Here is a 72,089-nt window from a genome sequence, read left to right as displayed (position 1 = left end):
AATCTTTCATGGAAGGACCAACGGAGACCTCAACAAGGTTTCAACAACAATAATGGTGGAAGAAACAGGTTTAGCAATGGCAAGCCTTTTCCATCATTTTCTCAGCAACAGACAGAGAATTCTAAGCAGAGCCACTCTGACTTAGCAACCATGGTCTCTGATCTAATCAAAACCATTCAAAGTTTCATGACTGAAACAAGGTCCTCCATTAGGAATTTGGAGGCACAAGTGGGACAGCTGAGTAAGAAAGTTACTGAACTCCCTCTTAGTACTCTTCCAAGCAATACAGAAGAGAATCCAAAAGGGGAGTGCAAGGCCATCAACATGGCCGAATTTGGAGAGGAGGGAGAGGCAGTGAACGCCGCTGAGGAAAACCTCAATGGACGTCCACTGGCCTCCAATGAGTTCCCTAATGAGGAACCATGGAAATCTGAGGCTCACACTGAGACCATAGAGATTCCACTGGATTTACTTCTGCTATTCATGAGCTCTGATGAGTATTCTTCCTCTGAAGAGGATGAGTATGTCACTGAAGAGCAAGTTGCCAAGTACCTTGGAGCGATCATGAAGCTAAATGACAAGTTATTTGGTAATGAGACTTGGGAGGATGAACCCCCTTTGCTCACCAAAGAACTGGATGACTTGTCTAGGCAGAGATTACCTCAAAAGAGACAAGATCCTGGGAAGTTCTCAATACCTTGTACCATAGGCACCGTGACCTTTAAGAAGGCTCTGTGTGACTTAGGGTCAAGTATAAACCTCATGCCTCTCTCTGTAATGGAGAAGCTAGGGATCTTTGAGGTACAAGCTGCAAGAATCTCACTAGAGATGGCAGACAATTCAAGAAAACAAGCTTATGGACTTGTAGAGGATGTTCTGGTAAAGGTTGAATACCATTACATCCCTGCTGATTTCATAGTCCTAGAGACTGGGAAGTGCATGGATGAATCCATCATCCTTGGCAGACCCTTCCTAGCCATAGCAAAGGCTGAGATTGATGTTGACAGAGGTGAACTGATCATTCAAGTGAATGAAGAATCCTTTGTGTTTAAGGCTCAAGGATATCCCTCTGTCACCATGGAGAGGAAGCATGAAAAGCTTCTCTCAAAACAGAGTCAAACAGAGCCCCCACAGTCAAACTCTAAGTTTGGTGTTGGGAGGCCACAACCAAATTCTAAGTTTGGTGTTGAACCCCCACATTCAAACTCTAAGTTTGGTGTTGGGAGGTTCCAACATTGCTCTGAGCATCTCTGAGGCTCCATGAGAGCCCACTGTCAAGCTACTGACATTAAAGAAATGCTTGTTGGGAGGCAACCCAATGTTATAATTATCTATTTTCCTTTGTTATTTTATGTTTTCTGTAGGTTGATGATCATGAGAAGTCACAAAATCAATTGAAAAAGCAAAAATAGAATGAAAAACCGAAAGAAAAATAGCACACCCTGGAGGAAGAACCTACTGGCGTTTAAATGCCAGAAAGGGTAGCAAATGGGCGTTTAACGCCCAGTCTGGCACCATTCTGGGCGTTTAACGCCAGAAAGGGGCACCAGACTGGCGTTAAACACCAGGAAAAGGCAAGAAGTTGGCGTTAAACGCCAGAAATGGGCACCAGCACGGCGTTTAACGCCAGAATTGGCACAGAGAGCAATTTTGCTCGCCACTTGGTGCAGGGATGAATTTTCCTTGACACCTCAGGATCTGTGGACCCCACAGGATCCCTACCTACCCCACCACCCTCTCTCTTCTTCTTCACCCATTCACCAATCACCTCAACCACTCTTTCCCAAAAACCCTCACCTATCAAATCACATCTTTCTCTTCACCACTCACATCCAACCTTCATAAAACCTCACCTACCTCACCATTCAAATTCAAGCCACTTTCCCTCCCTAACCCACCCTCCTTACCCCTCTCTCCACCCCTATATAAACCCATCTTCACTCCTTCGTTTTCACACACCCTAAACACTACTTCTCCCCCTTTGGCCGAACCACAAAGCCATCTCCATCTCCTCTATTTCTTCTTCTTCTACTCTCTTCTTTCTTCTTTTGCTCGAGGACGAGCAAACCTTTTAAGTTTGGTGTGGTAAAAGCATTACTTTTTGTTTTTTCATAACCATTTATGGCACCTAAGGCCGGAGAAACCTCTAGAAAGAGGAAAGGGAAGGCAAAAGCTTCCACCTCCGAGTCATGGGAGATGGAGAGATTCATCTCAAGGGTGCATCAAGACCACTTCTATGAAGTTGTGGCCAAGAAGAAGGTGATCCCCGAGGTCCCTTCCAAACTCAAAAAGGGTCAACTTTGATCAAAGGTTAGACCAAGTCCTCATGAATACTACTAAGAAAAGGATGGAGCAAACAAGAGATCCCACTCATCATGAAATCCCTGAGATGCCTCAAGGGATGCACTTTCCTCCACAAAACTATTGGGAGCAAATCAACACCTCCCTAGGAGAATTGAGTTCCAACATGGGACAACTAAGGGTGGAGCACCAAGAACATTCCATCCTCCTCCATGAAATTAGAGAAGATCAAAGAATCATGAGAGAGGAGCAACAAAGGCAAGGAAGAGACATTGAGGAGCTCAAGCACTCCATAAGATCTTCAAGAGGAAGAACAAGCCGCCATCACTAAGGTGGACCCGTTCTTTAATCTCCTTGTTCCTTATTTTCCTGATTTTCGAATTTTAATGCTTATGTTTATCTATGTTTGTGTCTTATGATCATTAGTGTCTTAGTGTCTATGCCTTAAAGTTATGAATGTCCTATGAATCCATCACCTTTCTTAAATGAAAAATGTTCTTAATTGAAAAAGAGAAGAATTGCATGAATTTTGAATTTTATAACAGATTAATTATTTTGATGTGGTGGCAATACTTTTGTTTTCTGAATGTATGCTTAAACAGTGCATAAATCTTTTGAATTTGTTGTTCATGAATGTTGGCTCTTGAAAGAATGATGAAAAAGGAGACATGTTACTGAGGATCTGAAAAATCATAAAAATGATTCTTGAAGTAAGAAAAAGCAGTGAATACAAAAAAAAGGAAAGAGAAAAACGAAAAAAAAGAAGAGAAAGAGAGAAGAAAAACGAAAAAAAGAGAGAGAAAAGAAAAAATAAAATAAAAATAAAAGTTGTGATCCAAAGCAAAAAGAGTGTGCTTAAGAACCCTGGACACCTCTAATTGGGGACTCTAGCAAAGCTGAGTCACAATCTGAAAAGGTTCACCCAATTATGTGGCTGTGACATGTATGTATCCGGTGGTAATACTGGAAGACAGAGTGCTTTGGGCCACGGCCAAGACTCATAAAGTAGCTGTGTTCAAGAATCATCATACTTAACTAGGAGAATCAATAACACTATCTGGATTCTGAGTTCCTATAGAAGCCAATCATTCTGAATTTCAAAGGATAGAGTGAGATGGCAAAACTATTCAGAGGCAAAAAGCTAAAGCCCCGCTCATCTAATTAATATTGATCTTCATAAATGTTTTTGGAATTCATGGCATATTCTCCTCTTTTTATCTTATTTGATTTTCAGTTTCTTGGGGACAAGCAACAATTTAAGTTTGGTGTTGTGATGAGCGGATAATTTGTACGCTTTTTGGCATTGTTTTTAGTATGCTTTTAGTAGATTTTAGTTAGTTTTTATTATATTTTTATTAGTTTTTAGTTAAAATTCACTTTTCTGGACTTTAATATGAGTTTGTGTGTTTTTCTATGATTTCAGGTATTTTCTGGCTGAAATTGAGGGACCTGAGCAAAAATCTGATTCAGAGGCTAAAAAGGACTGTAGATGCTGTTGGATTCTGACCTCCCTGCACTTGAAGTTAATTTTCTGGAGCTACAGAAGTCCAATTGGCGCGCTCTTAATGGCATTGGAAAGAAGACATCCTGGCTTTCCAGCAATGTATAATAGTCTATACTTTGCCCGAGATTTGATGGCCCAAACCGGCGTTCCAAATCAGCACAAAACTGTCCGGCGTTAAACGCCGGAACTGGCACAAGAATGGGAGTTAAACGCCCAAACTGGCACAAAAGCTGGCGTGTAACTCCAAGAGAAGTCTCTACACGAAAATGCTTCAATGCCCAGCCCAAGCACACACCAAGTGGGCCCGGAAGTGGATTTTTATGTAATTTACTCATCTTTGTAAACCCTAGGCTACTAGTTCTCTACAAATAGGACCTTTTGCTATTGTATTTTTCATCTTTGGACGTCTAGTTCTTAGATCAGATCTTGGTTCTTCTGGTTCCCTCTCTGGGGCCAAAGCCAATGATCACTTTTGTTCTTATGTATTTTCAACGGTGGAGTTTCTACACACCATAGATTAAGGTGTGGAGCTCTGCTGTACCTCGAGTATTAATGCAATTACTATTGTTCTTCTATTCAATTCAGCTTATTCTTGTTCTAAGATATTCATTCGTACCCAAGAACATGATGAATGTGATGATTATGTGACGCTCATCATCATTCTCACTTATGAACGAGTGCCTGACAACCACTTCTATTCTACAAGCAAACAAGGCTTGAATGTTTATCTCTTGGATCCCTTGATCGGAATCTTCGTGGTATAAGCTAGAATTGATGGCAGCATTCAAGAGAATCAATGATTGAATGACTGTGGTATTCTGAGTAGGATTCAATGATTGAATGACTGTGACGAGCTTCAAACTCTTGAAGGCTGGGCATTAGTGACAGACGCAAAAGAATCAATGGATTCTATTCCAACCGGATTGAGAACCGACAGATGATTAGCCGTGCCGTGATAGGGTACGTTGAACATTTTCACTGAGAGGATGGGAGGTAGCCACTGACAACGGTGAAACCCTACATACAGCTTGCCATGGAAAGGAAGAAGAAGGATTGGATGAAGACAGTAGGAAAGCAGAGAGACGGAAGGGACAAAGCATCTCCATACGCTTATCTGAAATTCTCACCAATGAATTACATAAGTATCTCTGTCCTTATTTTGTGCTTTATTCATATATCATCCATAACCATTTGAATCTGCCTGACTAAGATTTACAAGGTGATCATAGCTTGCTTCATACCAACCATCTCCGTGGGATCGACCCTTACTCGTGTAAGGTTTATTACTTGGACGACCCAGTGCACGTGCTGGTTAGTTGTGCAAAGTTGTGATAAAGAGTTGAGATTGCAATTGAGCGTACCATGTTGATGGCGCCATTGATGATCACAATTTCGTGCACCATTAGTATTCAAGTGAGATAACTTTCCCAACAACTAGGGGTGTAAGTTACCGAACCGGACCGAAAATTACCGCAGAACCGAACCGAATTTATAACAACCGATTAGAAAACCAAAAAAATCGGTTTTTTTGGTTTTTTTCGAACTAAACCGATCAGTTCGGTTCGGTTTTTGGTTGGATCGGCAGAAACCGAACCGAACCGGACCAAACCGAAGAATGAGGGTTCAATGGTGTGTTTTTACTAAGTTGCCCTTTAACCTAAGTATAAAAGGGAAACTTCACACACAACCCTAGCTTTCTTCCTTTCTTTTACGTGAACAGAAAATCCAGAACCCTAGCTTTCTTCCTCTCTTCTTCTCTTCCACGGTTCCACACTTCCACCTCCGATTCCACCATGCTCAAGAAAAGGAGACCCTGAAGGAGAACCCTAGCTTCTCTTCCTCTCTTCTTCTCTTCAGTCATCGCCGTCGCAGGGTCGCCGTCGCTGCCTCGCTGGGTCGCCGTCGCTGAGGAGCAATCCCTTCACCGAGAAGCAGGCCTGTCACCGAGCAGCAGTCCAGTCGCCAAGCAAGACTCCAGTGGCCGTCGCAGTCCAACTCGAGCGCCGAGCAGCACTCCTGTCACCAAGCCATCTCCTACAAAAAGCAACTCCACAATGTCTTCTTCGGAGGTTAGAAATTCTAAAGAATTGTTTTTAGAGATTCTGTTTAGTGATATTGTGCTTAATTTAACCTGAACAATTGTTTTTACAAATTTTGTTTGTGGTTATGATTTTTAGAAACTCTGTTTGTGCCTTTGTGGTTATGTTTTTTAGGAATTCTATTTTTAGAAATTCTGTTTGTATTGGCTGCATCAAGAACTCACAGGATAATGCATCACTTTATTTTTTTATTTTAATTTTTTTACTGGATGAAAAATAGAGACATTCATTGAATACATTGCTTGTGAAATAATATGAAGTTTGATGTTTAATTTTTGAAGTAGATTCTAAACCCATGTGATCTCTGCTTCACAAGCTGTCAAGCTTTAGAATTCAGCTTTAGTGGACTATGCATGAACTGGCTAAAAGTGGACTATGCATGAACTGGCTAACTTTCATTACTATTAAACTTCTCTGATCCAGTTGATAGTAATTTTAGGGATGAAATCATTGAGATAGGCATTGGACTAGCTTCACTCATTCCCAATTTTGATAAAAGGTCTATTATATATTTTGTTTGGGACAAACTGCACAGAATATGTTCTATGAACTTCAATTCCAAGAAAATATGATAAGGAACCAAGATCCTTTAATGTGAAGATTTTGTGCAATGGCTGAATCATTAGAGTAATTTGTGTAGAGTAATTTTCTATAATAATAATGTCATATACATAATAAGATATATGTAAAATAGAATTGGCTGGATAATGCATCGCTTTATTTTTTTATTTTAATTTTTTTCCTGGATGAAAAATAGAGACATTCATTAAATACATTGCTTGTGAAATAATAACTTGCCTTCTACTTGTTAGAATATGTTGTTTTTAAATCTAATGATGCTTGTTTTGGTGGACTGTTAGAGCTGTTAATGAATTTAAATTCTGTTGATTATATGGCAGTTAGTGAGTATTAAATGATGCAAATAAACTAGCTAGTTGTACTGTTATGAGCTGCTGTGGTTTTATTCTGCATATATATGGCTGCATATAATTAAAAATGCTAATTTTTCATAAGCTTCTTATGAGCTGTTGTGGTTTTGTTGCTGGAAAAAGAAATTTGTAGTTCCTTTCATGGTTTATGTTTATAATCTATAATCTATATTATATTTATAATCTATATTGATTTTCTTGTTTTATTTTTGTAGAAATTGCACCAATCGGAGAAGATGAGGATGAGTCTGGTGTGGATTCAGATTAAGCATGATGGTTGAATGGCTGTTTGGTTTTTATTTGTTTTAAAGTGACTGTTGCGGTTTAAAGTGTGTTTATTTTTGTTGTTTTGCTAGATATTTTTAATTGCTTTTGTTTTATATTTAATTAAGTTAAATTTGTATTGGATTTGGATGTGATATACTCTTGTTATTCTAGTTTATTGAAGGTTTTAAACTTCATTTTATGATATTTTAAATTCTGTTTATTAGGTATAAAAAAACCGAAAAAATCGACCGAATCAAACCGCTGTTGGTTCGGTTCGGTTCGGTTCGGTTGTCCAGAAAGTAGCCAACCGAATGGTTGGTATCAACGTACAACCGATCAGGTTGGTTCGGTTGGTTTTCGGTCCAAAATCGAACCAAACTGAACCGATTACACCCCTACCAACAACACAAGAATTCATATAGAAAAAGGGTTGTCCTTTTGATATACCCAGATTCATATGAAGAAGAATGAAAGTAATCTTTGAAACTAAATCAATACAAAAATTAAAATAGAATAATAATAGTCTCAATCTATAGAAATAAATAGAGCTCCTAACATTAACCAAGGAGGTTTAGTGGCTCATGACTCAGAGAGAAAACTAGGGTTCAAAAAATGTGAAAGTGCAGAAGAGAGAAGATCCATCGAAGGGCTGAATCTTTTCCCTTTTATATCTAACCTAATTTGATTTGAAAATAAAATAAAATAATAAATTCTAAAGCTAAAATATTTTGCTTGTAATTAAAAATAACTAAAATAAAATAAAATAGAATGATTAAAAGCTAAATCCAACTAAAGATGCTCTTTTGGTGGAAGTGGATTCGCATTGCTGGCGCTAAACGCTAGCTTCGGCATTTAGCACCCTAGGGGACAGAAACGCTCCTTCCAATTCTAGCTTGCTGGCACTAAATGCCAGGCTTGGCGTTTAGTGCCCTAGTGGGCAGAGAGTTCCCTTGTGTTTCTGAGTTGCTAGCACTAAATGCCCAGGTCTGCGTTTAGTGCCAGCTTGGCAGCTTCCAAACTCTTCTCTTTTCTTGCACGCGAACTCTACCAAACTGGTCCGAACGACACCTGAAATAATTGAAATACTAAAGCAACTCAAAGTAGCATCCAAAGGGGTTTCAAACACAAAAATTTAATTGAAACTCAATAAATTTGTATCTAAAATAAATAAGAGAAGATGCTTATGCATGATGTGTATGATTCTCAACGACAGAAAATGTCGCCAGTTTGAGAAAGAAATATACTATGTGCCGACAGATATTCTGGTAAGCCAAATTTTTTATTCCTTAAGTAATTTACTGGTTCTGATAATTAATTTGTTTTATTTGTGATTTAACTGAGGTTCATTTTACAGAATTTTATGTTAGAAAACCATGGCGTGAAATACATTGATCCAAATACCAACATGGCCTACCGGATCGATATCAATCAATATGCGCATTACCTCTATTTTCTAGAGAAAAGAAAACTGGCATCGCATCTATTTGTAAGTTGTGATTTCTAAAACTTCTTTGATAATTTTGTCGTTTTCTATCATTTAGACTAAAATATTCTATCATTTCATCAAACTTTAACTATTTGCGCCGATTTGCAATAGAGGACATTGGTGGTTGTGGATTACCGATGTCAAGAAGAAGGCATTCTATGTGCTTGACCCTATCAACAAAAAGAAAGATGAAATACCGGATTCAAGAATTAAACTGAATAAATGTCTTGTAAGTTATTTATATCATACATATTTTATTGTAAATTATTCAAACATGAGTAGAATTTGGTTAATTGTAGTTGGTGATTTACATTCACTTGATTGTTAAGCGTTCAGTTGAGTTCATTTGCATGCAGAAATATTTTCCTTGCTGATTGAATGTTTATTATGTTTTATTCAAACATGAAATGGATTCGGTTCACTGGAGTTGATGATTTAGATTATCTTAATTGTTAAGTGTTTACTTGAGTTCATTTCCATGCAAAAAATATTTTTCTTGCTGATTGAATATTTATCATGTTTTATTCAATCACTGCTTGTGCCAGATTTTACTTTTTCCATCCTTTTTAGGGATTAATAGTCTCCAAGATGAGGGTTTACAGTGGGACAAAACCCTTAATAGAGGACGAAGAGGGAGTAGAAGTAGAGCATATCAGGCTCAGCGATCAACGAAAGTAAAATCTTTCTTTGCTATAGTTCTATGTTTAATGTGTTTTATTATGTATACTATTAATCATATTTTACTTATTTCTTGCTTAGCTATGATTACGGGATAATTCATATCCTGTGCATTGTAAAGGCTGGAGCTTGACTAAATCATTGATCCATCGTCTAAAAGGTTCAACAGCAAAAAGACAAAATAAATCACATATTATCAAAATGCACAAACGAAATTTTTCCTAATCGAAAACAAATCAATGTTACCTCGCTTGGAGCTGGCTTTTCATTTTCTTTGTTGTGTTTGTGATCTTTTTTTCCAAATTTGATCCCAGTCTGTTCTTGGAACGGCCTCTTGTTTTGACACGTGGGGGACTTTGAAGCTCGTTTACATCGCTCAACATCGTGTCTTTGTGAGGTAACAAACTTTTTCCTTTGCTTTTTGCTTGATATTCTTGCATCTCCGCCATGACATTGTCTAAAGCCTAGTGAAAAATTCTGGTCAGCTCCTCAAATTCTGACGCAAATTCGCAAATATTGTACGACCGAAACACCAAATCGTTGAATCTTTTGCTTCTCAGCTCCAATAGAGGCTCGTCTTGGCTGCTCTTGATGTGTGTGCCTCCTCTTTATGTTGTTGCTCCAGCGTTCCAGTATATATTTTGGTGCCAATTATTTACTCGTTCAAAGCTTAAGATGCTCAGAGAATGGTGACATAGTATGCCGCTTAACTCAAACAACAGGCACTAGCACTTTACCTCTCGTGATACTGCATCGTGGGTAATGAAAAACTTGTTGAATATGGAGTTAGAAACCTGCTCTATAACTTTGTATGTTGTAAAACCTAGGATGGAATGCTTTGATCTTGTGATACAGTTCACCTTTCCTCTAAATTGTGCTTGAACTTTCTTGAACTTCTCGTGAGTATATACATGCTGAAATTGGGCCTTTATTGCTGATTTTGTTGCACATGGTATCACGGTGTGAAATCTGCAACATCAAATTCTCTCTCTCTCTCTCTCTCTCTCTCTCTCTCTCTCTCTCTCTCTCTCTCTCTCTCTCTCTCTCTCTCTCTCTCTCTCTACTTGCTAGGCAATTATCGTATTGCTTCACAAATTGAATCAAGGAGCTGTTCTGTGTGATGAACTCGTTGAAAAATCCGTGCATGCTCTCGCTCCTTTGTGTGCTTCTCATCCCGGCCCAAAAGTGGTGATCTAGGTAAACTGGAATCAATAAATGGCGAACTTCGTATAGCTCTGCAAAATGAACCGAAAACATAAGCTCCGATAAACCAAAAGTTATGCACATTTTAACCAAAAAAGTAACAGCATCAAATAATTTGAATTAAAAATGTCGGTTACCTGAAAGCCACTTATTGCTTCTGATGCCGAACTTTGTGACAAAATCGTTCCAATTTCTATCGAATGCGTCTTTTGAGAACGAGTTCCAAAAGACACGGCTCATCTCTTGTTTGATTTCTTCATGTCGCTTGTAGCCGTTTAATTGATGCACGGAAAATTCGTCTCGTAACAAATTTCCTTCGGCAAGTGTACCGAATTGTCATCAAGTAATAACTCACAAAAGAGTGAGGTCGAATCCCACAGAGATTAACGGATTAAGCAATCAATGGTTAATTGATTATCCTAGTTAGACGAATCATATTAGAGTGATAAGCAACAAGGAAATGTAAATGGCATAAAAGAAAAGAAAGCAATAAAGTGCAGAGAAGTAAAATGGCAAGAAAAGTAAATGTAAGAACTAAAAATAAAATGAACATTGGGATCAAGAGATATTGCAATCCTCCAGATCAAGTTCATTCTCATCTTCTTCCTCAATCAATGCATTCATTGATCTCCTTGGCAATCTTAAGTGATTGGATCCTAATTCCTTGGAATTCAATCTCTCAAATCTTGATCAATAGCCAATTCCTTGGTCAATTGCTCATGAGAAGAGATGAAGTATGGTCACTGATTATACCACATGCATTCCCAAATCAAGTGTTGGTAGGATTATAGTCACATATCCATCCAAACCCAATTTGGTCCAGCATGAGAAAGCATTTCTAGCATGATCTCTTCATTCCTCTTCCAAGGTTCAGAAGAGATCCAAGTATGAATAGCTTCTTTTCCAAGATAACTACCCAATTGGATGAAGATCGAAAGCTCTCTAGTAAAATCAAGAGAAAAGATAGAAGAAGAAGAATGAAAACTAATGTTGATCCATTGTATCACAATAGAGCTCTCTAACCCAATGGAAAGAGTTAGTTGATCATTGCTCTACCAAAATAGAAAAGAAAGAAAGTGCAGAAAAGTAAAGATGAAGATTAAAACTAAAATGACAACTTCAAAATTCATAAATGAAAAGTACAAAGAAAAGAAAGAGAAGGAAAAGTGTGTGAGGGGAGGGAGTCCGAAGACCCCTCTTCAATCCTCCAATTCCAGAATGTCCCTCAATGTAAAAACTAAGGCCTTTATATAGGCTCTCCTAAATTACAAAATGAAATTAAAAGCAAATTACAATTAAATGAAAATTCCTATTCTAGATGCTTCTTGTGGCCTTGATTGGTTGACACTTGTAGGCTTGCTTCCTTGAGGGTGGAGAAGTGAATCAAGTTGAGGTTCAGGTGCTAAAGTTAGTGCTAAAGTTAGCCAAACTAACGCTACAAGTGTGGCGTTAGTGCTAAAGTTATTGTGGCTAACGTTGCACTTGCTGCCCAGTTGGTGTTTTTGGGGCTTAAAAGATGCCTCTTATTTGTGGTCTAATTTCATGCCCACTATAGAGTATTATATATCGTTGGAGAGCTCTGAATGTCAGCTTTCTAACGCAACTGGAATCACCTCAATTGGATCTCTATAACTCAGGTTATGCTCCTTTGAAGTGGACATGGTCGCTGGCATAGTCGCTAGTGTTAATGGAAAACGTGAGTCCCGATAACGCTAGAGACCAGGGGCTTAATATTTCCAGATTCTGGAGCTCAAAATCAATGTCCATCCCATACTATTATATATTGTTGGAAAGTTCTGGATGTCTACTTTCCAACGCCTTTGGAAGCGCATCATTTGGAGCTCTACAACTCGAGTTACACTTCTTGGAAGGTGAAGAGGTCAGTTGGCCTTACTACAGGTTGATACCATGTTCATCTTTGCACTTTCGGGGCAGGTTTTCTCCCTCAAATTTAGTGTCAACTGGTGGACGAAATTGTGATCACTTGTTCTTTCTATTTGTAGGATGTTTACTCTGATGACATTGTTTATTTTCACAACTCCGTTCAACTAACCAGCAAGTGTACTGGGTCGTCCAAGTAATAAACCTTACGTGAGTAAGGGTCGAATCCACAGAGATTGTTGGTATGAAGCAAGCTATGGTCACCTTGTAAATCTCAGTCAGGCAGATTAAAATAGTTTATGGGTTTTTCGAAAATAGAAATAAAGGATAGAAATAAAAGGGATAGAACACTTATGCAGATTCATTGGTGGGAATTTCAGATAAGCGGATGGAGATGCTGTAGAGCTCTCGGACGCCTGCTCTCCTACTCCTTCTACTCAATCCTTCTTACTCCTTTCCATGGCAAGCTTTGTATAGGGGTTCACCATTAACTGTGGCTACTTTCATTCCTCACGGGGAAATATCCTGTGCGGCTGTCACTCGCACAGCTAACCAGTCTGGAGGCATCACCCATGGCTGATGGCTACATCCCATCCTCGCAGTGAAAACTATGCTAACGCACTCTGTCACAGTACGGCTAATCACTGGTTGGTTCCCGCTCCTACTGGAATAGAATCCCTCTTTTGCGTCTGTCACCAACGCCCAGCAGGTTAAAGTTTGAAGCACGTCACGGTCACTCATTACCGGAATCCTACTCGGAACACCACAGACAAGGTTGGACTTTCCGGATCCTCATAAATGCCGCCATCTATCTAGCTTATACCACGAAGATTCTGTTGGGGAATCTAAGAGATACGCATTCAAGCTCGGTTGCATGTAGAACGAAAGTGGTTGTCAATCACGCGCGTTCATAAGTGAGAATGATAATGAGGGTAATTTGACTCATAGCATTCATCATGTTCTTGGGTACGAATGAATATCTTGGAATAAGAATAAAAGAGATTTGAATAAAAGAAAATAGAATTTCATTAATACTTGAGGTACAGCAGAGCTCCACACCCTTAATCGATGGTGTGCAGAAACTCCACCGTTGAAAATACATAAGCAAAAGAGGTTCAGGCATGGCCGAATGGCCAGCCCTCTCCATGATCAAGTGACCGAATAATGAAAGACTTAAAGTGGTCAAAAGATATCTAATACAATAGATAAATGTTCTATTTATACTAGACTAGCTCCTAGGGTTTACATGAGTAAGTAATTGATGCATAAATCCACTTCTGGGGCCCACTTGGTGTATGCTTGGGCTGAGCTTGATTATTCCACGAGCTAAGGCATTTCTTGGCGTTAAACTTTGAGTTATGACGTGTTTTGGGCGTTTAACTCCGGATCATGACGTTTTTCTGGCGTTTAACTCCAGACAGCAGCGTGTACTTGGCGTGTAACGCCAATTTACGTCGTCATTCTTCGAATAAAGTATGGACTATTATATATTGCTGGAAAGCCCTGGATGTCTACTTTCCAACGCCGTTGAGAGCGCGCCAATTGGAGTTCTATAGCTCCAGAAAATCCATTTCGAGTGCAGGGAGGTCAGATTCCAACAGCATCAGCAGTCCTTTTGTCAGCCTTCTTCAGAGTTTAGCTCAAATCCCTCAATTTCAGTCAGAATTTACCTGAAATCACAGAAAAACACACAAACTCATAGTAAAGTCCAGAAATGTGAATTTAACATAAAAACTAATGAAAACATCCCTAAAAGTAGCTTAAACTTACTAAAAACTATATAAAAACAATGCCAAAAAGCGTATAAATTATCCGCTCATCACAACACCAAACTTAAATTGTTGCTTGTCCCCAAGCAACTGAAAATCAAATAGGATAAAAAGAAGAGAATATACTATAAAGTCCAAAATATCAATGAATATTAATTTAATTACATGAGCGGGACTTGTAGCTTTTTGCTTCTGAACAGTTTTGGCATCTCACTTTTTCCTTTGAAGTTTAGAGTGATTGGCTTCTTTAGGAACTTAGAATTTCAGATAGTGTTATTGACTCTCCTAGTTAAGCATGTTGATTCTTGAACACAGCTACTTATGAGTCTTGGCTGTGGCCCTAAGCACTTTGTCTTCCAGTATTACCACCGGATACACAAATGCCACAGACACATAACTGGGTGAACCTTTTCAGATTGTGACTCAGCTTTGCTAAAGTCCCCAGTTAGTGGTGTCCAGAGCTCTTAAGCACACTCTTTAGCTTTGGATCACGACTTTAACCATTCAGTCTCAAGCTTTTCACTTGGACCTTCATGACACAAGCACATGGTTAGGGACAGCTTGATTTTAGCCGCTTAGGCCTGGATTTTTAATTTCCTTGGGCCCTCCTATCCATTAATGCTCAAAGCCTTGGATCCTTGCTTTAAAATTTTCGCCACTTTTTTTTTCACTGCTTTTTCTTGCTTCAAGAATCAATTTCATGATGTCTTTCAGATCATCAATAACATTTCTCTTTGTTCATCATTCTTTCAAGAGCCAACAATTTTAACACTCATAGACAACAAGATCAAAAATATGCACTGTTCATTCATTCATTCAGAAAACAAAAATTATTGCCACCACATCAATATAATTAAATTAAATTCACTAATAATTTCGAAAATTATGTACTTCTTGTTCTTTTGAATTAAAACATTTTTCTTTTAAGAGAGGTGAAAGACTAATGGATTTTATTCATAGCTTTAAGGCATGGTTACACACTAATGATCATGAAGTAGAGACACAAAAACATAGATAAACATAACACTTAAAAACCGAAAACAGAAAGAAAATAAAGAACAAGGAATGAATCCACCTCTAGTGGCGTCTTCTTCTTGAAGGACCAATGATGTTCTTCAACTCTTCTATGTCCCTTCCTTGCCTTTGTTGCTCTTCCCTCATTGCTCTTTGATCTTCTCTTATTTCTTGGAGAGTGAGGGCGTGTTCATGATGTTCCACCCTTAGTTGTTCCACATTATGGCTCAAGTCTTCTAAGGAGGTACTGAGTTGCTCCCAATAGTTGTTGGGAGGAAAGTGCATTCCATGAGGCATTTGTTGATGATGAACTTCCTCATGTTCTCCTTGGGGGCCGTGAGGAACTTCCCTTGTTTGCTCCATCCTTTTCTTGGTGATGGGCTTGTCTTCTTCAATGGAGACATCTCCATCTATGATAACTCCGGCTGAATAACATAGATGGCATATGAGGTGGGGGAAGGCTAGCCGTGCCAAGTATGAAGGCTTGTCAGCTATTTTGTAGAGTTCATTAGAGATGACTTCATGAACCTCTACTTCCTCTCCAATCATGATGTTATGAATCATGATGGCCCGATCCACAGTAACTTCAGATCGGTTGCTTGTAGGGATGATGGATCTTTGGATGAACTCCAACCATCCTCTAGCTACAGGCTTGAGGTCCAGTCTTCTTAGTTGGACCGGTTTGCCTTTGGAGTCTACTCTCCATTGGGCGCCTTCCACACAAATGTCCATTAGGACTTGGTCCAATCTTTGATTGAAGTTGACCCTTCTTGTGTAGGGGCGTTCATCACCTTGCATCATGGGTAGATGAAACGCCAACCTCACATTTTCCGGACTGAAATCTAAGTATTTCCCCCGAACCATTGTGAGATAGTTCTTTGGATTCGGGTTCATACTTTGATCATGGTTCCTAGTGATCCATGCATTAGCATAGAACTCTTGAACCATCAATATTCCAACTTGTTGCATGGGGTTGGTTATGACTTCCCACCCTCTTCTTTGAATTTCATGTTGGATTTCCGGATACTCATTCTTTTTGAGCTTGAAAGGGACCTCGGGGATCACCTTCTTCTTTGCCACAACATCATAGAAGTGGTCTTGGTGGCTCTTGGAGATGAATCTCTCCTTCTCCCATGACTCGGAAGTGGAAGCTTTTGCTTTTCCTTTTCCTTTTCTTGAGGAAACTCCGGTCTTGGGTGCCATTGATGGTGAATGAAAAATAAAAAGCTTAGGCTTTTTACCACACCAAACTTAAAATTTGCTCGTCCCGAGCAAAAAAAGAAAAGAAGAGTAGAAGAAGAAGAAGAGAATTGGGTAGAGAAGGAGAGGAAGGGGTTCGGCTATATGAGAGAAGAAGGGGTTGTGTTGTGTGAAAATGAAGAAGAAAAGAGAGGTATTTATAGGGAGGGGGGAGGGTTAGGTTTCGGCCATTTTGGGTGGGAATGGGTGGGAAATTGAATTTGAATGTAATGGAGGTAGGTGGGGTTTATGGGGAAGAGGAGGTTGATGTGAATGGTGAAGAATATTGGGAGTGGTGACATTGAAAATGAGATTTGGATTAGGAGAGTGTGATTAGGATTAAAAGAAAAGGTAGGTGGGGATCCTGTGGGGTCCACAGATCCTGAGGTGGGGATCCTGTGGGGTCCACAGATCCTGAGGTGAAAAGAAATACCATTCCTTCACCATATAGGCGTGTAGATTGCCTTCATGCACCATTCTGGCGTTCAAACGCCCATTGGTGCATGTTCTGGGCGTTAAACGCCCATGTAATGCTTGTTTCTGGCGTTGAACGCCAGTTTCAAGCTTGTTTCTGGCGTTCAGCGCCAGATTGTCCTCTGCGTGCGCATCCTGGCGTTAAACGCCAGGATGTGGCTTGTTTTGGGCGTTCAGCGCCAGAAAGATGCTCTGTTCTGGCGTTGAACGCCAGCCAGATGCATCTTCTGGGCGTTGAACGCCGGCCCGTGCGTCCTCCAGGGTGAAAATTTTTTTTCTTCTGTTTTTGACTCTGTTTTTAATTTTTTTTTATTTTTTCGTGACTCCTCATGATCATGTACCTAATTCAACACAAAAATAACACCAAAACAAAATAAAATAAAATTAGATAAATAAAATTGGGTTGCCTCCCAACAAGCGCTTCTTTAATGTCAATAGCTTGACAGTGGCTCTCACGGAGCCACAGAGTGATCAAGTCAATGTTGTCTCCACACCAAACTTAGAGTTTGGATATGGAGTTTGAACACCAAACTTAGAGTTTGACTGTGTGGGCTCTTCTTGACTCTGAATTGAGAGAAGCTCTTCATGCTTGCTCTCTTTTGTCACAGAGGGATTTCCATGTGCTTGAAACACAAGGTATTCCCCATTCAATTGAAGGACTAACTCTCCTCTGTTGACATCTATCACAGCTCCTGCTGTGGCTAGGAAAGGTCTTCCTAGGATGATGCATTCATCATCTTCCTTCCTAGTATCTAGGATTATGAAATCAGTAGGGATGTAAAGGCCTTCAACCTTTACTAGCACGTCCTCTACCATTCCATAAGCTTGTCTTATGGATTTGTCTGCCAATTGTAATGAGAACAAGGCAGGTTGTACCTCAATGATCCCCAGCTTCTCCATTACAGAGAGTGGCATAAGGTTTATTCCTGACCCAAGATCACATAGAGCTTTTTCAAAGCTCATGGTGCCAATGGTGCAAGGTATTAAAAATTTGCCAGGATCTTGTTTCTTTTGAGGTAGAGTTTCCTGAATCCAAGTTTCCAATTCACTAATGAGCAGGGGAGGTTCACTTTCCCAAGTCTCATTACCAAACAGCTTGGCATTCAGTTTCATGATAGCTCCTAAATATTGAGCAACTTGCTCTTCAGTCACAGCTTCATCCTCTTCAGAGGATGAATATTCTTCAGAGCTCATGAATGGCAGAAGGAGATTTAATGGAATCTCTATGGTCTCTGTATGAGCCTCAGATTCCTCAGGATCCTTAATAGGAAACTCCTTCTTGCTTGAGGAACGTCCCAGGAGGTCTTCCTCACCAGGATTTTCGTCCTCCTCCTCCTTGATGCATTCGGCCATGTTGACTAAGTCAATGGCTTTGCACTCTCCTTTTGGATTCTCTTCTGTATTGCTTGGGAGAGTACTGGGAGGAGTTTCAATAACTTTCTTACTCAGCTGGCCTACTTGTGCCTCCAAATTTCTAATGGAGGATCTGGTTTCATTCATGAAACTGAAAGTGGCCTTTGACAGATCAGAGACTATATTAGCTAAATTAGAATTATTTTGTTCAGCATTCTCTGTCTGTTGCTGAGAAGATGATGGATATGGCTTATTATTATTCAGCCTATTGCGTCCACCATTATTAAAGCCTTGTTGAGGCTTTTGTTGATCCTTCCAGGAGAAATTTGGGTGATTTCTCCACGATGGGTTATAAGTGTTTTCATAAGGTTCACCCAAATAATTAACCTCTGCCATGGCAGGGTTCTCAGGATCATAAGCTTCTTCAGAAGCTGCCTCTCTAGTAATGTTGGATGCATGTTGCAATCCATTCAGATTTTGAGAGATTATGTTGACCTGTTGAGTCAACATTTTGTTCTGAGCCAATATGGCATTCAGAGCATCAATTTCAAGAACTCCTTTCTTCTGAGGTCTCCCATTATTCACAGAATTCCTCTCAGAGGTATACATGAACTGGTTGTTAGCAACCATGTCAATGAGTTCTTGAGCCTCTTCAGGCGTTTTCTTCAGGTGAATAGATCCACCTGCAGAATGATCCAGTGACATTTTCGAAAATTCAGAGAGACCATAATAGAATATATCTAATAAGGTCCATTCAGAAAACATGTCAGATGGACATCTCTTGGTCAACTGCTTGTATCTTTCCCAAGCTTCATAGAGGGATTCACCATCTTTTTGCTTGAAGGTTTGAACATCCACTCTCAGCTTGCTCAGCTTTTGAGGAGGAAAGAACTTATCTAAGAAGGCAGTAACCAGCTTATCCCAAGAGTTCAGGCTGTCCTTAGGTTGTGAATCCAACCATATTCTAGCTCTGTCTCTTACAGCAAAAGGGAAAAGCATGAGTCTGTAGACTTCAAGATCAACTCCATTCGTCTTTACAGTCTCACAGATCTGCAAGAATTCAGTTAAAAACTGATAAGGATCTTCAGATGGAAGTCCATAAAACTTGCAGTTTTGTTGCATTAATGCAACTAGTTGAGGCTTAAGCTCAAAGTTATTGGCTCCAATGGCAGGAATGGAGATGCTTCTTCCATCAAACTTGGACGTTGGCTTTGTGAAGTCACCAAGCATTCTCCTTGCATTATTATTATTATTTTCGGCTGCCATGTCCTTCTCTTGTTCGAAAATTTCTGAAAGGTTATTTCTGGATTGTTGTAATTTTGCTTCTCTTAATTTTCTCTTCAGAGTCCTTTCAGGTTCTGGATCAATTTCAACAAGAGTGCCTTTATCCTTGTTCCTGCTCATAAGAAAGAGAGAAGAAAACAAGAAGAGAAAGAGGAATCTTCTATGTCACAGTATAGAGATTCCTTTATGTTAGTAGAAGAAGAAGGGGGTAGAAGAATGAAGAATGGATTCGGATTTTTGGATGAAGAGAGGTGAAGAGAAGTGTTAGTAATTAAATAATTAAATAGAAGAAGATAAGAGAAGAGAAATTCGAAATTAATTTTTGAAAAAGAGTTAGTGATTTTCGAAAATTAAAAATAAAATAAGTTTAAAATTAAAATGTAAAACAATTAAAAAGAATTTTTGAAAAAGAGAGGGGGAATTTTCGAAAATTAAAGAAGGAAAAGTAGTTAGATGGTTTTGAAAAAGATAAGAAACAAACAAAAAGTTAGTTAGTTGACTGAAAAAGATTTGAAATCAAAATTTGAAAAAGATAAGAAGATAAGAAGTTAGATAAAAGATTTTGAAATCAAATTTTGAAAAAGATAAAATTTTTGAAAAAGATAAGATAAAAGATAAAAAGATTAAATTTTGAAAAAGATATTTGAAAAAGATTTAATTTTAAAAATTACTTAACTAACAAGAAACTACAAGATAAGATTCTAGAATTTAAAGATTGAACCTTTCTTAACAAGAAAGTAACAAACTTCAAATTTTTGAACCAATCACATTACTTGTTAATTAATTTTCGAAAATTAGATGTAAAAGATAAGAAAAAGATTTTGAAAATATTTTGAAAAAGATTTTTGAGATTTTCGAAAATTATAAAAAAAAATGAAAAAGATATGATTTTTGAAAAAGATTTTGAAAAGATAAGATTTTTAAAATTGAAATTTTGACTTGACTTGTAAGAAACAACTAATTTTAAAAAAAAAATTTTGACCAAGTCAATCCCAAAATTTCGAAATTTTGGAGGGAAATAAGGAAAAGATATTTTTGAAATCAAATTTTGAATGAAAAACACAAAAATGACCCAAAACATGAGAATTTTGGATCAAGACACAAGATGCATGCAAGAGTGCTATGAATGTCAAGATGAACACCAAGAACACTTTGAAGATCATGATGAACATCAAGAACCTATTTTTGAAAAATTTTTTATGCAAAGAAAACATGCAAGACACCAAACTTAGAAATCTTTAATGCATGGAAAATATGAATGCAAAGATGCACAAGAAAAACAAGAAAAGACACAAAACAAGGAATCATCAAGATCAAACAAGAGGACTTATCAAGAACAACTTGAAGATCATGAAGAACACTATGAATGCATGAGATTTTCGAAAAATGCAAGAAAAATTTTTAAAAGCATGCAAATGACACCAAACTTAAAATTTGACTCAAGACTCAAAAAAGAAACATAAAATATTTTTGGTTTTTATGATTTTCTAATTTTTTTGTATTTTTATTAAAAAAAATTTTCGAAAATAAGGTTTGTAAAAACGAAAAATAAAAGAAAAATTTTTGAAAAAAATTTTTGAAAAGAAAAGTACCTAATCTGAGCAACAAGATGAACCGTCAGTTGTCCATACTCGAACAATCCCCGGCAACGGCGCCAAAAACTTGGTGGACGAAATTGTGATCACTTGTTCTTTCTATTTGTAGGATGTTTACTCTGATGACATTGTTTATTTTCACAACTCCGTTCAACTAACCAGCAAGTGTACTGGGTCGTCCAAGTAATAAACCTTACGTGAGTAAGGGTCGAATCCACAGAGATTGTTGGTATGAAGCAAGCTATGGTCACCTTGTAAATCTCAGTCAGGCAGATTAAAATAGTTTATGGGTTTTTCGAAAATAGAAATAAAGGATAGAAATAAAAGGGATAGAACACTTATGCAGATTCATTGGTGGGAATTTCAGATAAGCGGATGGAGATGTTGTAGAGCTCTCGGACGCCTGCTCTCCTACTCCTTCTACTCAATCCTTCTTACTCCTTTCCATGGCAAGCTTTGTATAGGGGTTCACCATTAACTGTGGCTACTTTCATTCCTCACGGGGAAATATCCTGTGCGGCTGTCACTCGCACAGCTAACCAGTCTGGAGGCATCACCCATGGCTGATGGCTACATCCCATCCTCGCAGTGAAAACTATGCTAACGCACTCTGTCACAGTACGGCTAATCACCGGTTGGTTCCCGCTCCTACTGGAATAGAATCCCTCTTTTGCGTCTGTCACCAACGCCCAGCAGGTTAAAGTTTGAAGCACGTCACGGTCACTCATTACCGGAATCCTACTCGGAACACCACAGACAAGGTTGGACTTTCCGGATCCTCATAAATGCCGCCATCTATCTAGCTTATACCACGAAGATTCTGTTGGGGAATCTAAGAGATACGCATTCAAGCTCGGTTGCATGTAGAACGAAAGTGGTTGTCAATCACGCGCGTTCATAAGTGAGAATGATAATGAGGGTAATTTGACTCATAGCATTCATCATGTTCTTGGGTACGAATGAATATCTTGGAATAAGAATAAAAGAGATTTGAATAAAAGAAAATAGAATTTCATTAATACTTGAGGTACAGCAGAGCTCCACACCCTTAATCTATGGTGTGCAGAAACTCCACCGTTGAAAATACATAAGCAAAAGAGGTTCAGGCATGGCCGAATGGCCAGCCCTCTCCATGATCAAGTGACCGAATAATGAAAGACTTAAAGTGGTCAAAAGATATCTAATACAATAGATAAATGTTCTATTTATACTAGACTAGCTCCTAGGGTTTACATGAGTAAGTAATTGATGCATAAATCCACTTCTGGGGCCCACTTGGTGTATGCTTGGGCTGAGCTTGATTATTCCACGAGCTAAGGCATTTCTTGGCGTTAAACTTTGAGTTATGACGTGTTTTGGGCGTTTAACTCCGGATCATGACGTTTTTCTGGCGTTTAACTCCAGACAGCAGCGTGTACTTGACGTTTAACGCCAAGTTACGTCGTCATTCTTCGAATAAAGTATGGACTATTATATATTGCTGGAAAGCCCTGGATGTCTACTTTCCAACGCCGTTGAGAGCGCGCCAATTGGAGTTCTGTAGCTCCAGAAAATCCATTTCGAGTGCAGGGAGGTCAGATTCCAACAGCATCAGCAGTCCTTTTGTCAGCCTTCTTCAGAGTTTAGCTCAAATCCCTCAATTTCAGTCAGAATTTACCTGAAATCACAGAAAAACACACAAACTCATAGTAAAGTCCAGAAATGTGAATTTAACATAAAAACTAATGAAAACATCCCTAAAAGTAGCTTAAACTTACTAAAAACTATATAAAAACAATGCCAAAAAGCGTATAAATTATCCGCTCATCATCAACCATGTAGTTCCATATATTCTTGGAAAGCTCTGGAATCCTACTTTCCAATGCCACTGGAATCACCTCATTTGGAGCTTTTTGGCTCAAGTTATGCGTGTTTGAAGAAGGCATGGTCAAGCTGTCAGGTGAGACTTTTGCCCACGTTAACTACTTAGTTAACGTGGGTCTTTTTGATTCGCCAACGTTAGTGGCACTCACTTTTTCCACTAACGTTGGCATCTCCCTTTCCTTCCACGTTAACTACCACGTTAACTTAGTTAACGTGGCTGTTAACGTGGGTCTTTTTGCTTTGCCAACGTTAGTGGCACTCACTTTTTCCACTAACGTTGGAATATACCCCTTTCGCAAGCGTTATTGGGGCTCACCTTCCCCATTAACGTTGCTTGGTGCCTTTTGTCCCTACGTTAGAGTTCACGTTAGTGTAGCTAACGTGACTCTTAACGTGGGTCTTCCTTGCTAACGTTCCATACTCTCCTTCTTCAAAGTTAATGCCACTAACTTTTCTCACTAACGTTGGGGCTTTTCTTCCTTCCACGTTAGTGCCCACGTTAGTGTAACTAACGTAACCACTAACGTGGCTCTTCTCTTCTTCTTTTGGCCTGAAATCAATCAAACAAAGTGCATCAAAGTCCTGCTCTTAATCATGGGATCATGCATCATCCAATTTATCATTCAATTTATGCATAATTCTCATGAAATCATTCAAAATTCACAATGTTTGCTTGAATCATGGTATGATTGCATTTTCAACCAAATACTTGCTTATTTCCTAAGAAAATGCATGAAACCAAACTAAAGCATACAAAAAATGGCTAGTAAAACTAGCCAAGATGCCCTGGCATCATTAATTTGCTTGGGATCTTCTTCATGATGTTCCAGATGCACCACCGGTAAATTGTTGTTGGCATGCACATTTTGATGGCTCTTTGCATTGATACACATTGGTCAGTAAGAATAACTTTTGGTGCCTTCCCTCTCATGTAATGCCGCCAACATTCAAATAGTCATTTGAATGATTGGATATCCTCATTTTTCATCAAGGCGCATCCGAGAAGTGTCGACTGACTGTGGTGATTCACGCCCACAAAAGAACCAAAAACCAGATTGTACCTACATAAATGGACACTCTCGCATAGTTATGAACCAAAATGTGTTGGTATTGTGAACCTAAAACTATATATAAATGAACCGAATACCTGTTTGTGTTGTGGGCGGTGTCAAATGAAACCACGTCTCCAAAATACTCATATGCAACCCTGCTTCTTACGTCGGCCCAAAATGCATTTTTGATGGAGTGATCGCCTTCGAGGTTGAGCTCGAAAAGAAATTTTGATTCTTCTCTTTCATTCTTAAGAAGTACTTCCCAAATTCTTTGGCATCCTCTTGTTCTAAAACATTCCGTACTTCCCTTGTGATGTAATTCCTCACGTCTTTTTCTATAAAACTTAGTTTCCGAAAATTGCCCGCCACTGTTACGATGACTGGTATGTTTTGTTGGGTCTGATTCTGGCTTCCTCGTTGTTTTCGATGGTGCGATGCACGAACATGCTTAGCTCCTTGTGTTGTTTGAGCATCTCTGCTTGGTCTAGATAGTAAGGGTGTGAATGATTCATAACAACTTTGGAAATTGTCCAAAGACCGGCGCCCTTCAATATGTGTACATAAATCCTGGCTGGACAGTTTATTCCGATTGAGGAATTTTTCTTCAGAGTTGGAGATATCTTGAATTTTCACTTCCTCTCTCTACTGCATACGATTAGTTGATTCTTAATCTCGTCTCCCTTTCGATTCATGTTCCCTATTTCGGTAGAAAAGCCGGCAAGTTTAGAATAATCTTTGTAGAACTTTTCAGCTTCTTCTAGTGTCTTGAAAGTCATCCCAATCTTTAGAAAAATTGTTCATCCACAACACACCCGGATTGCAGAATGAACCAAAAAATATTGTTAATGTGAAACCATTGAATAGCACTAAATGAACTGAGTATTATCCATTATATAAATTCGAATTGGAATAACTGCCTCCAGAATGAACCGAAAAATATTATTAATGTGAAACAATTGTATAGCAATAAATGAACCGATTATTGTTCAATATATAAATTAAAATTCAGAACACTTGCGCCTAGAATGAACCGAGAAATACTTTCTAAATGAAACCAATGTACAATGCTAAATGAACCAATCATTGTATATATAAAATCAAATTTGAAATACCTGCGTCTAGAATTCAGAGATTGCATTCCATTCAATTCAATTCAATTCAATCCAATTCAGAACACCTACATCTAGAATTTAGCAATTGCATGCCATTCAATTCAATTCAAAATTGAATAATCCAAACTTTGTCTGCTTGATTCGTTTCAGAAGAATAATCTAAATCGCTCTCATTCAACTGATTTGAAGTTGAATCATTCATTTTTTCGATTCAAAAGATAAATGCTATGTGCATATCGAAGAAGAAAACGAAAAAGAATAGGAAGAAGATAAATGCAACTGCAGATTGAAAAAGAAAACAAAGAAGAAGTACGCTAGCAGAGAAGAACGACGAGAGCAAAGAAGAACCACGAGAGCTTTACATTGAGCAGAGAAGGTTTACGTTAATATGGAAGAGCGCATGTATGACAAACAACTTGGAGATGGGGAGAGACGCGTTAATAAAAAATTGTTTGAATGATTTGGTTAGAGTTTTTGCATCGATGCAGGGACGGACGCACGTTTAACATAGAGGGGGCATTTGCCCCCACAAAATTTTTTTAAAAAAATTAATACTATTATATATATCACTTATTATATTATATTTGTCTCAAAATAAAATATAAATAATGTTTTTTGTATTTTATGTTAAAAAATATTTTGTTAAACTTAACACATAATAATAATTATATTATTATATGAAAAATAAATAATAAATTTAAAAAATAGTGATAATTAATTTTATTATATTAGTTAATTAATTAATTAATAATTAAATTAAACTTAACTTTTTAATTAATACAACTTAAATTATTAGTGATTTTTTAAAAATTATTTAAGATAAAAAATATATTATCTATATCTTAATATACTGTAATTATTTTGGTTAAAAAATTTATTTATATTACAAAGACTATATAATAAATAAATTTGACAATTAAATATGATATACTAAAAAAGTAAAATAATTGTTTAAGAATATATATATAAAAAATAATATTTAGTCATGTTAAAAATAAAAAGAAAGTCATTATAAATATTTTTTTGTTATTTTAAATATTATACTATGCGTATAAAATTATATTTTTATTATTTTAAATATTATAATGAGTGATTGTGTGTATATTTTTAGTTCTTATCAAAATATATAGATAGTTCTAATTTAAAGTTTTGAATATATCTAAATTAATTTGGATTAGTCAAGTGATCAGTATGGTCGTCAGCTTAAATAAGCATTGAGGGTTTAAATTTCGTCTCGTGTGTATAGTAACTCATTGTCGGCCAATTATAAATTTTTAAATAGAACTCAAATTCATAACGGATTAGTCCTTAACTTGTTGGATATCATAAAAAGCAAAAAAAAATATCTATACCTAATTTTTATTATATTTTTGTTCTCGTTACTTAATTTTTTTTGGACTCGTCGTTGCATAGATGTAGAGTATTATTGTTCCTCAAATATGTTTTACTTGGTCCTATTATACGTGAATTAAACCCACAGTACTTATAACTTTCCATTATTTGAAATTTGTCGAATATTTTGTACTTGATGAATGTTGATTAATATTAGAAAAATTTCGATGAAAATCAAACTATAAGTTTTCACTCCAAACTTCAACGAAAATAACTTAATATCTTCCAAATAAATCAGACATGACTATTCACACTGTGGATATATATAAAAATTATCTTTTATTGAAATAACAATATAAAATTATATTTATATGCAAAACTTTTTTTATACAAACATAATATGGCTGTAGGATGACAGTGGTGTCAGAACCCCTAATAATCCGAAGTCTATCTATATCCCTAATCCTACTATTCACCATGTTTAAGGAGGATTGTCAATGTTTCGTTCGTCCAAATATGTAGCACCAAACTAGCACAAGGTGGTGGTGGTGGGTTTGGGGCACCCATTCTAGACTACACACCATACTTAGTTCAAGACTATAAGCTCGTCCTAGCTAGCCATAAACATTCTACTCTGTTGTCACTTGTCAATTATCATCCTTCTAAGATGGGGGAATGGACAATTTTTACGGAAAAGAGTGTCACACCTAATTCAATAAAGAATAACAAATATATTAACATGGTTGAGAAAATAAATTGAAAAATACGTTGATTGATAAATAAATGAATAAATATAATAATGGGCTTTGGTATGTATGAGTCAGCACCAAATAATTTCCATAATAGGAAAGATTCCCCTGCATAAAAAGTCTAAAGAAAAGTCGGAAACAAAAATTTAAGGTGGATACTACCATAAAGATTTTATTATTGTCTTCATATGAAGATGCTTCTTTTTTACCATTAGATGATGAAATGTATGGTTTGATTTTGATGTGTTATAAAAGTGTTATTTTTTTTAAAGTGTGGCTAAACAAACAAAGTACACTTTTAACACAAGAATCTTCATAAAAAGATGTTTTTAGCATCTTCATTTGAGTAGTTGCCAAAATTTAATTAGGGTTTGGTCTACCCTTCATTAGGGTTCCCTCCCAAGAATGCATACCATTATAGAATGTGTCCACCTTTGCTCATGTGCAAGCATGCATATCCAGCCAAGAAGTATCCCTACACACTACACGTCTACACCTAATTCGTGTCCCCTCCAACGCAATGCTTGTCTTTTTTTATTTATTGTTACATTTTTTTATAATAATAATTGCAAATCATTATGAAAAGTAGTCACTTGATAAAAATAAAATTTGCACTTTATTAACTTTGTTTACTTTTTTTAAAGAAAATATGGAAGAATTAAAATAACGTGACAATTGCACAAGCACAACTAACACAATTAATAACGTTAGTTAGTAACGTATTTATCTCCACACGTGGATCTCTGCCTCTGATGGAAGTGCATTCAAGCAAGAACATAACCAATAACATTTTATGAGTATCAATTCTTTTAGAGTGGTCAATTTGTTTATTCGTTTAAATAAGCGTTGATAATTTGAATTTTGTTATGTGTATGTAGTAATATATTGATCAATTATAAATTTTTAAATAAAATTTAAATTTATAATAAATTAATTTTTTATTTATCAGATTAAAAATATTATAATAAATAAAAAAAATGAAGTCTTTATTAAGATTTAAGATTTAAGATATCAAAATATAAAGAGATGTTTTTAAATTGGTCTTTAATAATTTTTATTTGAATAAATTATTTTTAAAAAAAAACTTTGACTAATTAATTAGTTCATAAAAATATTTTATAAAATTTTACTCAATTGCATTATATATTTATTTCTTAATAATAAATTAATTTAGTAATAAAATAAAAGACACAAATTATATTGCATTATATATTCCTTAATAATCTTCAACATGATAATTATATTGCATTATTGCTAGGTTTTGAAGACATTATTTTAAGATGAAGTGTATGAAAATAGAGGCTACGTATTAACAATAATATGATAATATATATTCTTCGCATGCATTGCTAGAAGCAGATATGAAAATGAAAGTTATTCATGAGTAATGCTAGGGCGCAGTGTCTTTGAAATCTTCATTTTATATGACCAATATGTTCTTGGAATCTTGGCACTAGAGCTAATAAGATTAATAATACTTGTTACATTACTATAAGAACCTATTAAATGTCTTTATGGGTTAATCAATTTTAAGGTTTAGATTTATAATTTTATAATTTAAAGTTAAGAGTTTATGATTTAGAGTTTAAAATTTAAAAAAATAAAATATTTTAAAATAATTAGTTAAAATTGGTTGAAAAAAGTTTTTTTTTTCTTATTAAAGATAGAGAGATTCGAACCCATGATTTTACAGGTAAGTATAAAAAACTATGTCATTTGAGTTATAACTTGTTAATATTATTTTAAATATATATATATATATATATAATATTCTATTGTTTTTAATTACTCTAAATATATGTATATAATATTCTATTCTTTTTAATTTGATTTTTGTGGGTGTACCAACCGGAGCATTGTTTACTTATTTGTTCAATAATGATTCTTTATGGACATCAATGTGGTGCATTCGTTGGAGCAATATAATAAAGAGCAAAATAAAAAAATAGAATATTTTAATTTAAGTTTTGCTAACTGGATCCAAGACTTCCATGAATGATGTAATATGCATTGAACTGTAGGGGGCCGGGAAAAAAATAAATCCCCCATATATATTGGGAGGCAAAGCTCCGACAAAGATATTAAGAAAAAAACAACCTGCAAAGGCCACACAGTAAAGTCTAATCCATCTGACAAATTCAATCATATTTTTGAAAATAAGGAAATAAGATTAAAATGTGTAGTGGGTCTGCTCCTAACAAATGATGAGGGCCCGAATTTTAAAAAAGAAAGAATGGTGAGTAGATGATGATGATTGATGAAGAAATTAAAGACACTAGCCAAAGAAGGAAATCGTGTATGATATTAGAACGTGATGATATAGGTGTGTGCTTTTGATTGTACGATATCTCTCCAACTTGGCAGGTTAAGAATTAATCAGTTATAGATTTTAAACTTTATTTAAGAATTTATCGTTAATAAAAAAAATTGTTACATATATAAGACGAAATTCAAACTTCTAATATCTACTTAAACAAACTAATCAATTAATTACTAAATCAATCCAAGTAAGTTGATTCATATACAATGAAGACTAATGTATATTTTTTGCAACTATAGTTGATACCATAGGGAGGTTAATTAATTCATAAATATGATAAAATCAAATTGCCAATGGTGAATTGGCGATCCTGTTAGGGTTTAACATATTGCATGGTTGAACTTATCTTACACGCCAGCTTGCTCTAGATGACTTTGATAGACGAAGGTTTTGACATGGCTTTCGGAAGGTATAATTAAATTTTTAACAAAGGATTCATCAAAATCTCGTTGAGTTTATAAAGAGAGTTGTTCCTTTTATGCACCCACCTTAGTAAGTCTTTGATGCAAAGGGATTTGATCATCCTTATCAACAGTGGATATTCTAAGAGCAGGGAATAATCATATATGTGTTTGAGGGGATTTGGTGAGATGCAACATGGGTACTGTTGTGTTAAATTAGTGTATTGACTGGGTTAAGTCTTAAAATGGTTCTTAAAATTGTACTCGAATTTTAAAATAGTCTTCAAGTTAATAGTTATCCAATTTCATTCTTAAACTTACATTGCGAGACTTATAGTAGTCCCTAAGGCACTTTTTATCTATCGAAAAGCTGAAACGACGTCGTTTTGTATTAATTAAAAAAAAACTCAAGCCCCTTCTTCAACCGGAGCCCTTCCTCTTCCTTTTCCCCAACCCGCTCCCTTCTCCTTCCCTTTCCTCTTTGTCGCCGCCTCTCACCGACCTCCATCATGGCGTCGCGTCGCTTGCCCCCCTTCTCTGACCACGTGTTCCCCTTGAAATTCTCTACAAAAACCCACAAACAAATTTGGTAAGAAAATTTCAAAATCTCACTCAGCCTTTTCCTTTTTAAATTCGAAATTTGGGGGTTTTGAGTTTGATAAATTATGTGATTTTGATGTTTTAGGCTTGAGTTAGCTTGAGAAAAATATTGGGTTTTGTTCATTTGATGCGTGGGTAAGGTAAGAACTCTCAAACCCTTGTGAATTCTTTGATTATATGAGTTTAGATATTGAATTTGTGTATGTGGATGTAATAATATGAATTAGGAAGTGTATATGTGACTTGGAACACATTTGAGGAGGTTAGAAGTTGGATTAAGCTTGGGTGCTGGAATTTTGGTGGTGGACGCTTGTGATCTTGCTACTTTGAGATGTCTTTGGCTAGGGAGGAATCGGCTTAGGTATGGTTTTGGTTTCTCATTTGTAATATATAATGTCTTGTGAAAACTTAGGCTAGACGACCTAGGATAAGTTGAATTATGAGTTTGGAGCATTGACATGCGAAATTGTGATCAATACTTTTCACAACTCAAATAATCCCCGGTAATGAATCCAAAAACTTGGTGTTCAATACCATGGCATAAACACAACTTCGCACAACTAACCAGCAAGTGTACTGGGTCGTCCAAGTAATAAACCTTATGCGAGTAAGGGTTGATCCCACAGAGATTGTTGGTATGAAGCAAGCTATGGTCACCTTGTAAATCTTAGTCAGGCAAACTCAAATGGATATGGGTGATATACGAATAAAACATAAAGATAAAGATAGAGATACTTATGTAATTCATTGGATGGAATTTCAGATAAGCGTATGAAGATGCTTGTCCCTTCCGTCTCTCTGCTTTCCTACTGTCTTCATCCAATCCTTCTTACTCCTTTCCATGGCAAGCTTATGCAAGGGTTTCACCGTTGTCAGTGGCTACCTCCCATCCTCTCAGTGGAAATGTTCAACGCACCCTGTCACGGCACGGCTATCCATCTGTCGGTTCTCAATCAGGCCGGAATAGAATCCAGTGATTCTTTTGCGTCTGTCACTAACGCCCCGCCTTCAGGAGTTTGAAGCACGTCACAGTCATTCAATCATTGAATCCTACTCAGAATACCATAGACAAGGTTAGACCTTCCGAATTCTCTTGAATGCCGCCATCAGTTCTAGCCTATACCACGAAGACTCTGATCTCATGGAATGGCTGGCTCGGTTGTCAGGCGAGCGCTCGGTTGTCAGGCGATCAACCATGCATCGTGTATCAGGAATCCAAGAGATATTCACCCAATCTAAGGTAGAACGGAGGTGGTTGTCAGTCACACGTTCATAGGTGAGAATGATGATGAGTGTCACGGATCATCACATTCATCAAGTTGAAGAACAAGTGATATCTTAGAACAAGAACAAGCGGAATTGAATATAAGAACAATAGTAATTGCATTAATACTCGAGGTACAGCAGAGCTCCACACCTTAATCTATGGTGTGTAGAAACTCCACCGTTGAAAATACATAAGAACAAGGTCTAGGCATGGCCGAATGGCCAGCCTCCCAAAGATCTAAGAACTAGATGTCCAAAGATGATCTAGAGATCTAAAAATGATCAAAAGATGAAAATACAATAGCAAAAGGTCCTACTTATAGAGAACTAGTAGCCTAAGGTTTACAAAGATGAGTAAATGACATAAAAATCCACTTCCAGGCCCACTTGGTGTGTGCTTGGGCTGAGCATTGAAGCATTTTCGTGTAGAGACTCTTCTTGGAGTTAAACGCCAGCTTTTGTGCTAGTTTGGGCGTTTAACTCCCATTCTTGTGCCAGTTCCGGCGTTTAACGCTGGGAATTCTGAGGGTGACTTTGAACGCCGGTTTAGACCATCAAATCTTGGGCAAAGTATGGACTATCATATATTGCTGGAAAGCCCAGGATGTCTACTTTCCAACTCCATTGAGAGCGCGCCAATTGGGCTTCTGTAGCTCCAGAAAATCCACTTCGAGTGCAGGGAGGTCAGAATCCAACAGCATCTGCAGTCCTTTTTAGTCTCTGAATCAGATTTTTGCTCAGGTCCCTCAATTTCAGCCAGAAAATACCTGAAATCACAGAAAAACACACAAACTCATAGTAAAGTCCAGAAAAGTGAATTTTAACTAAAAACTAATGAAAATATACTAAAAAATAACTAGATCATACTAAAAACATACTAAAAACAATGCCAAAAAGCGTACAAATTATCCGCTCATCACAACACCAAACTTAAATTGTTGCTTGTCCTCAAGCAACTGAAAATCAAATAAGATAAAAAGAAGAGAATATGCAATAAATTCCAAAAACATCTATGAAGATCAGTATTAATTAGATGAGCGGGGCTTTTAGCTTTTTGCCTCTGAATAGTTTTGGCATCTCACTCTATCCTTTGAAATTCAGAATGATTGGCTTCTTTAGGAACTCAGAATCCAGATAGTGTTATTGATTCTCCTAGTTAAGTATGATGATTCTTGAACACAACTACTTATTGAGTCTTGGCTGTTGCCCAAAGCACTCTGTCTTCCATTATTACCACCGGATACATACATGCCACAAACACATAATTGGGTGAACCTTTTCAGATTGTGACTCAGCTTTGCTAGAGCCCCCAACTAGAGGTGTCCAGGGTTCTTAAGCACACTCTTTTTGCCTTGGATCACAACTTTATTTCTTTCTTTTTCTTTCTTTCTCTTTTTTTTTCGAAATTTTCTCTCTTTTTTTTTCGAAATTTTTTTTTTGAATTCACTGCTTTTTCTTGCTTCAAGAATTATTTTTATGATTTTTCAGATCCTCAGTAACATTTCTTCTTTTTCATCATTCTTTCAAGAGCCAACATTCATGAACCACAAATTCAAAAGACATATGCACTGTTTAAGCATACATTCAGAAAACAAAAGTATTGCCACCACATCAAAATAATCAAACTGTTATAAAATTCAAAATTCATGCAATTCTTTCTTTTTCAATTAAGAACATTTTTTTATTTAAGAGAGGTGATGGATTCATAGGACATTCATAACTTTAAGGCATAGACACTAAGACACTAATGATCACAAGACACAAACATAGATAAACATAAGCACTAAAATTTGAAAAACAGGAAATAAAGAACAAGGAGATTAAAGAACGGGTCCACCTTAGTGATGGCGGCTTGTTCTTCCTCTTGAAGATCCTATGGAGTGCTTGAGCTCCTCAATGTCTCTTCCTTGTCTTTGTTGCTCCTCTCTCATGATTCTTTGATCTTCTCTAATTTCATGGAGGATGATGGAGTGTTCTTGATGCTCCACCCTTAGTTGTCCCATGTTGGAACTCAATTCTCCTAGGGAGGTGTTTAGTTGCTCCCAATAGTTTTTGTGGAGGAAAGTGCATCCCTTAAGGAATCTCAGGGATCTCATGATGAGTGGGATCTCTTGTGTGCTCCATCCTTTTCTTAGTGATGGGCTTGTCCTCATCAATGGGGGTGTCTCCTTCTATGTCAACTCCAACTGAATAACAGAGATGACAAATGAGATGAGGAAAGGCTAACCTTGCCAAGGTAGAGGACTTGTCCGCCACCTTATAAAGTTCTTGAGCTATAACCTCATGAACTTTTATTTCTTCTCCAATCATGATGCTATGAATCATGATAGCCCGGTCTATAGTAACTTCGGACCGGTTGCTAGTGGGAATGATTGAGCGTTGGATGAACTCCAACCATCCCCTAGCCACAGGTTTGAGGTCATGCCTTCTCAATTGAACCGGCTTCCCTCTTGAATCTCTCTTCCATTGGGCGCCCTCTTCACAAATAACTGTGAGGACGTGGTCCAACCTTTGATCAAAGTTGACCCTTCTAGTGTAAGGATGTTCATCTCCTTGCATCATAGGCAAGTTGAATGCCAACCTTACATTTTCCGGACTAAAGTCCAAGTATTTCCCCCGAACCATAGTAAGCCAATTCTTTGGATCCGGGTTCACACTTTGATCATGGTTCTTGGTGATCCATGCATTGGCATAGAACTCTTGAACCATTAAGATTCCGACTTGTTGAATGGGGTTGGTAAGAACTTCCCAACCTCTTCTTCGGATCTCATGTCGGATCTCCGGATATTCACTCTTTTTGAGTAAAAAAGGGACCTCGGGGATCACCTTCTTCAAGGCCACAACTTCATAGAAGTGGTCTTGATGCACCCTTGAGATGAATCTCTCCATCTCCCATGACTCGGAGGTGGAAGCTTTTGCCTTCCCTTTCCTCTTTCTAGAGGTTTCTCCGGCCTTGGATGCCATAAATGGTTATGGAAAAACAAAAAGCAATGCTTTTACCACACCAAACTTAAAAGGTTTGCTCGTCCTCGAGCAAAAGAAGAAAGAAGAGAGTAGAAGAAGAAGAAATGAGGAAGAAGGGAATGGCTTTGTGTTCGGCCAAAAAGGGGGAGAAGTGGTGTTTAGGTTGTGTGAAAATGAAGGGGTGAAGATGGGTTTATATAGGAGTGGGGGGGCTTGGTTCGGTCATGTATGGGTGGGTTTGGGAGGGAAAGTGGTTTGAATTTGAAGGGTGAGGTAGGTGGGGTTTTATGAAGGATGGATGTGAGTGGTGAAGAGAAAGATGGGATTTGATAGGTGAAGGGTTTTTGGGGAAGAGGTGTTGAGGTGATTGGTGAATGGGTGAAGAAGAGAGAGAGTGGTAGGGTAGGTGGGGATCCTGTGGGGTCCACAGATCCTGAGGTGTCAAGGAAAAGTCATCACTTCACCAAATGGCATGCAAAAATGTGTTTCTGGCCCATTCTGGCGTTAAACGCCGGGCTGGTGCCCATTTCTGGCGTTTAACGCCAAGTGTTTGCCCTTTTCTGGCATTTAACGCCAGTCTGGTGCCCCTTTCTGGCGTTAAACGCCCAGAAGGTGCCAGACTGGGCGTTAAACGCCCACCTGCTAGCCTTACTGGCGTTTAAACGCCAGTAGGTTCTTCCTCCAGGGTGTGCTATTTTTCTTCTGTTTTTCATTCTATTTTTGCTTTTTCAATTGATTTTGTGACTTCTCATGATCATCAACCTACAAAAAACAATAAAATAACAAAGGAAAATAGATAAAATATAACATTGGGTTGCCTCCCAACAAGCGCTTCTTTAATGTCAGTAGCTTGACAGAGGGCTCTCATGGAGCCTCAGAGATGCTCAGAGCAATGTTGGAACCTCCCAACACCAAACTTAGAGTTTGAATGTGGGGGTTCAACACCAAACTTAGAATTTGGTTGTGGCCTCCCAACACTAAACTTAGAGTTTGACTGTGGGGGCTCTGTTTGACTCTGTTTTGAGAGAAGCTCTTCATGCTTCCTTTCCATGATGACAGAGGGATATCCTTGAGCCTTAAACACCAAGGATTCTTCATTCACTTGAATGATCAATTCTCCTCTATCAACATCAATCACAGCCTTTGCTGTGGCTAGGAAGGGTCTGCCAAGGATGATGGATTCATCCATGCACTTCCCAGTCTCTAGGACTATGAAATCAGCAAGGATGTAATGGTCTTCAACTTTTACCAGAACATCCTCTACAAGTCCATAAGCTTGTTTTCTTGAATTGTCTGCCATCTCTAGTGAGATTTTTGCAGCTTGCACCTCAAAGATCCCTAGCTTCTCCATTACAGAGAGAGGCATGAGGTTTACACTTGACCCTAAGTCACACAAAGCCTTCTTGAAGGTCATGGTGCCTATGGTACAAGGTATTGAGAACTTCCTAGGATCTTGTCTCTTTTGAGGTAGTTTCTGCCTAGACAAGTCATCCAGTTCTTTGGTGAGCAAAGGGGGTTCATCCTCCCAAGTCTCATTTCCAAATAACTTGTCATTTAGCTTCATGATTGCTCCAAGGTATTTAGCAACTTGCTCTTCAGTGACATACTCATCCTCTTCAGAGGAAGAATACTCATCAGAGCTCATGAATGGCAGAAGTAAGTCCAATGGAATCTCTATGGTCTCATTTTGAGCCTCAGATTCCCATGGTTCCTCATTGGGGAACTCATTGGAGGCTAGTGGACGTCCATTGAGGTCTTCCTCAGTGGCGTTCACTGCCTCTTCCTCCTCTCCAAATTCGGCCATGTTGATGGCTTTGCACTCTCCTTTTGGATTTTCTTCTGTATTGCTTGGAAGAGTACTAGGAGGGAGTTCAGTAATTTTCTTGCACAGCTGACCCACTTGTCCCTCCAAGTTTCTAATGGAGGACCTAGTTTCAGTCATGAAACTTTGAGTGATTTTGATTAGATCAGAGACCATGGTTGCTAAGTCAGAGGTGTTCTGCTTAGAACTCTCTGTCTGTTGCTGAGAAGATGATGGAAAAGGTTTGCTATTGCTAAACCTGTTTCTTCCACCATTATTATTGTTGAAACCTTGTTGATCCTTCCATGAGAAATTTAGATGATTTCTCCATGAAGGATTATAGGTGTTTACATAGGGTTCTCCCATGTAATTCACCTCTTCCATTGAAGGGTTCTCAGGATCATAAGCTTCTTCTTCAGATGAAGCCTCCTTAGTACTACCTGGTGCATTTTGCATTCCAGACAGACTTTGAGAAATCATATTGACTTGCTGAGTCAATATTTTGTTCTGAGCCAATATGGCATTCAGAGTATCAATCTCAAGAACTCCTTTCTTCTGATTAGTCCCATTGTTCACAGGATTCCTTTCAGAAGTGTACATGAATTGGTTATTTGCAACCATTTCAATCAGCTCTTGAGCCTCTGTAGGCATCTTCTTCAGATGAAGAGATCCTCCAGCAGAGCTATCCAAAGACATCTTGGACAGTTCAGAGAGACCATCATAGAAAATACCTATGATGCTCCATTCAGAAAGCATATCAGAAGGACACTTTCTGATTAATTGTTTGTATCTTTCCCAAGCTTCATAGAGGGATTCTCCTTCCTTCTGTCTGAAGGTTTGGACTTCCACTCTAAGCTTACTCAATTTTTGAGGTGGAAAGAACTTTGCCAAGAAGGCATTGACTAGCTTTTCCCAAGAGTTCAGGCTTTCTTTAGGTTGTGAGTCCAACCATATTCTAGCTCTGTCTCTTACAGCAAAAGGGAATAGCATAAGTCTGTAGACCTCAGGGTCAACCCTATTAGTCTTGACAGTGTCACAGATTTGCAAGAACTCAGCTAAGAACTGATGAGGATCTTCCAATGGAAGTCCATGGAACTTGCAATTCTGTTGTATTAGAGAAATTAATTGAGGCTTAAGCTCAAAGTTGTTTGCTCCAATGGCAGGGATAGAGATGCTTCTCCCATAGAAGTCGGGAGTAGGTGCAGTAAAGTCACCCAGCACCTTCCTTGCATTGTTGTTATTTTCGGCTGCCATGGGTTCTTCTTCTTTGAAGATTTCTGTTAGGTCTTCTACAGAGAGTTGCGCCTTGGCTTCTCTTAGTTTTTGCTTCAAGGTCCTTTCAGGTTCAGGGTCAGCCTCGACAAGAATGCTTTTGTCTTTGCTCCTGCTCATATGAAAGAGAAGAGAACAAGAAAATGTGGAATCCTCTATGTCACAGTATAGAGATTCCTTGAGGTGTCAGAGGAAAAAAAATAGAAGGCAGAAGTAGAAAATTCGAACTTATCAAAGAAGATGGAGTTCCAATTGTGCATAAAGGAATAGTGTTAGTCCATAAATAGAAGGATGTGAGAAGATGGGAAGAAATTTTCGAAAATAATTTAAAAACATTTTAAAAACATTTTGAAAAACTTCAATTGATTTTTGAAAACCATGATTGAGAAAGAAGTAAAGTGATTTTTGAAAAAGATTTTGAAATTAGGAATCAAAAAGATTTGATTGAAAACTTTTTTGAAAGAGATGTGGTTAAGAAGATATGATTGGTTTTAAAAAGATGTGATTGGGAAGATATGATTTGAAAAACATTTTAAAAAAGATTTGATTTTGAAAATTAATGACTTGGCTAACAAGAAAAGATATGATTCAAACATTAAACCTTTCTCAACAAATAAGGCATTATACTTGAAATGTTGAATCAAATCATTAATTGGTAGCAAGTATCTTTGAAAAAAGAAAGAAATTGATTTTGAAAAAGATTTGATTGAAAAGATATGATTTGAAAAAGATTTGATTTTGAAAAATTTTGAAAACTTGAAAAAAATTTGCATTGAAAACAAAATCTTCCCTCTTGTGCCATCCTGGCGTTAAACGCCCAGAATGGTGTACATTCTGGCGTTTAACGCCCAAAACTCTACCCTTTTGGGCGTTAAACGCCCAACCAGGTACCCTGGCTGGCGTTTAAACACCAGTTTGCCCTTCTTCACTGGGCGTTTTGAACGCCCAGCTTTTTCTGTGCAATTCCTCTGCTGTATGTTCTGAATCTTCAATTCTCTGTATTATTGACTTGAAAAGACACAAATTAAAATATTTTTGGATTTTTAATAGTGAGGAATAATCAAAATGCAACTAAAATCAAATAACAATACATGCAAGACACCAAACTTAGCAGTTTGTATACTACTGACACTAATGAGAATGCACATGAGACACATAAACACTCAAGTCAAGAGAATTCAAAGATCAGAGTAAGAAATCATCAAGAATTACTTGAAGATCCTTAAGACACATGAATGAAAGCATGCAATTGACACCAAACTTAAAATGAGACACTAGACTTAAACAAGAAATTTTTGGATTTTATGATTTTGTAATTTTTTTTGTGATTTTCGAAAATTAAGTGGAAAAAGAAAATAAAAGTATCAAAATTCTTAATGAGAATTTCAGGAATCATGCAATGTTTAGTCTAAGACTCCGGTCTAGGAATTAGACATGGCTTCACAGCCAGCTAAGCTTTCAAAGAAAGCTTCGGTCCAAAACACTAGACATGGCCAATGGCCAGCCAAGCCTTAGCAGATCACTGCTCCAACAGCAAGATTGATAGAAATCAACAAGCTCTTGTGATGATAAGTTGAAACCTCGGTCCAATGAAATTAGACATGGCTTTACAGCCAGCCAGACTTCAACAAATCATCATGAAACTCTAGAATTCATCTTCAAGAATTCTGAAAAAAAAAATACCTAATCTAAGCAACAAGATGAACCGTCAGTTGTCCAAACTCAACAATCCCCGGCAACGGCGCCAAAAACTTGACATGCGAAATTGTGATCAATACTTTTCACAACTCAAATAATCCCCGGTAATGAATCCAAAAACTTGGTGTTCAATACCATGGCATAAACACAACTTCGCACAACTAACCAGCAAGTATACTGGGTCGTCCAAGTAATAAACCTTACGCGAGTAAGGGTTGATCCCACAGAGATTGTTGGTATGAAGCAAGCTATGGTCACCTTGTAAATCTTAGTCAGGCAAACTCAAATGGATATGGGTGATATACGAATAAAACATAAAGATAAACATAGAGATACTTATGTAATTCATTGGTTGGAATTTCAGATAAGCGTATGAAGATGCTTGTCCCTTCCGTCTCTCTGCTTTCCTACTGTCTTCATCCAATCCTTCTTACTCCTTTCCATGGCAAGCTTATGCAAGGGTTTCACCGTTGTCAGTGGCTACCTCCCATCCTCTCAGTGGAAATGTTCAACGCACCCTGTCACGGCACGGCTATCCATCTGTCGGTTCTCAATCAGGCCGGAATAGAATCCAGTGATTCTTTTGCGTCTGTCACTAATGCCCCGCCTTCAGGAGTTTGAAGCACGTCACAGTCATTCAATCATTGAATCCTACTCAGAATACCACAGACAAGGTTAGACCTTCCGGATTCTCTTGAATGCCGCCATCAGTTCTAGCCTATACCATGAAGACTCTGATCTCACGGAATGGCTGGCTCGGTTGTCAGGCGAGCGCTCGGTTGTCAGGCAATCAACCATGCATCGTGTATCAGGAATCCAAGAGATATTCACCCAATCTAAGGTAGAACGGAGGTGGTTGTCAGTCACACGTTCATAGGTGAGAATGATGATGAGTGTCACGGATCATCACATTCATCAAGTTGAAGAACAAGTGATATCTTAGAACAAGAACAAGCAGAATTGAATAGAAGAACAATAGTAATTGCATTAATACTCGAGGTACAGCAAAGCTCCACACCTTAATCTATGGTGTGTAGAAACTCCACCGTTGAAAATACATAAGAACAAGGTCTAGGCATGGCCGAATGGCCAGCCTCCCAAAGATCTAAGAACTAGATGTCCAAAGATGATCTAGAGATCTAAAAATGATCAAAAGATGAAAATACAATAGCAAAAGGTCCTACTTATAGAGAACTAGTAGCCTAAGGTTTACAAAGATGAGTAAATGACATAAAAATCCACTTCCGGGCCCACTTGGTGTGTGCTTGGGCTGAGCATTGAAGCATTTTCGTGTAGAGACTCTTCTTGGAGTTAAACACCAGCTTTTGTGCCAGTTTGGGCGTTTAACTCCCATTCTTGTGCCAGTTCCGGCGTTTAACGCTGGGAATTCTGAGGGTGATTTTGAACGCCGGTTTGGGCCATCAAATCTTGGGCAAAGTATGGACTATCATATATTGCTGGAAAGCCCAGAATTTCTACTTTCCAACGCCGTTGAGAGCGCGCCAATTGGGCTTCTGTAGCTCCAGAAAATCCACTTCGAGTGCAGGGAGGTCAGAATCCAACAGCATCTGCAGTCCTTTTTAGTCTCTGAATCAGATTTTTGCTCAGGTCCCTCAATTTCAGCCAGAAAATACCTGAAATCACAGAAAAACACACAAACTCATAGTAAAGTCCAGAAAAGTGAATTTTAACTAAAAACTAATGAAAATATACTAAAAACTAACTAGATCATACTAAAAACATACTAAAAACAATGCCAAAAAGCGTACAAATTATCCGCTCATCAAGCATATTTAGTGATTTAGTTGACAATATATGTAGAACTGATGATGTTTGATTAGATAAATGAATCATGATGTGAATGTGATTGTGGTTGGAAAAATAGATTGATGAATGAGAATAATGAATAAGGGTATATGAATATTGATAAATTGAGAAATATTTTTGTATAATTGAGAATTTTTTGGATAAAGATTATTAAATTGAGGTATGGATGGTTGTGATAGGATATGCGCTGTGTTGGATGTGGTTGGTGTCATTTTGAGTGGTAGAAGTTTGATTTTGGTAAAAGAAATTGGTAAAAATAAAGGTTTAAGATTTGTTGAGAAAAACTTATTTTTGAAGAAATTTTGACGCACCATAACTCGGCTTCCGGACCCCCAAACTTCTCTTAAATGAAAATTGGGTTCGTAAAGTTTATGCCATTCAAAAAAGGGATAAAAAACGATTTTTAACGAAAAAGTTATGCGCGTCGGACGTTTGGTGTATAAAATAAAATTTTGCAACACTTAAAAATTTTTAGCCATTCTACAGAACTCACATACGCGATCACACACGCTACATAGGCATTCCATTCTGTTTTGATGTCCCGCGTACGCGATAGGGTGTATGCTTACGCGAGAATGAGAATTTAAAGGAGTTGTGTACACAGACACTTGCACGCGACGCGGGTATTCTATTCTGTTTTGATGGCCGACGTACGCAGGAGTACATGCATACGCGAGCAGGGCAAAAATGCACCTCCGCGTACGTGAGACCATGCATGCGTACGCAGGACCCTATTTTTCAGCAACTTGAGTTTTGTGATTTTAACATGATTTTGAACCTCTAAACCTCTATTTCTACTCTCCAAGACCTTAGAATTTAGTTGTAATGATAATGAAGTGGGTTGAACTATGAAGAGCTGGTAACTTGGAAGTGAAAAAAGATTGTGAGGTGGTGAGTATGAGCTTGAGGAATGTTGAAACTCTGAATACATGATGAATTGAATGAGATATTGAGTAATGACTTTAGGGATAGATGAGTAACCCCTATCCGAGACATAACTTTGAGAATAGATGAGTAATCCATAAGTATGATACGATTTTGAGTGGAGACAAGTAATTCCTATCCAAAGATAGACGAGTAATTCCTATCCGAGTCATGGCCTGTGGATAGACGTGTAATCCCTACCCGAGTTATGGTTTGAGGCACCTACCTAAGTAGACAAGTAATACCTACTCTGGGTTGGGTAAACACCGGCATGGGGAGATGAGTAATACCTATTCCATGTTGTGGTGTTCTGTCCAGGACTAGCTACCGGATATGTCGGGTTTGGCTTTGTAACCGATAGATGAGACTAATAGCCATAGGGCAGACATTCATCATATGCATTTGTTTGTTTTGATTGAGTTTGCATTATCTGGGTTTGCCTATTTGCATTACTATGTCTACTTGCTATATGCTTTACATGTTGTAACTGCATCCTCTTTATGTTTTCCTTACTTGTATTGTTTGTCTGTGCAACTGAGAGGCCCCTTGTCTGGCGGAGGAGTGACGAGAACAGTTCCACCGGAGTTTTGGAGGAATGGTAGAACTTGTGAAGGGTTAAGTTAGAAAGTGGATTAAAATCTAAGCGCCCTAAATAGATTACCATGTTATGGTTTCAAATTATAAGTTTTAACTTTAAATCTAAGTGTCGAAGTTCTAGATTCGCCTCTGGCTTTCCCAGGACCTTTTATATTATGTATATGGACACAATTACCATACTGAAAACTCTCGGTTCTCATTCCATATAAATGTTATTCTTTTCAGATACATTCTTTCTAGTATCTCCTCTACCTTTGGATCCTTGACCTCTACAATATTCCCCCATCATATTGCAAATGCTTCTTGCTGTTTCTACACTTATAAACTCCTGATGAAGCCCAACTTACACCCACATCTCCATGTAATCATGTTTAACCTCAAAAATGGACTTTTCTTGTATCCATAGCTGTAGATTGAGTAGTTGTCCTCGTATGCTCCATGGCCCTCTTTCAATATTTACATATATCTCCTTTTGTTTTTAATACTTACTAGAATTTTATTTTTCTCTACTTCAGATATTGATACCCCCTTTGAGTTTTCTCATATTCCGAACAATGTGTTCTTGATGGTTTTAAAGGCCAGTTCTTTATCACTAATAACCTTACCAACAAGATTGATGTAATTTGCTTTGAACTCCTACTGTTCGGTGATTGTCCTCCCATCAATAAGTACCCATTCTTGGTTTGCCATTATCTTCAGATGAGATGTTGACAAGTTTACTATGTGAATATAAATGATATAAATAAAATGAAGAAGTATGAGTGTGAATTAATAAATCTGTTTCAGATGAAGAATCTTATGTTCTTAAAGAACTCTCCTTTCTAAGGAGAAAAGTTCTCTTAAAGAGAAATTAGGCCTTGTTAACTATCATTGTTAATATGGACTAAACTAAGAAAAATTTTGATTTTGAGGTCTTATGAATGCAACTATTTTGTTTGGATATATTCACGTATCAAAAAACAGGTGTTCAAACTTAAGTTATTCACAATGAAAAATGAAAAGTAGCCAAATATCTAAAAAAATAAATAAATAAAAACATAGGATGCGTTTGATTTGTATTTTTATTTTTTGTTTTTATTTTTAGTATTTTTTTTTTGAAATTTTGTATAAGAAAAAGAGAAAACAGTAAAAACAATAAAATCCTGTTTTCTATTTTTATTTCGTATTTTCTCTTTTTTTTTTCATAAAATTCTAAAAATAGAAAATATTAAAAATAAAAACAGAAAATAAAATGCAAACCAAAACACTTATGGTTTTCTTTTGAAAGTGTGTTTAAACATCTGTTGCATTTATTTGGATTGTCAAACCTTTATTCAATTATGAAAAGAATAAAGTATTATTTGATCCCCAACCGTTGGGTCAAATCTTAATTTGGTCCTTAACGTTTTAAATGCTTTATTTCAATCCCAAAAAGTTTTAAACATTCTATTTTAGTTCTAAAAAATTTTAAATGGGTTCAATATTATCCCACTGTTAAATCTAACACAAACAATTAGCATATTTAATAGTCAATAACTTTTGATTTTAGCACATAAGTAACATTAATTCACCAACGATCACCAACGAAAGACTTTTTCTTTGATTTTGAAACGTTAATGGGTGATTGATGAAATTTGAAATTTTTTATACAAGAAGAAAATTGAGAAGAAAAATTTTTATAAGAAGGTTTTGGTTATATTTCTCTAATATAAGGAAGAAGATGTGACTTAACAATAACACTGTTAATATTCACATCACTCATTTCGTTAACTATTCGTATAAATTTCACGGTATGACAATATTGAACATGTTTAAAAATTTTTAGGACAAAAATAGAATGTTTAAAATATTAAGGACCAAATTAAAATTTAGTTCAAACTTCGAGTATCAAAATAGTACTTTACTCTATCGAAAAATAGAAAAGATCAGAGTTTCTCTTCTAGTTGTTGTTAAATTCATCTTTCTCGCCTCTTTCCTTTTTGTAACCATACTTTGAGGATCATTGCTCAATCATCACTCATTAGTTTTAGCATAATTTTTTCCCTTGTTATTAACGGGTGTAAACAAGGTCGAGTTTTAAAGGAATTTAGTTCAAAGAAAAATTAATTTCGTTTGAGTTAATGTTTGTATTCATTATATTGGGATGCATGTCGTAATACACTCGATTTAATCCCTATAATGGTCCCTGAGATTCACGCAATTACCCAAAATGGTCCTTGAGATATAAAATTATATTCTCCATAGTGGTCTTGTAGATAAAGCTCCAAGCACCATAGTGGTCCCTATGTCATTTTCGGTGCTGAGTCAGCCATCGAAGTGCTTATGTAGTCATCCTTTGCCATGATGGACAGTTCCAACGCTTAGATAATGTGGATTCATTTCAATTTGGACTCAATTTGGTCCCTTCTCAAATTTATAACTCTAATCCCAAAAGTACAGAGCATGTCTTCTGTGTTTTTCATCTACTTCCTTATCTGTTACTTTCTTCTTCACCTTCTTCCTCATCTCTCTCTTTCTTCTTCGATATTGATCTCATCAAAATCAGAGCCAGATAGGGTTGTAAGGAGCTCGTGCAAACTCTTAGAATCCCGCGCTCCTACTCCTCCTATCCTTCCAACCTCATCCTTCTCTTCTTAGATATGTCGAATGCAGTAGCACCGCAACCAACCACGATGTATATTTTAGTTTGTGCTTCACCACTTCTGTGGATCTGCACTTGAACCTCTCTTATGTGCTACACTACTACTACTTATTCTACTCTCGGACTCTACATTTACCTATTTTTACTTGGTATCAATTTATCTATATTATTTTAATTTAAATTTCAACTAGAGCAATGTTGTTCAAAACTTGTTCTTAATTAACATTAATTAGCACAATATTTTTACCAAAAAATGATGAATGCAACTCTTCTAAGCTACCTTTTTTCTCACTCAAAAGCGTTTTAAGCGGATTTAGAGGCTTGAAATCCCAGAATTTGATCAAACAAAGCTTTGAGAACATGGAGAGCTTGGAGAAGGTTATTGCTGCAATTATAGTTGGTGGACTCACCAAAGGTACTTTTTTTTGGAGATTTTTGATATTGATAAAAGTTAGAGTCTTTATTGAGGAAGAAGATGAAGAAGAAAGAAAGATATGAGGATGAAAAATGCAAAAAAAGATGCTCTGTACTTTTGGAATTAGGGTTATAAATTGGGAGAAGGACCAAATTAGGTCCAAATTAGAATGAATCCACATCATCTAGCCATTAGGACTGTCCAGCGTGGTAACGGATGGCCACATCAGCACTCCGACGACTGACTTAGCGCTAAAAATGACATGGGAACCACTATGGTACTTGGAGCTTTATCTAGAGGACTATTATTAAAAATTTTAGATCTCAAGAACCATTTTAAGTAATAGCGTGAATTTTAAGGACTATTATAAAGATTTACTCTAATACACTCTGAATCATTCTTCTCCTCTATCTGATTAGTTTTATTTTTTATTATATCGATATCCCTAATTCATGTAATATCAATTCAACATTGTTTCATTGATTTTAGAAGTTAACATAAATGGTTTCTTGAAAATCAAAATACAAATCCCTTAATTTTTTTCTAATTTTAATGATATATAATATCTAATCATATTTGTTGCAGAATTAAAATTAATATGAATTTTAATAGAGTGTTTCTGAAGTTTTAGATTTGACGTGAAATAAAACGATTTTAAATTTTACGTCATATTATAACTGATTAATGAAATAAGATCGATCTTATTTTAGAAAGAAGATTTTATTTTGATAAAAAATTAATTAAATTTTATTATTTTTTATACAATTTAATATTAAAATCAAATATTAAAGTGATAAATTTTATAATTTAGTCTCAAATTACTATTTATAATACATGATCTTACAAATATTGATGTGATATTTGTAATACCCAAAGTAAAATTGAACTAAAATTGAATATTGAAGATCCTCTAAACTAAAATGGCTGGACTGATACTCCAGGCGTTTAAGTGTTAATTATAGGATAATGATTGGATGAACCCAAATGCAGTTTCAAAATTGTGGGTAAGTATTAATTATAAGATGGACTTTCTGTCTTTTTTTTTTTTTTTCCCTTGAGAAGGTGTTTTGTTGTGTATATGAAGACTCTCTTCTCGACAAGTTAGGCCATTTCAACTAATTCAAGCCCAACAAATACAAAAACAACATAAAATATGAAAACGAGATCAATAATGTTGTTGATTTGTATCTTCAGCTATTGCATATAGTCATTGTCATATCTTATCTGTACTAAGTAGGTTAACCTGAAAACATACAATGCTTGAAGATGAAATAACAATAATCCACCTAACTAAGGTGACATCTATAAATCTAATGAGATATAAACCATTAAATAATAATAATAATAATAATAATAATAATAATAATAATAATAATAATAATAATAATATAAAGAAGATAGAATTTAACAATTGATTTTTAATTAGCCTCTACAAATCCTATTGAATATTTTCTTCAAGTTCTCACGTATGTTTTCTTAATGTAATGTTTATGATATTTAATAAAATTTTCAAGAAATATACATGTATTAATTACTAGGGTAAAGTACTAAATTGATCCCTTATGTTTGTGCGTAATTCTGTTTTAGTCCTTAAGATTTAAAGTATCCTATTTGAATCCAAAAAAGTTTCATTTAGCATCAATGTAGTCCCACAGTGAGGTCAAAATTAAATAATTAACGAAATATTCTACATAACAATAGTACAAGAATAAAATTGATAATCTAGAGAACAAGTACAAGTTCCAGAGGCACAAAATTAATCGTTGATGCATCAATACATTTATTTATTATTTTTCTTATAATATAAATAAAATATTTTCTATAGAACTAAAGAGAATGATAAATAAATGTATTGATGTATCAACGGTTGATTTTGTGCCTCTGGAGTTGATACTTGTTCTTCAGATTATCAGTTTTGTCTTCTACAGTTATTATGTAGGACATTTCGTTAATTATTTAATTTTAACCCCACTGTGGGACTAAATTGATACTAAATGAAGCTTTTTTAGATTCAAATAGAATACTTTAAACCTTAAGGACCAAAATAAAATTACGTCTAAACATAAAAGCTAATTTAGTACTTTACCCTAATTACTATTTACAATCATGCTTTTTGGGTCCTTTTTGTATTCAAGTGTTTGATATGGAGCCACTATTAACTTATAATATCTTTAATATATTCTAATATGCTCTATTCAATAAATGAAATATGAAGTGTAAAAGATTATACTCCCATATTTTAAAATTCTTTAGAGTCCGACGAGCATTGTATGTGTAAGAAAAATTATATTTGAACTACATTCTTGTATATTTAATTACATTACATGAAATCAAATTAAATCATTCAAGAAGCAGAAATATGAGAAGTACATACAAATCATAGCACAAAAAAATGAATAAATGAAGGGAAAGAAAACAGAGGAAGTAATTAAAAGCATGTTAATTAGTCTTATATATGTTGCTAACTTGCTATTAGCAACTTATGTTTTATCCCTTTGACTCAATAATGCAAGAGAATTATCCTTGATGATTCCCTTTGTACATTTCCCCTTATCCCTCCGCAGGCAAAAGCTTTTTATATCCGGTAAAAATTTATTTATAGTTGTCTTTATATAAAATTAATAGTTAAAAATTATTATACGACAACTTAATCAAATTTATATGTAGACAACTGTATATAAATTTTCACCATTATATATAACCACTGCTACTCTTCTTAGCACTTGGGTAGGTCACTTGGAGGAGGAAGTAAAGATTCATTTGGTCCTTTACCATTGTCAACCACAAAGGCCATCTTCAATCCCCATGTTGTATGAACTTCCAAATGACAGTGCATAAACCAAACACCTAACAAAAATAAATAATATAAATAACATCAAATATCTTATATATTAAGAAATTGGTCCAATAACAGATGCTAGCATAAGAAAATTGGTAATTTTTTAACCAATGATTCAGATTAAATCAAGAGTTTTATGAATTTTTAAATTAGTGAAATTGATAGAAAATTCCGAGTCACAAATAAAATAAAGATGACAATACTTTTAGATGGTGGTTGCATTGGATAAATAATATTTCAAAAAAAAAATACTGTTTCAACATCAAGTAATTTTTTTAAACAATTTAAATTATAAATCTTAAAGTTTTAATCTCAAATCCAAAATCTTAAATTCTATATCCTAAATTTTGAATCGAAACCCTAAATTTTTCAAAAACAAAAAATAAAAAAAATAATTTTATCATAAAAAACCAATTAATATTGCCTACTAAAAAATTAGTTTTTCTAATGAAAATATTTGATCCGAGAGATAAACCAAGTATCCATTAATTTTTCTAAAAAATAAAAATGAAAAATTGATAGATTTTTACCTGGATTATCAGCCCTGAACCTTATAGCGGCCCAGCCACCAGATGGAACACTAACAGTGTTTCTCTCCACAGGATCAACAAGGTTAAACTTTTTAGCATCCCTTTTGGCATTGAAATTCCCCTTTCCACTACCTACAACAAAGAAATTGAATCCATGGAGATGAATAGGATGGTTCTCCGGCGTTATCATTCCGGTATCTTGCAACACTATCTGAACCGTTTCGTTGTAAGCAAGTCTGTACACCCTCGTCCCTCTATCAGTCCTCAAATTCGCCGGCTGTTTCTTGCCCGTGAAGTCATACACCACCGGAGGCTTCGCCGGGAAATCGTCACTGAAGACGCCGCCTATACTAAAGAAATGTGCGTTTAGAAGAGAAATTCTTGGCATAAGAAAGGTTACATTGTTGATGGCAGCAACTACTCTGCTTCCGTTGACGCAAGTGGCGCACGGGTTCACCCCGAGGCTAACGGTGAAGAACAATGAGTGATCAAGCTCCAATGGCACTCTTGCAGGGTATTTCTTGGAGTTCAAGCTTCTTAGCGAGTCGACGAAATTCGTGGCGACTGGTGTGGCATTTTTGGCGGGAAGAGAAGCCAGGGTGGTTATGGTGGAACCTAATGAGCTGCTGTAGTGTAACATCGCAGTGGCGGTTATGTTGTCCACTGCGATTGGAGAGTCCATGAACGGTGATGCTGCTACCATGTACTTGCCGGCCGCTCGATTCGCCTTTAACAGAACGTTTGTGGTTTGGCCAGGTGCTATGACTATGGTGTCTGTCTTCAATGGTTTTGTGTACACGGCGTCCACCTCCACCACCGTGAGTTTGTGCCCTGCAACCTTGAAGAACAGCTCTTCATTCAGTGCAGCATTGATGATTCTTAGTAAGTATGTTCTTCCAGCTTCAACTTGGATCTTGAATCCTCCTATTCACACAACGCATTAATTACTTTTTTTATACAATCAATCATTACATCAAACTTAAATTTACTAATGGCTTGTTTATTATAATTTATTAATTTTAGTGTATATCTAACATCAATCATGCTACCTATACACAAAAATTATCTACCAAATCAGTCACCATATGAAATATAATGCTAGCTGATCATTATAATTTATTGTTTTTTTGTTATTACTTAATAATCAACTGAATTCCTTTAGTCTAGTGTTCCAATAATATACTTTATCTCATACTTTTAAACTTAATGGTTAACTGATAGTTAAACACAATAAATTCTGATAAATTTTTAACATTTCTCTTAAAAAAAAGTTAAATAACGTATATTTATACACAAATGTATAATCATTGATTTGAAGGCTAATTTTTTGTATGCGGTTTTTTTTTTTTTTTCTAACATATGTCAATGTGTTTCACCTTGTGAAGCACAATGCTGAATAGGTCCTGAATGGCCATTTATTGTGTGGGCATCTGAAACATTTGGAGCCAATCCAGATTTCAAAGCTTGGTTAATTACAGCTTCAGTATCTGATTTCCACCATTCACCTGAATCAAATTGAAACATTTTTTAGATTTATATTTGACTATATAACATGGTTTCAAATTAAAGTAGTTTACATGAAGAGGTTAGAAACTAACTCAATACTATAACTTGTTCCATATGAGGTCTTGGAAAAGGGTAAGGAACTCCAAGCTTGGGCAGAATAACAATGGCACCATGGACAGTGGCCCTAAGCCATAAGATATGTGCATGCCACCAAAGGGTACCTCTCTGCCCTGTGAGGGTAAAATTGTAAACATAAACATGGCCTGGTTGAATCGGACACTGGGTTATGTAAGCCGGCCCATCGGCCCAACCAGTCCTCAACTGCCTCACCCCATGCCTATTTAATTTCAATAAATTATTTTTCAAAACAAATTAATTAATAACAATAAAAAAAAAATTGAGAGTAGATTAAATAGTTATGTTAGACCTACCAATGGATGCTAACATTGTATTTGACATGGTTAACAACTTTAACCAAAACAGTGTCCTCTTCCCTAGCATAGATTGTGGGGCCTGGGAATTTCCCATTTATGGTTACTATGGGCTTTGTGGAACACAATCTTGTTGCATTCTTCATCACCACCTGAATAAAATAAAATAAAATAAAATTAGTGTGATTGCAATTGCTAACTTTGACGAATAAAATGTGTAACTGCAACTACCAAACTCGAAGAGTAGTTTGATGAGTGCCTTGCATTGCTCAAACAATAGTGCTACTAATTAGCAACTTGCTGTTCGATAAAGATATGAATTATCATGTCATATTTTTTAGCGGTTCAAATAGGGGGATCTAACATTTTTTTAATTTACAATTAAGTGATTAACCAGCAAAAAATTCCAATTGGAACGAATTGGAAGAAAGAAAATGTTTTGCATTTCAAGGGGATCTTGGTAGATTTAAAAATTCTGATTGAAGCAACTAATAAAATGTATCGCCAATGAAATTTTAACTAAAAAATATACAGAGAAGAATGAATAATATTACAGAGGATTCACTCCAACTATAAAAGCTCTGTTTTTACCCAAGTTTATGCTTAGAAATATGCGACCCTTGTTTCTGCTTAAATATGTAGAACATTATTAAGCTAGACTAAACACATAGACCCTTGTTTGTTAATTAAAAAATACGTCCTCGATGCCTATCTAATATCTATGTACCGTAGTTTTGAGAATCGAACTAAATTTATTAGCTCAATCGAATTAATTGAAAATCAATAATTTACATAAAAAATTAGTTGATAACGAACCGATTAAAGAACCAAAAACATCGGTCAAAGAATTGATTAGCGGATCGACCGATACATTTTTTGTAATTAACTGATCTAAAATAATTAAAAAACTTTTTCTAAAAAAATATTTTATATATATATTATTTTATTATATCTCGTTTAATTCCAATTGAATTTTAATTGAATTTTTATATTTTTAATTCTACCCGTTTAATCAAGCGTTCAACTTTTAAAACATAATGAATGCTATGATGACATTATGTCTAATTTATTAAAAAAGATAAATAAATAATATTTAATAAATTTTAAATATTTTATTATAAGTTAAATAATTTAGACACCGTAATAAAACCACCACCATAGAATTCACCTTAAAACATTTGCTATTCATGACTTTTTACGAGTATTAATGTGGAACATTATTAAAATGCATTTCAAAGGACAACTTATGTGATAATTATGTTCTACAGACATATATAACACTTACGTTCTTTGATGCAGCAATAAATACTTTTAGATAAGACATTATTTGCATGGAAAAGTGGTTATAGTTGATAGTATTTATTTGATGGGTAATATTAAGTAGACAAAAAAAAACAACCATAATTTATTTTATTTAGTATTTATTAATTGTTGTAACAATTAATAAATATTAAATAAGACAAGTTATGACTATTTTTAACTGATTTTTTTTTGTTATCAAACATTTTTGTTATTTGATAAATAGATTTAGATTATTTTCATCATATGCATGCAATTTTCATTTTCAAGACAGAGCAAGTAATAAAATATTATATTTAAGAGAGCAAAAATGCATGCTGTTCTAATTTGAAACATCGTGTATGGTTTCTTCTGTATCTCATATTTTTTCAAGTGTCATGAACTTAACAAACTTGATTCTATATTAATGCTTAATTAACATGACATGATAATTCAGCTGAGAATTAATGTAATGCAATGGACCTACATTGAACTTGTAGTGGCGAACCATGGCTTCAGCCGATAGAGGAAGAAGCATGCAAGCTGCCACGATCAGCGCTATGGTTCGAACCCAGATCACCTCCATGATGATGAAGACCCCTTTCGAAATTAATTTAACAAAAAAAAAAGTTATTTAAGATGGCTAGCTAGGTTCTCCTCTGATGACTAGTTAGTAGTTATGCTCTTAGAATGCACAATGCAAAAATGGAGAATGAGGGACAACCTTATAAAGAGAAAAAATCTCAGTTACAATGTCATTTTAAATAGTTGGTTGAATACTAATTTAATACATTCTTATAAGTACAAATAATTAAATATATATATATATATATATATATATGTGACAAATTGTACACCCAAGATATAGATAACAAAAAGAAGATGGCCAGAAAGTTTCTTGTGTATTACACAAAGTAGTTACCCATCAACTAAGTCACTTTTTTGAAGCTAAGATACAGTTGGATTTTGAAATTCTATGTTATGCTTATACTTTTCTATATATTAATTTCCATTTATAATGGACTAGGTGGTCACATCAGATGTTATATATGCTGCTGGGTTTGGTCTAACCATATTGTGTAAAGTACAACAATTCCTAGCTAACGGACTCATATTGGCTTAATGGATATACAGTTTTCTACCTGATTTTTAAGTCAAGGAGATGACATAATATGTTCCTCCCAACGGATTAACAAAGATTTTCTACAAAGTCTTATTGGAATATATTTGTAAGGAAATTGGAACTCATTTATCTTGTTTTGTGATAAATTACTTTTATAACTCAGTTAGAATTCAAATAATTTGTTATTTTTAATTTGTAGAACCAGCAGGACGTATTTAAGATTAATTGTGTACAAAAATATCATTTATTTTTATTAACAACAAAAAATATTTTTAAATTTTTTTAAAATGTGACAAAAATATCTAATATTAAATATATATTCTTAAAAATATTTTAAAAATTAAATTTTGATGAATTTTTTATAAATATAAAAAAAATAAGATATTTTATTTTTGAGATTTGGTGATTTTACTATAATTAAATTTTTTGTGATTTTTTTGTTAATGACTAAAATTATTTTTAAAATTAAAAAAAATATATAGAGATCAAATTTTTGTCCAATTTTTTTATGTACTTTTTAAATAGTCATCTAAATATTTCTACAAAACTTTAAATTAAATGCATAAATAAGTTGCTAAATATAAAAATTATTTGTCATTTATAAAAAATTAAAACTCATTTTTATTATTTTTATCTCATTTTATAATATTTTGAGAATATTTTTATCGTTATAAAAAGTGAGAAATATTTTTATCATTAGCGTTTTCAAAAATTAGAAACGATTTTAGTAGTTTACCGCCTTACAAATAATGAGCGATGCCAAACTCATCTAACATTGTTTCTAAATTAAAAAAAAAAAATCTCAACTAATGTTTCATTGATTGAAAATAAATAGATAACATAATATTTTTAGCAAATACATATAATATTACATAATCCCTCTTATTCTTATTGGATAGCCAGTTTAACTTTTTAGTACATTTATTAAGAATTCACGTGTTTTACAATTGTTATAAAAAATAAAAAAAGGTTAAAATAACTATCTGAAAAGAATCAACAATGAGAATATATAACATCTATCACATAAACATGGGATCATTATTTGTTCAATGGGATGATTGAAGAGGGTACGAATGAAGAAAATAGTGGAGATGGTGGGTAGGGTGACATGTGAACTGCGACACAATGCAAGAAAGTGCTTAATTGCTTGGGATGTTGATTATGTTAGCCCAACAAATATTTATTGTTGAAGAATGGTTTTCATGAATTGTTGGCAGTGCCAGATTATTATTATTTAATATATTTATGATTAGATCAAACAGAAGTTTCTTTTCTCAAAGCAAAGATTTTGAGGAGTTGGTGGCAGTTCATCTCATTAAACTTTTTTATGTTCATGCTGACCGCTGTTCCATTCATATAATTAATTAATTAATTGCGTATGTGCACATTTTTTTTCTATCCCCTGCCTGCCGCCTTTCTAACTCAACAACTCATCCCTGTTACCTTCTAATCCCCTAACTAAGTTAACAAATGTATATGTACATAAATAAATAAATAAATAAATAAATAAATAATATTCATGTTAAGTTCTGAAATAATATATGCTATTTTTGAAGCTTCTAATGGAGCTAGTAAAGGTAGAGATCCTAAGAGGTACTACTTGAATTGCATTTTAATTGTGCTCTGCCGTGTTGTACTACGAATATTCAATCTTGATTTTTTTATTTAAATAAACTAAAAAAAAAAACAAAAAAATTGTTTAAAAGGAGAGAGAGTCTTATTTAAAATTACTCTTAAACTCTTTTTAAAAAAAAGAAAACTTCACTTGATAAAGTTGTAATTTCATTGTCATTTTTGTCATGATATCTGTCATCGTATTTATATCTCTTATAATCAAACGAAAGTCAACTCGCCAATTCCAATATATGATATATTGATATCCCTTATTTTGAACACAAACCGATCAATAAACTCAAATCATATTGGTGATTAGTAACAAGATTAAATGCTTCCATATTGTTAGAGTATAATTAGGATCAATTAGCATTATTTAACATATCTGAATATTTATTATAAGATATTACGTCTTTATTATTTTTATATTTTAGCACTTATAAATACTCTTCTATATTGTATCATTCTACACAACTTAAATACCCACAAACCTTTTTCCTATTACTCTCTCTCTCCTTTCTGACATGATATCCTACTTGAAGATGATAAGTTGATTTTCTTCTGCTGAAAGCACCGTACCTTTCTTCCGTGCTATTTTTTTCTCTTTTTGTCAATACATTGATGCTTTTTTGACCTCACCGATTATCTCATCCACTACTTACTTACTTTCATGAAGACACCATATGTTTTTCGTCACCTTCCGATAGTTTGTCATCTCTTCGCACTTTGTCACTTTTCAGCCATTTTTCGGCAGTTCGCCATCTTTTCAACAGTTTTTCGACAGTTGGCCACTCTTGCGAAAGTTTCTTCTACATTCTCTTCCGGCAGTTCTGTCTGCGTTCCCTTCTAGCAGTTTCGTTTGCGCTTTCTTCCGGCAGTTTCGTCTGCGTTTCCTTGTGGCAATTCTGTCTGCGCTTCCTTGTGGCAGTTCCATCTGCGCTTCCTTCCGTCAGTTCCGTCTGTGCTTCCTTCCGGCAGTTCGTCTGCACTTCCTTCCGGCAGTTTCGTCTGCACCCGTTCTATCAGTTTATGTATTTTTTTTCTATTTAGTTATTTCAAATAAATTCCAAACTCAAGTTGCCACTTGAGTTTGAGGGGGGATGTTAGAGTATAATTAGGATCAATTAGCATTATTTAACATATCTAAATATTTATTATAGGATATTACGTCTTTATTTTGATTTTTTTAGCACTTATAAATATCCTTCTATATTGTATCATTCTACACAACTTAAATACCCACAAACCTTTTTCCTATTGCTCCCTCTCCCCTTTCTAACACATAATTCGTTTCACAAATAAAATTTCGTTGACCCTCATTCCAAGTTAAGAGATAGATATCCTCTCTAAATAGCAAACAAATCTCCTTGAATAATATTATTATTCCCAATCATTCACAAACACTCTATTTACCAACTCTCATTACAATCTCTAATAACGCAAGCAAAACTAATACTATTACCAGAATAACTAGCATCACTTACACATAACACTTACACTAAAAATACTTATTAGTTCTGCCAAAAGAATAAAAAATAAATACTTATTCGGGAGAGCATGTAATTAAGGAATCACAAATATATAATTGCACAACAAAAATATTTGTTAATAAAAAAATATTAGTTAAAAATTGTCAAAACTTATCTTTTTTTTTGAAGTAAAAAGAGTTCAACATAATAAGGTAGAGCGAAGAAAACATGTAAAAGTGCATAACGCCAACTTACATCTCAAAGAACCTAACAACCCCTAATTATCTTCGGCATTGCCATCAATAATTAAGGGGTTCACCTTTGAACCAGTCATCAAAGAAACTAAAGGATCTATTTATAATTTCCACCATACTTGAGGCTTTATTTGTGAAAATTCTGTCATTTCTTTCCTGCCAAATTGTCCAAATAACAACAAAGAATATAATGAACCACTGCTTTTTCTCAGCCTTTCTTACTGAAGCAACTGTCCAACTTTCAAAGTGTTGCTTTAGTAAGCCTGGCATCGTCCAACTCCTCCATAGAGCGAACAGCCAAGCACCCCACACCTGCCAAGAGAGCTCACAACCAATAAATAAATGAAAGACAGACTCTACATACTTATCACATAACACACACATATGATCATTTTCGTCAATAGCACCAAATCTACACAGTCTATCCTTAGTATTCACCCTTCCAACTAACACAAAACAAGCAAACAACTCAATCCTTGGTGGGACGATGCCTTGCCAAATACCATTAGTGAAGCTATAGCTTCTGCTTGCAACACCTGCACAAAAGAGTTAGTTTAAAAAATATCTTATCTATCAAATTTTCAGACCACTCTCTCTCTCTCTCTCTCTCTCTCTCTCTCTCTCTCTCTCTCTCTCTCTCTCTCTCTCTCTCTCTCTCTCTCTCTCTCTCTCTCTCTCTCTCTCTCTCTCTCTCTCTCTCTCTCTCTCTCTCTCTCTCTCTCTCTCTCTCTCAAATGTGAGCATAACTGATTGTAAACTCTCATAAAGGTGGTTTACTAGCTCCAGCTCCCATTGGAATAATTCTCTCCTCCATTGGAAACTCCAAATCCACTCTAACCTATCCCAAAACCCACAATCCCCTATAACAGATCCTCTAAGGTTTGAGACCGAGAAAAATCTTAGAAACATATCTTTCAACACCCCATTAGGTAACCAGCTATTCTCCTAAAATTGGGTTGTTCTGCCATTCTTGACCTCCATAGACAAGCCTCCGATCATCTTCTCTCTCACATACAGCTTCCTAATCTGTAATTGGCAAATATCCTTCCATGGACCCCCTCTCGTAGGTATAGGCTGGCCACTCAATATCTCAGAAGGAATCATATTATTACAGAAGCAAACAACTTTCTTCCATAGAGGAAAGTCCTCTTTTGAAAACCTCCACCACCACTTAAACAGTAGGGCTTCATTCTGAACCACTGCATCACCAACTCCCAGACCACCTGCATTTTTTGGGGCCATAATCAATTCCCATTTCACTAACGGCATCCCGTACCTCCCATCCTCTTTACTCCACAAGAACCGTCTTTGCAAGAAAATTAACTTCTCCACCACTTCCTTGGGCATCTTATATAAGTTGAGGTAGTAGATAGACAGGCTATTAAGAACGGACTTGATGAGCACCAGCTTTCCCGCCTTATTGAGAGTCTTTACTTTTCATAGACATAGCTTCTCTTATACTTTGTCAATCACTGGCTTCCATGTCTTAACCAACTTCGGATTTGCTCCCAGAGAAATGCCCAGGTATCTGACTGGTAATGATGCCTCCTTACAGCCCAATAGCAAACACATCTTTCGCGTCCAACGCTGTTCACAATTAACTGGAATAAAGCTAGACTTCTCAAAGTTAATACTCAACCTGAACATAAACTCAAAACAATGTAACAGCCGTTTGTAGTTTCTAATGGTTTTCTCCTCAGTAGGACAAAACAGGACAGTATCATTCGCAAACTGCAAGTAGGACAACTCAATGTTATCTCACCCTACCAACAGCGAAGAGATACGGCCATTCCTCACCGTCTACCCAATCATTCTGTGGAGAACATCAACCACTAACACGAATAGAAAGGGAGACAGTGGGTCGCCTTGTCTAAGACCCCTTTCCATGTTGAAGGGCTTAGAGGGGTACCCATTTATAAGAACCGACATAGAAGCAGAGCAGACACACTTCTTTATCCGGTTCCTCCACCTTAATCCAAACTCCATCTTGTGTAACATAATATCCACAAATCTTCGCTTCATCCTATTATAAGCCTTTTGAAAGTCTAGTTTAATAATCGCTGAGCTCTTTCGATCCTTCTTGTCTTTAACCAATGTACAGTTTCATAGGCAATCAAAATATTATCATATATTTTTCGACTCTTTACAAAAACACTCTGAATTTCTTTAATACATTCTACAACAAATAAATGTTAAATGAAACAAATTTGAGCTTATTATTTTTTGTTTCCTAACATTATTGATTACATAAATTAATTAATATAAGTTAATTAATGAATCACTAATTAAACCAAGATTCCCATGGAGATGCTATTGGTTCCATAAGATAACATTATCAAAGAGGATTCTTTGTGCCAAATAGGATTTTAGGACAGTTAATGTACGTTTATTTAAGAAGTTAGCTACTTATTAGATGATTAGATCTTATAATAAAAAGTCTTCACTTCATACATTTTGCATATAGCAAATACAAATTTATTATTTCATCAAATTGATAGATAATTTTGTATATGACAATATTCTACAAGTAATCTTGATACTCCACAGTATAATTTATACTAATATTTTTAAGATTTTAAAATGCTTTTATTTAATTATTATTAATTTAATAAATTATAAATTATTTAGATAATATATTTTAACCCATTTCAGTTAACAAGTAAATTCATGATAAATCATGCAACGAAAATGGTTATTGCATTAGTCTATGATAAACCATAGAACATATATATTTCTAGAGATATTTATTGATATACTCTGATCTTCCGATGGCTATGAATTCTTTTTACAGTGAAAAATGTTGCGCTAACCATGAGAATCCAAAATCAAAGAACTTTCTTTTAAAAAAAAAAAACAACCGACAAAAATAATAAAGAATCACTTGAAACAGATCCTCATGGAAATTCAAAACCCAACTACAAGTTCTTTTCCTCCATTGAATCCAAACCAACAATGAAAACTATTTTAAAGCCATGGAAATTGAAAAAAACATTGTTTTGAGTTCTTGTGTGAGTTATGTTTGGGGTTGAAGAAGGAGAAGAAAAAGAAGAAAACGAAGTTGTTTTCGTTCATGTAGAGATGGACAAATTAAATAAGACCTTGTCAATATTAGCCCTCTAGGTTGGTACTTAACAGTCAACTCATTAAGTTAACGCGATTGGTAATCAAATTTCGTGACCAGGTGATAATGAAAATAGGTTGATACTTAACGGGCAACTCATCAAATTAACATGATTAGTAAGCAAATTTTGTTGCTAGATGACGGTGAAAATGTCAAAGTCGCATTATCTTACGGAAATTAGAATGGGAGACAGAAGTGAAACTTTTTTTAAATAAAAAAGTGACATTGTCGCTCGTAAAAAAGACAAGAATAAAATTAGTCATGCACTCATGATTTTGGTGTCTTTGTACCAATTGGATAACTATGTCTGTTTTAATGCTTATCTTGCTTTTTTTTTTTTCTTATGAGTAATGTTACGTGTACACACTAAATCGGTTACTAAAATAAGTTATTAAAATTAACCATTAGTATAAAATATATGTTGAAATATAAATACACATTAAAAATAAATTAAATTATATATATATTTATATATAAATATATTAGTGGTTGATTTTAGTGACTAATTTTAGGTACAAATAATATTTTTATTTTTTTTATGCTACGCGTACTGTGTACATATTATTTGAACTTGATGTTTAATTATTTGGAGCATGAGTGCGTGTGTGGAGTTATCAGACTAAATTGGAACAAACAAATAGAGCTTAGAGAATAATATGTGATTTAATTTTTATAATGCAATTCCTTTTTTTATTATAATAACTGAGGTGATGAGTTTGATGGTTGTTTTCTTAGGAATACAGAATACATATGATATGGAATATCTAAACATATAAATTTTAAATTCTTATAAGATATAAGAATATGTAATATTATAAAATATAAAGTATTTTTTAGATAAATTATAATAGTATTTTCATATTTTATTAATATTAAAAGATAAATTAAATTTTTAAATTTTAATATTTTTTTTAATTATATAAAAAATTTAAAATATTTATTATTTTAATAAATAATAATATATATTATTTTTAAACTCATTTTAAAAATACATGTTAATAAGTATTAGTATTTAAGTGTATTCAAATGTGTTCAGAAATTTTTTTTATTTTTTATTAAGACACAGTTGAACATAGAAGATATGCGTGTCGAATAAGTATCGGTCAGTATCATATTTAAAATGTGTCTGAGATACGACAACTCAACAAAATATCCGTATTTCACAAATAATCAAATGGCCGCAAGGTATGTACCACAAATATGTTTACTCCTTTTGAAAAATTAGTACTACAATATCTTGAAACTAGGATGTCACCATGCTTATTAAGAAAAAAAAATTAGAACTCAGAGCTGATTTAATTGTTAACTCTTTTTATTTTTTATTTTTCTCATAAATAGCTTCTAACTGCACAAATCACATTGGCGACTTAAGATTCTTAGATTCTATAAAGGGAATAGGCATGCTTATGAGAAAAATATTACATTTAAGGGAAACACAACAATGCTTGTAAGCAACAAAATAATAACAAAAAGGACTTTCCAAATTTTGAAGGATTTGAGGCTTGATCACAGACTATTATTGTAGATAACGATTTTGACCACATTTGATAATGTGTAATACAAGGTGACTTTGTGGCAAGGTGGAGAGTCGTCACAGTGCAGTTGTGTTTAAGTCAAGTTGATAATGACTAATAAATTGAGATCTAACCGTTCTTAACTATCAAAAGACAACTACACGTGAGTTTCCACCTTGTTGCAAACACCAAATATGCAATGCAATTCGATTGATTTTTCAGCGAAGCGTTCCGACGGATACTTTGTATGTATACATCTGTGATATCAGAAAGAAAGCAATCATGTTCACCACACTCAGCACTGTTAGCATCCAGAAGAAATAATCGAGGCGGCCGAAGTTAGGATTGTCCGGCAGCCATCGAGGACCACCATTCCTAGTGGTGACCTTTGTCACAATGGTTATAAGAAGAGAGCTCACATACTGTCCAAGAGCAACTGTAAGAAGAGAAAGTGCAGAACACATGCTTCTCATTGCGTCCGGCGCCTGCTCATAGAAGAACTCCAACTGTCCAATGAATGTGAAGACCTCGGCGCAACCAATAATGAAATACTGTGGAACCTGCCAAAAGATTGACATAGGGACATGTTCAAGTTTATAATAGTCATGCCTGTAAACCATTCTCAGTCTTATGTATTCCAATGTTGCAGCAGAGACCATTGAGAATATTGATATGAATAGGCCTATTCCCATTCTCTGAAGCTGCGTTAGGCCGTTTTTTCGGCCGGTGAATTTTCTGGCTATTGGCACTATGATCCGGTCGTACACTGGCACCCAGAAGATGACACTGATTGTGTCGAAGATGGAAAGAGACGCCACCGGGATCTCGAAGTTTCCCATGTGAGCATCCATGGTTTGGCCTTGTATCACAAAGTAAGAGCTCATTTGACCATAGACAGTAGCAAATATTATCCCAGTGGCCCATATTGGAAGCAACCTTACTATGGCTTTAAACTCTTCTACTTGTGTTACTGTGCAAAGCTTCCATGGATTTGCTGATTCAGTCATATTTTCTGATTTTCCTAGTACTGCTGCTCTGTCAAAGAATCTGTTACACCACATTTTATTGGGTAAATAATTGTTTGAAGATGAACTGTAATATTGTATGAGATGCATAGCAATAGTTTTGGCATTATGAATTATAAGGTGTATAGGTACAAAGGTGTATATATATGCGCATTTCAATTTTGTACGTGAAAATTGACAATTTGCCTTCCCTAACTTCCCTAACAAAATAGTAGGTGTATTTTAAGAGTAAACTACTATTTCTGTCCATAAAATATTAAAATGTCGACAAATCTACCCATGAAAGACAAAAGACGGTCATTTCTACTCTTGAATGGTTTACCTTAATCCATTGGTGTGGTGGAGCTTGCGGCAACCTTGGATAGCAGACTCATTGTCTGGAATCTCATATAAGAGGGACTCATCATGAGGCACTTCAACATTGTACTTCCTTATGGATGAAACTATCACCTGAAACATTCGAGTGAAGGGGCTGCCAGCCGGCTTCTGATTCCTATACAGCTTTGTACCTAAAAAGAAACTCGCAGCAGCTATCGCCATAGCCACTGCTGGAATTCCAAATCCCCATCCCCAACTTTTATTGTCTTGGATCCAAACTATAAGAGAAGAAGCAACAAGAGCACCAATGTTGATTGAGAAATAGAACCAGTTGAAGAAAGAGCTCTTGTGTCCCTTCTCAACCTCATCAGCATCATCGAACTGATCGGCGCCATAAGAAGAAACACAAGGCTTGATCCCACCAGTGCCAAGTGCTATGATGTAAAGAGCAACAAAGAACACTGCACTTTGTCCATTAGTAGCATTGCAATTTCCTTCATGACAGGTTGGTCTTAAGCCAGGAACTGATGCAGATAGTGTTAACAGTGTCATTCCCTGTACAACAAGAAACATATAAGTTCTTTTTGTGTATTTAATTCTTCAATTAAGAACATAGAATTTGATACAAAATTATATAAGTTCTTACACATAATTATTCAAGAGGAGTTTCACACCATTAAAAACATCATTGATGGCTAATTAATGGTTAAAAACTACAAAATCTGCTGGCCCTAAACTTTCTCATTATTCAATGTTTTCTAAGCAGGGGATTATTTTTCTTTTCCCTGACCAAAATTTGAAAACAAATTCGTCCATGCCATTTTTCTTGTTGAACAAGTTTGTCCGGCAATCAGAAAAGAAAATATATATAATATATGTTAATCCTTTTATATATATATATATATATATATATATATATATATATATATATATATATATATATATATATATATATATATATAGGGCTAGTGTTTTTACAAGAAATTTCTAACTAATCTTTCTGTAAAAGATCTTTTTTTAACATAAAGTTTGTTGGTACTGGATAAAAAGAATAACTCCAACAATATCTTTGTCCTCAACGCCGCTTAATTTTTTGGAATTAGTCACCTCAACACCCTTTGATGGTTAATTTTAAATCAAATTTTAAAGAGTAAACAGCCAACTAAAGAATTTTAAATCTGAAACTTTAGTCCTCAACAAATCTTTATTTTCTAAGTCTTCTAAGAATTATTCTCATCGGATAGATTAATTTTAGAGTCGCTTTAAATCAATTTTTTAATATATATGCTAGACAAATAAATCTCTAAAAATTTTTATTATAAGACAAATAAATTCTAAAAAATGCACTTTAAATCAAATGAGTATTCTTTTAAAACGACATAAGAATTAATTTGTGCAACAAAAATAATTTGTGAGAATTTTTAGAGAATAAAACTTTATTAGATACTAAAATATCGGATCTAAAATTTCTTTAGGACCATTTGGTAGTTATTCTTATTGAAACTTGTACATTTTTGCCTAAGCAGAAAGCTAGTAATACTCACAATAACATAAATGATTGAGAAACAAAGAATGGTCCAATATCTTCCAAGATAAGCATCAGCCAGGAATGCTCCAATCAATGGAGTGATATAGCATGTTCCACCCCAGTTTGCATTATTCTTGGAAGCAGTAGCACTTTCCTGATTTAGTATATCCTTAAAATAAACCACCAAATTTGAACTCATCCCATAGTAAGCCAGTCTCTCACTACACTCATTTCCTGTGTAATAGAATTGCGTAAGTGTTTTCTAGTTAATAATGATGATGATGATGATGTGATGATGATGATGATGATGGAGATAGGAATTACATAATATAGTTACCTAAAATAAAGGGGCATGCTCTCCAGGTACCAGTTTCATTTTTGTTTGCTGGATTTCCTTTGTAATCTACTGTTCCATCTTTTGTGTAAACATCATTTTCATTATCCTCAGACATTGTTTTTCAGTTGAGGGGTGATTGATTCCCTAGAAATTGACATGTTCAGCACATTAAATCATGAAACAGAACTTGGTCATTGTTTTGACAAATGCAAGTAAGTAATAAATGTCAACATTTTATGTAGTTGAATATCAAACACTGGATATATCTAAAACGTGCAATTATATTAGAACTAAATAGATTTAATTAAATCTCCAAAAACTAATATATAGTTTGAGAATTTTATAGTACTAATTACTTCAAACAATGTGAAACTTCTAACTCTTACATCCAATTTACAGCCCTTACCTTGGTTAAAATTGTATACTTTGTAGTTTGTACCGTTATTTGCCACAGCTTGAGATAGAGATTTGAGGTGTCACCTAAAAGCAAAGCAAAACAAAACCTGAGCCTATATTCTAAGTTTAACATATGAAAATTGAGAACGAGGAAGAAAAAAAAAAGAGATGAATATTTGTATGTATGTATGTGAGACAAGCAAAGAGGACCTTGTATTCAACGACAAAGCCTTCGTTGCAAGCTACTTAGGAAGCTGTCCAAACAAGGTGTCAAAACAGCTGCATTACGGAGCAGTTTCTGCTTATCATTATATTGTTATATAGTGAATAATATCCGAACACTAAATTAAACTGTATAATAATAAGTAAAATAGCTTTTTTTTTATATCCAGTATTTTTTAGCATAATAGGTTAAAGATTAATTCGTTACGAAATTAAATTTTATTTAAAAGTCTGCTGCTAAATTATTATATATAAAATAAAATTTAAACCCCTAATACTTACCTAAGATGACGATAAAACTAACTATTAAACTAACTAAATTTATTAAGTAAAATAGTATTTGATGCTTCAATTTCGTTACGTTTATTTTATCCGAAAAAAGGGACATATACAATGATACAATACTAATGACAGGTGTAGAAATTAACAATCAATTTTTATTTGGTTACTGGCGTAGACCTTATAGTGATAATTATTTTGGATGTCTTTAGAAAATATCGTAATGCCTATACTGGATTGGATACTCATATAGATGATCATGATTAATGGGAGATGATTATTAATGACAAAAATGTATATTCCATGAAAAATATAACATGTATATTTCTTTTGTTCATGTTATTCAAATAAATTATCGATTATTTAGTATTGTCTATATTATATTTTTTGTTGAAATATTCTAAGAAATTAGTTAGTCATTTTAAGAGTATCTCTAATGATTATTTTAATTTTAATTTTATTTTAGATTTTATAAAAATATTTATAAAATTATATATTATAAATAATAATTTAAAATTTAAAATAAAAATTACTCTTTTAATATTTAATCTTAATTCATTTAAAATTTTATATTATTTTATCAATACATTTATATAAATAATAAAATTTTATTAATTTTTCACTAAAATAATACTGTATTTCTAAAATAATATCGATTTCATTTCATATATCAACTCTAATACAGATTCTAATTCTAAATTAATTCACTTCTTAAAATTATCAAAAATAATATTCTAAAAGTATTCTATTAAAAATGCTCTAAGAACAACAGCTTTTTATTTTGAAGTTTATGGTTTTTCCTTTTTTTTCAATAATAATAATAAATAATTATTCAAGTTTTTATAAACAATAATTAACCATACGATTTTCGTTTTAACAAATATTTTTGAAAAAAATTGAGAACAAACTTCTCGGGTAAATATATAATTGGACAAAAAAAAATTTCTTTAAATTTTTTTTACTACTTATATTTTTTGTTTATCAACTACTTTATTAGCTGACCGTTGGTTTAAAAAAATTAGTTTTTTTTTTTTGCCGCAAAAACCAAATTTTTTTAATCAATCATAATACATGAATACAAAAAATTAAACACCAATTAACCATTTTTTATTTTAAATATTGAGTTAATAATGATATTTTTTAATCTGTGGACTATCAAGTTGTTAATCTCAAATATGAAAAAGTTTAATTTGGAGTATAAAAATCAAACATTTTGATTTCTGAAATCGGACTCTCCGATTTCTATTTAAGAAAATAAAAAAATTTAAGTTACACAAATCAGATCCTCTAATTTTTGTATTTCTCACAATTTTAAAAATACAAAAAAAAATTACAATGTTTAAATATATCACTCATTTCACTTCTATAAAGAAAAAAGGACAATTTACATAAATAAAGCAAGTAAAAATTACATAAATATAACAATTGGGAATCCATTACATGCGTGTGCAATTATGCATCTATGTAAACCGCTATATAAGGTTTACTCGTTTTCACATAATCCGTCATATCCTGCTGCGGCTTACATTCAAGCTCTTCTAACACTACACCATACCGTTGTTTACACTCGACAAAATCTAACCTCTTGAATTTGCTGCTCGTTGTTGTGGTTTATGAACGGATGCAGCTAATATATATACCAATTGAACGTGATTGTCATGTAGAGTGATAAGTTCACAATGTCAAACAAAAAAAAAATTAACAAAAATTTTAAATATGAAGATGGATTTTTTTTTTGTTAAATTTTGGGTGATAGGATACAATTTTATCATTGTTCTTGTATATCATAGTTATTGTTATTGTTGAATTTAAAGAAATAATAATTTATTAAGTAACGATGAATAAATATTTGGTTAAAAGTCCAATTATGTATGTGATTATATTTGTTTATTGTGTAGTAATATAGAAACCAAACAAGCCCGAATAACAAGCAAACAAGGTCTAATGATAATTCAGTCCCATGATAAAAAAAAAATCAGCTCATTCATTCATTTATGGCCTATGGAAGTGGTTTCTATCAAAAGAAGGAAACTTCACTCTTTTCTTAACAAAAAATAAAGCAACCAAATTCATTTTCTCTCTTCTCTTTTTTCTTACACACGTGAAGAAGTCATAAAAAAAAAGAAAAAAAAATTATTAGGATTCAAATAAAAAAAAATAGTGAATTACTAAATTCAAGCAAGTCAAAAGTTAGAGTTAAGAAGTTAAGATCAAATTAAGAGGTAAATCAGAAACAAATCTTTTTAAAGAATCTAATAATCATTTTATTCTAGTTCAAGTTTTTGTAAATGATATTGTATTTAGCTCGGCAAATGAAGTCTTGTGTGTTGATTTTAAAAACTTAATGACTAGTGAATTTGATATGAGTATGATGGGAGAACTCACATTTTTCTTAAAACTCCAAATCAAACAGACTTTTAATGGCATTTTTGTGCACCAAGGTAAATATGTTAAAGAATTGGTAAAGAAATTTGGTTTAGAAAATTCCAAACCAATAACTACACCAATGTATCCAAACTCAAAACTTGAAAAAAATGAAAATGGTAAAAATATGGATGAGACAAGGTATAAAAGAATGATTGGTTCTCTTATGTATCTAATCTCTTTTAGACCAAACTTTCTAAGTGTTGAAATTATTCTAGATTCTAATTACATCTAAGAAAATCACATCTTTCAGCTGCCAAGAGAATCATTAGATAGGAGTTTTGGTCTTTGGTATCCTAAATCTGATGAGTTTTGTATAGTGGATTATTCCAATGCAGATTTTGTCAGTGACCAAATTGATAGAAGGAGCACATCAGAAATTCGTTGCTGTCTTGGACAGTCATTAAATGTATGGTCCAACAAGAAACAAGCTACTGTTATATTGTCTAAAGTTGAGGCTGAATACATAGTCACTTTTTCTTGTTGTTTTCAATTATTATGACTTAAAATTCAACTTGCAAGTTATAAATTGCAAGTCAATAGTATTCCCTTAATGTGTAATAATAAGTGCAATAAATATTTTTAAAAATTCTGTTCTGTATTCTAGAACCAAACACATTGAAATTAGATTTCACTCTATTAGAGAATATTTGTAAAAACAAACCGTTGACATTCAATTTGTAAAATTTGAAGATCAACTTGTTGATGTATTTACAAAATTATTGTCTGAAGACAGATTTTCCAAGTTAAGAACTGCCTTGAGTATTGTTTGTGCTGAATCAATAAATTAATTTGATGATGTTGCATTCTGGTTGATTTTGTCTCTTAGGTCGACAGGAGACGAAATAAGACAGACGATGAATCCCTCTAGATTCTCTGGATATAAGACTGAATGTTGATACTTTTGAATTTATTTGGGTTAATATTGAATTTTTAGTGTTCCATTGTGTTTCCTTAAAACCACTGTTGGGTCAAAAAAATGTATATTCTATGATGTGGGCCTCATTAGATTCTTAATCATAAATTTAAAATTTTTATTTTTGGATTTTCTACCAAGTCAAATCAAGTTCAGATTTCACAAATTTTTTTGACTTGTCTTTTCAACTACTTGCTTGCATACTTTTTAAATCATTTATTTTTTAAACAAACTTTCAAATGTTCTTAAATTATATTTTTATTTTTTCAAAATTAAATCATTTATAGTAGTTATACCATGTGAATCGTTCATCTTCTCTTTTAACCTTCATCAATTCTCAAAATTGCATTCATTGCTCTTTCATAAAAATGAGAAAGAAGGTGGGTACACGAAGAGACACTGGCTCTTATCATGCTCTTAGAAACTCTCCACCAAAGGATCAAGCACACACCCACATCCATATATACTCACATTCCTCTTCGCATTTCTCTCTCATTCCAAACACCATGGCTAGGACAAAGACTATCTCTTGTCGTCCATCAAAGGCACTAGCAGAGGCTGGGACATGCAAGGCAAATGTTGGTAAAAGGAAGAAAGCCATGACTAAAGAAGAACTTTCAACGTCTCCATCTTCTCGTTCTTCATCTCGTCTTCAAGGACCTTCTGCACCATCTAGTTGCCCTACCAAAGGTAATCGAAGGCACTTTCTTAATTTTATGAAAGAACCTAAAAATCCTGATCCTATTGGATTCAAATCACATTTCGTTAACTTTTTTCATTCTCACTATGACTCTCTCTATTTTTCATCTAGTATGAACTTTGAATTTTATAGAACTATTATTTCTAAAAGATCTTTGTGTCCAACATATATGCCTGACTTAAAAGCTTTAGCTAAAAAGGGAATAAATTTTATTGAAAACATCATTTATCTGGATTGAAAAAATTTGTTTGAAATTTGAAAACCTGTTTATCCTGATTTAGTTAGAGAATTTTATGCCAATATGTACTATCATGAGGAATCTGTTTACGTTTATGTTAAAGGTCGTGAAATCCATTTAAACAAAGAATCCATTGGTGAAACCCTAGATTATTATGATGTTGGCATCAATGCCTATATCACTGGAAAGTGGGACAATGATCAGGGTATTTCATACAAGGATGTTTTGGCCAACATATGTGAGAACATTTCTCTCATGGATGGTGTTACTCCTAACCACCGTGCCTTAGGTCCTATCAAAGTCCAGTTACATCGCATCATTACTCATATTCTCTTGCCTCAAAACGGTTCATATCAACGAGTTACTCTTTATGACACCTTAGTTCTCTATACCATAATTAACAAAGTTAAAATTTCTTTTGCATATCTTATGATGCATCATATGTATGATTGCATCAAAAGTGATAAAAGTATTTTACTACTATATTTTATATTTTTTACTTATTTCTTTGAATATTTTGGTGTTAATCTGGATAATGAGGTCTTGAGAGAATAGAATTTTGTCTCTTAAAGATGGTGGTGCAGTCAAATAATCAAAGAAAAAAGGGACTAAAGCTGATAGATACATTGTTTTAGAAGAAGAAAAGATGAAAGTATCCCTCCTTCTTCAACTGCTGGTACATCAATTTCCAACAAATACTTGGTCAATAAAATTGTGAAAGATGTTCTATAAGAGTTTGTGAACTTGACCAAGAACATTATCAACTCTAGCTAACAAACTAGGAGACTTGCAATTCAAAATGAAAACTCTTTAAGAAAGTTTCAAAACAGAGTTGAAGTACTTTTCAAGTACATTGAATCATTGGAAGATGACCAAATAATGTCTGAGCATGAAGAAGAAGATATATTAGGATCCGAGGATAAATGATCTGATGTCTAGCTCCTTGTCACTGCTGCTTATTTTGGAAATAATTTTTCGTTGATTAAATTATGTTACTTTAATACTTTTCAGTTTATTTTGGATAACTGTAATAATGACTGATAAATTCATATTTTACGATTATTTTTTACTTGAAAAGAGTGAATTTTATCAACTTACTGGTGCACGAAAATTACACTCACACTATGTAATTCCGCACAACTAACCAGCAAATGCACTGGGTCATCCAAGTAATACCTTACGTGAGTAAGGGTCGAATCCCACGGAGATTGTTGGCTTGAAGCAAGCTATGATTATCTTATTATTCTTAGTCAGGATACCAATAGGGTTCTTTAGTTTCAATTGTAAAAAGTGAAAGGGCATAAAATAAGTAATTGTTACTCAATAATGGAGAATATGTTGGAGTTTTGGAGATGCTTTGTCTTCTGAATCCTTGCAACATAATGCTTTCTTACTTTCAAACATGCAAGGCTCCTTCCATGGCAAGCTGTATGTAGGGCGTCACTGTTGTCAATGGCTACTTCCCTTCCTCTCAGTGAAAATGGTCCAAATGCTCTATCACAGCACGGCTAATCATCTGTCGGTTCTCGATCATGTCGGAATAGGATCCATTGATCCTTTTGTGTCTGTCACTATGCCCAACACTCGCGAATTTGAAGCTCGTCACAGTCATCCAATCCCTGAATCCTACTCGGAATACCACAGACAAGGTTTAGACTTTCCAGATTCTCAAGGATGCTGCCAATGGATTCTAGCTATAGCACGAAGACTCTGATTAAAGAATCCAAGAGATATTCATTCAATCGAAGGTAGAACGGAGGTGGTTGTCAGGCACGCGTTCATAGGTTGAGAATGGTGATGAGTGTCACGGATCATCACCTTCTTCATATTGAAGTGCGACTGAACATCTTAGATAGGAACAAGCGTGTTTGAATAGAAAACAGAAATAATTGCATTAATTCATCGAGACGCTGCAGAGCTCCTCACCCCCAACAATGGAGTTTAGAGACTCATGCCATCAAAGAGTACAAAGTTCAGATCTAAAATGTCATGAGATGCAAAATAAATCTCTAAAAGTTGTTTAAATACTAAGCTAGTAACCTAGGTTTACAGAAAATGAGTAAACTAAGATGGATAGTGCAGAAATCCACTTCTGGGGACCACTTGGTGTGTGCTGGGGCTGAGACTTGAGCTTCTCA

At 34.9% G+C, this 72,089-nt stretch overlaps 2 protein-coding genes and 1 non-coding gene across 3 annotated transcripts; 1 reads left to right on the top strand and 2 right to left on the bottom strand.

Moving 5' to 3' along the window:
* Positions 1 to 37,286: 37,286 nt before the first annotated feature.
* Positions 37,287 to 37,394, top strand: LOC112704450 (small nucleolar RNA R71). The gene has a single exon (XR_003155075.1). It is a non-coding gene; the product is annotated as a small nucleolar RNA R71 (small nucleolar RNA).
* A 10,766-nt stretch (positions 37,395 to 48,160) lies between these two features.
* LOC112702868 (laccase-4) lies at positions 48,161 to 53,185 on the bottom strand. The gene is made up of 6 exons (XM_025754076.3): positions 52,961 to 53,185; positions 51,196 to 51,347; positions 50,857 to 51,101; positions 50,635 to 50,763; positions 49,259 to 50,182; positions 48,161 to 48,736 (listed from the first exon to the last, which is right to left on the bottom strand). The coding sequence occupies exons 1-6, from the start codon at positions 53,057 to 53,059 to the stop codon at positions 48,606 to 48,608; spliced, it is 1,680 nt and encodes a 559-aa protein (XP_025609861.1). The 5' UTR covers positions 53,060 to 53,185; the 3' UTR covers positions 48,161 to 48,605.
* Positions 53,186 to 61,529: 8,344 nt separating this feature from the next.
* On the bottom strand, positions 61,530 to 65,354 carry LOC112704048 (protein NRT1/ PTR FAMILY 8.2-like). Its single transcript, XM_025755629.3, has 5 exons — positions 65,183 to 65,354; positions 64,777 to 64,920; positions 64,456 to 64,673; positions 62,916 to 63,466; positions 61,530 to 62,615 (listed from the first exon to the last, which is right to left on the bottom strand). The coding sequence occupies exons 2-5, from the start codon at positions 64,889 to 64,891 to the stop codon at positions 61,787 to 61,789; spliced, it is 1,713 nt and encodes a 570-aa protein (XP_025611414.1). The 5' UTR covers positions 64,892 to 64,920; positions 65,183 to 65,354; the 3' UTR covers positions 61,530 to 61,786.
* Between the last annotated feature and the right edge of the window lie 6,735 nt (positions 65,355 to 72,089).

The sequence above is a fragment of the Arachis hypogaea genome, chromosome 7 (genome assembly GCF_003086295.3).
Source record: "Arachis hypogaea cultivar Tifrunner chromosome 7, arahy.Tifrunner.gnm2.J5K5, whole genome shotgun sequence".
Taxonomy (NCBI): Eukaryota; Viridiplantae; Streptophyta; class Magnoliopsida; order Fabales; family Fabaceae; genus Arachis; species Arachis hypogaea.
Note: the sequence above shows the minus strand (reverse complement) of the source record. Positions and strands in the feature narration are given on the sequence as shown.

Excerpts from the sequence above, each read along its gene's own strand:
- LOC112704048 (XM_025755629.3), bottom strand. The coding sequence starts at position 64,891 with ATGTCTGAGGATAATGAAAATGATGTTTACACAAAAGATGGAACAGTA. Across the intron at positions 64,674-64,776 it reads AGCATGCCCCTTTATTTTAG|GAAATGAGTGTAGTGAGAGA; the intron begins GTAACTATATTA and ends TCTATTACACAG. Across the intron at positions 63,467-64,455 it reads TCTCAATCATTTATGTTATT|GGAATGACACTGTTAACACT; the intron begins GTGAGTATTACT and ends CTTGTTGTACAG.
- LOC112702868 (XM_025754076.3), bottom strand. The coding sequence starts at position 53,059 with ATGGAGGTGATCTGGGTTCGAACCATAGCGCTGATCGTGGCAGCTTGC. Across the intron at positions 50,764-50,856 it reads GGAACAAGTTATAGTATTGA|GTGAATGGTGGAAATCAGAT; the intron begins GTTAGTTTCTAA and ends AATTTGATTCAG. Across the intron at positions 48,737-49,258 it reads GTTCAGGGCTGATAATCCAG|GTGTTTGGTTTATGCACTGT; the intron begins GTAAAAATCTAT and ends TATTTTTGTTAG.